The sequence below is a fragment of the Oncorhynchus kisutch genome, linkage group LG30, assembly GCF_002021735.2.
Source record: "Oncorhynchus kisutch isolate 150728-3 linkage group LG30, Okis_V2, whole genome shotgun sequence".
NCBI classification, from domain to species: Eukaryota; Metazoa; Chordata; class Actinopteri; order Salmoniformes; family Salmonidae; genus Oncorhynchus; species Oncorhynchus kisutch.
Genome location: NC_034203.2, coordinates 29,183,223 through 29,255,311, shown reverse-complemented (window position 1 = coordinate 29,255,311; position 72,089 = coordinate 29,183,223). Strand labels below are relative to the sequence as shown.

General features: G+C 41.7%; 4 protein-coding genes across 5 annotated transcripts; 3 read left to right on the top strand and 1 right to left on the bottom strand.

The window, feature by feature from the left end:
• Positions 1–14,288: 14,288 nt before the first annotated feature.
• LOC109874944 (HIG1 domain family member 1A, mitochondrial-like) lies at positions 14,289–18,371 on the bottom strand. The gene is made up of 4 exons (XM_020467017.2): positions 18,193–18,371; positions 17,611–17,685; positions 16,878–17,012; positions 14,289–16,171 (listed from the first exon to the last, which is right to left on the bottom strand). The coding sequence occupies exons 2-4, from the start codon at positions 17,678–17,680 to the stop codon at positions 16,080–16,082; spliced, it is 297 nt and encodes a 98-aa protein (XP_020322606.1). The 5' UTR covers positions 17,681–17,685; positions 18,193–18,371; the 3' UTR covers positions 14,289–16,079.
• Positions 18,372–18,796: 425 nt separating this feature from the next.
• Positions 18,797–20,832, top strand: LOC109875344 (atypical chemokine receptor 2). The gene is made up of 3 exons (XM_020467671.2): positions 18,797–19,119; positions 19,212–19,262; positions 19,371–20,832. Exon 3 carries the CDS (start codon positions 19,386–19,388, stop codon positions 20,499–20,501), a length of 1,116 nt encoding a protein of 371 aa, XP_020323260.1. The 5' UTR covers positions 18,797–19,119; positions 19,212–19,262; positions 19,371–19,385; the 3' UTR covers positions 20,502–20,832.
• Positions 20,833–30,239: 9,407 nt separating this feature from the next.
• LOC109875004 (5-beta-cholestane-3-alpha,7-alpha-diol 12-alpha-hydroxylase-like) lies at positions 30,240–33,300 on the top strand. Its single transcript, XM_020467123.2, has one exon. The coding sequence runs from the start codon at positions 31,015–31,017 to the stop codon at positions 32,551–32,553; it is 1,539 nt and encodes a 512-aa protein (XP_020322712.1). The 5' UTR covers positions 30,240–31,014; the 3' UTR covers positions 32,554–33,300.
• Positions 33,301–35,009: 1,709 nt separating this feature from the next.
• gjc2 (gap junction protein gamma 2) lies at positions 35,010–57,232 on the top strand. Of its 2 annotated transcripts, none has more exons than XM_020467581.2 (2): positions 35,010–35,119; positions 54,408–57,232. In XM_020467581.2, the coding sequence occupies exon 2, from the start codon at positions 54,428–54,430 to the stop codon at positions 55,691–55,693; it is 1,266 nt and encodes a 421-aa protein (XP_020323170.1). In that variant the 5' UTR covers positions 35,010–35,119; positions 54,408–54,427; the 3' UTR covers positions 55,694–57,232. The 2 variants fall into 2 exon arrangements, with proteins under 2 accessions (XP_020323170.1, XP_020323169.1); XM_020467580.2 differs by lacking the exon at positions 35,010–35,119 and adding an exon at positions 50,070–50,385.
• Positions 57,233–72,089: the final 14,857 nt, after the last annotated feature.

Sequence of the window (72,089 nt, the reverse complement as noted above, 5' to 3'; positions counted from 1 at the left end):
GAGCACGGCAAAACCTATTCCCCCTCAGGAGACTGAAAAGATTTAGCATGGGTCCTCAGATCCTCAAAAGGTTCTACAGCTGCATCATCGAGAGCATCTTGACTGGTTGCATCACTGCCTGGTATGGCAACTGCTCTGCCTCCAACCTGCAAGACACTACAGAGGGTAGTGTGTATGGCCCAGTACATCACTGGGGCCAAGCTTCCCGCCATCCAGGACCTCTACACCAAGCGGTGTCAAAGATTCCAGCTACCCTAGTCATGGACTGTTCTCTCTGCTACCGCATGGCAAGCGGTACCAGAGCGTCAAGTCTAGGTCCAAGAGGCTCCTAAAAAGGCTCCTTCTACTCCCAAGCCATAAGACTCCTGAACAGCTAATCAAATGGCTACCTTGACCCCTCTTTTACACTGCTACTACTCTCTGTTTATTATCTATGCAAAGTCCCTTTGACTCTACCTACATGTACATATTACGTCAATTACCTCGACTAACCGGTTTCCCCACACATTGACTCTTTACCTATACCACCTGAATATAGCCTCACTATTGTTATTTTACTGCTGCTGTTAAATTATTTGTCACTTTTATTTTCTGTTTTACTTAACACTTTTTTTAAATTAAAACTTCTTAAAGTATTGTTGGTTAAGGGCTTGTAAGTAAGCATTTCACTGTAAGGTCTAAAACTGTTGTATACAGCGCATGTGACAAATACGTTTGGATTTGATTTGACTCAAGCCTGTAGTCGCTACCATGGGTCCTTCAACAAAGTACTGAGTAAAGGCTCTGAAAACGTATGTAAATGTTATATTTCAGGGTTTTTTGAATGATAAATTAACAAAAATGTATAAAAACTTGTTTTTGCTTCGTCATTATGGGTATTGTGTGTAGAATTATTTACTGTTGTTTTATTTCTTTACTTACCTATTGTTCACCAAATACCTTTTTTGCACTATTGGTTAGAGCCTGTAAGTAAGCATTTCACTGTAAGGCCTACACCAGTTTATTCGGTGCACATGACAAATAAACTTTGATTTGATGAGAACATTTCTTATTAAATTATTTTAGAAGAAGGCTGTAATGCATTTTTTTTTTTAAAAAGTCAAGGGGTCTGAATACTTTCCAAAGGCACTGTATGAGCTGTCAGTCACTAAGTGTAGTAAGTAATTAGTTTAGAGAAAATCCTGGTTTCATTTGTGCAGATTGATGTTGTGAAGGGATCCCAATCATAATCATGAATGTTTGGTATAGCCTAACATTGTCAAATTGGTTATTGAGGAATATTCAGAATGCACACATCATCCATTGAGTAGCCTACACTTAACATATCAGACTTTGTCATACGATCATTTGAGGATGTTTCTATATCGTGATAATGTAGTTATTGCATATGATAACAATTTGCTCCATCAACAAAAGCTCTGAAGAGTCTTTGATACAAAACCTGGCACCGTTGTGGTGAGAGCCTAAAGTAGCAAGACCTTTGCTTTCTTCTCTGTCTTACCAAGTCAAAGTCACAGCTACAGTAAGTAAAACGCTGCTAATAGTTCACTACCTAGAGTGCCTCACCTTCGATCCTAGGAGGTGTGCATTGCAACACAAGCAGTTTTTTGTTTTGTTTCTTGCAGTATGAAGCATTTCTTCATCACCTCCTGAAGTCTGATATTTTTGTCTTGTGGCACTTTTTCTCTCTTTTGCTCGGTCCAGCCGGGACCCGCCAATCTCCCACGGGGTTCTGGGAGAAATAGTGCAGTATTTCAAGCAGCACACTAACTCAGCCATGGGTTTAAATTAAGCGTGATGTGGAGGGACGGGGAGGGAGAGGAGGGGGTTCTGCTGAAATCCTTTTGGCTAACTCCCACAAGGGTACACAGTCCAGTGGACAGATCTTTGGAATCGACTAGTGGAATGAGATGCACAGGTCATATACTGTAGATACAGTATGCATTGAGAACATGCTCTAGGGAACCTAGTTTGTGTAGCTTTAAGTCTGCATTCGTTTTCGACCACTATTCCCCCACATCTGGTTTTAAGTCAGAAGTGATTATCCGCGATAACTCTGAATAAATTGAGAACTATGGAGTGACTTTACTTTATTTACTATTTGGTTTGGGGTTCTCAAATATTTATGTGTGATACTGTAGCCAAGTCTAACTAAACATTACCAAATGTCCTTTCATTGATCAAATTAAAAGAATAATTCTGTTGCTTTGTTGCTATAACATGTTGACGACTCCATTGGTGGAATACAAACACACTGCGGCTCTCTATAATATATCTTACAAACACACTGAGGCTCTATAATATATATTAGAAACACACCGAGAGAGTGCTAGAGGTGCTAAAAGGAGGATACACTATATTAATACGATATGAAAGTGACATTTAGAAAAGAAAAGCACCTATGGACAAGTCTATCCACTACATGGGGGCCATCAAAGTAGATCATTGTCTTTTTGTGGTGAACAGGGTTAGCAGGGAGCAGTCGGGAGACCAGAAACCAGTAATGACATTGTATTGCTGAAACAGACAGGCCTGTTCCATTACTGTTCTTCCTCAGAGCTGATATGACTGGACAAGAGGAACTAAAGGTCTTGTGGGACGATGTTGAAGTCCAGCAGCCAGCCAGGGCCTATTATAACATAGCTAACTAACTCCCCTGGTTTGTGTCCCTGTCCTGCTTGTGTTGTCGCAGCGCCTGCAGGAAGACGTGCTTGACTTGGTTCATCATGTCACTGCAGAGCTGCATGTTCTCAACCTTGGCCTGGAGAGTGCTCCTCAGCTCAGCCCCTCAGAGCTTCATTCTCCCCCTGCAGCACCGCCAGCCTGGGGGACAGAGGGAGGGAAACACACAACAACATGGTGGTGTGCTCCACTCATTTAGGAGTTTGTAATTTATGAATATCCTCTGCATTTTGCCAGCTGTTCTTAGTCTTCATAGAAAGCGAAACTCCAATGTGTACACATGTGATGCATCTATCTTTGTTTCCCTAATTGTGATTATACAGTACATTTACATTTGAGTCATTAGCAGACGCTCTTATCCAGAGACACTTACAGTAATGAGTGCATACATTTTTTATAAATTTTTCATACCCATGTGCCATGCTATACCAACTGAGCTACACAGGAACACAGTACTGTGTACTGTGTAAGTATTTCTAGTATGTTAGTTATATTCTGTAGTCTTGTGTGTGATCTCACTGAAAACTTTCAGTCTTATCAGAATTTAACAGAGGTTGACAGTTTGTTTCTCCAGGCTGTGAGACTGACAGGGTAACCACCCACAACTTCAAGGAGAGATAGAAGACAAAATAACACTAAGTCAGATTCACTAGGTAGTTAGTTCATTGACTTGGGCCTCCCTGGAGAGGTCAGGAGGGCTTCGAGAGGATGATTCCCCCTGTCTCCCGCTGGATGAGGCTCCTGGGAAGCGGAGGAAAAACAATAAATAAGAGAAATAGCAGGAATGGATCAATATATCCCATTTTCAGTCTTCTCACTGTGTTACTGTGTTATAGATCAGTGTGCCTAATCCGAGACTTATCTCCAGTGCCCTTGTTGCTAGTTTTCCTGGGAGTCAATCCTTTGCCCAGATCCAGCTTTGCCTTCTCTAGCTGCTGCTCTAGGGCTACGGCCCTTCTGCGTTCTCCCTGGAATGTTTGCTCTGCCCCTAGGCACCCCTGCTTCACTTCCTCCTCCCTGTCACATCAATCACACCAGCCCAGTCTCTCACTACTACTGTGTGGTCATCATGAAAATCCCCATCAAGTACTGTAAATGTAGTAATTACAAAGTAAGGAGGGTTACATTTCCATGGTGGAGAGAGATGTAAAAAAGCAGTGATAAAACAAGAAAGGGAAAACAAAAAGGCCCACATAAAATATTTGCATTCTAAACACCCACCCGGGAAACTAAACTAACATACTTTACACAATACACCTCAAAAATAAAATGCACTGGGTTGCTGTATGTAATACCCGGGTTGCTGAAGCTTGACTAGCCCTAGGAGCCTATCTCTCTCCACACAGGCAGCCTCACAGAGGGTCTGGGACTCTGTACACTGGGGATTCAGGGACCTCACCTCCTCTGAAGTGTTGACAACCCAAAGGAGCTCCTGCATCTCTGAGATAGTAGTGGTAAGCTGTATCAGTCCACCATAAACAGCTTTTATTGTAGTACTAACTTGTACCACACGCTGCTGAGGCTAAGACTTGCCTGACCTCGAAACTGATCCCAGCTGCTGACAACACTAGTTCATGTCCAAGTTTACATACTGAACTATATGAGAGAAGAAAAAAAACTCAATAGAGAAAATGTATAATGCATCAATATAGTCATTATACAGTCAATGACACTATCAACAGATAATTCAATCATTTGTAGGCAAGTTAGAGGAGTCATATGTACAGGAAATCTACATGGTCATGGATGTACTATAATATTGAGCTTGTAACCTCTTACTGTTGTCTCCCCCTGCTGTCGAAGGCCGGGAACTGTCAGTAGTAGTCTTGAGCCTGACTGACCGTCATCCTCTCTCAGCAACACATTTACAAAGTCCATTGTGTTTCAATTACAGCCCTGAATTCCACAGGGCAATTGAATTTGAATACATGCTCTTCACCATATAGCATCCTTGTTACATTTTTCTATACCGGAAACGACAGGAACAAAATGGAACTGGAACAAAATGCTGGTGCCAAAACTCAGAAATAACTTGAATTGCTGCATCGTGTTGTTGTCCTCCGGTGAAAATGTCCCTTTCCTAAATTATCCATGGATGGAGATAGGGATTTTGACTTGTGGTTTTAATTAATTCTCCGTACTGGCCAGTGAATGTAATAGCGATTCTGATCCAACCATTAATTCATACATTGTTGTGCCCCTGGCCTGAGAGGATGGAAGTCCGATATGTACAGTAGCTAGATGTAGAAGGCTAATGTTATCTAGCTAATGTTGCCCATGAATGGAAATTAGCCTAGGACAACAAAAAATAATAGCAGGTACTGTATGACAGAGTGATAGACCGTTTCGTCAACATGAAAAAGAGGAGGATGGCATTATCATTTCTCCACAAGTAGGATGAGTCAACATGTTTTTCTACTTGCACGAAGAAACGAATGCACGCACGCATGCACACACACACACACACGCCCGCAAACAGAAATCAGATCCATGGACAGCCACTTTATATTTAGCTTATGTTGATTGGACTCAATTGTTAATTTGCTTAACCATGCTGTAGGTTATGTAACTGTCTGTTACATGTGATATGCATCATGGACTTCATCAGATAGAGGCTTCTGTAAGGATCTCTGAGTGAACATTTAATAACCACGGACAGGAACAGAATACGGACAGCGTCTGGACAGGGGAAACCGAAAAGACAATAATGCTGACACGGGGATGAAACAGAGGAAACACACAGATATAGGAAAGGCAATCAAAACGTGAAGTAGTCCAGGTGAGTCCAATGAGCGCTGATGCACATAATTATGGTGACAGGTGTGCTTAATGAAAGACAGCCTGGTGTCCTCGGGTGCCAGAGATGGAGAGCGGGAGGAGGCAAGACAGGTTTCTATCCGGTTTTGTGATTAATAAAAAGGTGTGGTTGTATTTATTCTGAACAAGAAAAAGTTTACAATGACGGCCTACAAAAAGTAGGCCGTCATTGTAAATAAGAATCTGTTCTTAACTGACTTACCTAGTCAAATAAAGTTTTATTAAAAAACGTTTTTTTAAATACTTATTTAAAAACTTTGTATTCTGTTAAACTTTTTTTATAAATGTGCAAACATTCAAAAACATTTTTTTTTGCTTTGTCATTATGTGGTATTGTATGTAGATTGATGAATTTAATCAATTTTAGAATAAGTTAGAATAAATAACAAAATGTGGGGAAAGTACTGTATATATCACGGTTGCAAGCACGGTTGGAGTGCTTGGCTTCCCCAGTGATTTTACCCACACACTGCTACTGGAGATAGGTAAGTATAATTAGTTCACAATACAATACATTCATTGCACTATAATGGTGACAAATGGTGCCCACAAACTGTTAGGGTCTACATAAAGCTGTCCCAACAGCAGTCCCAACATCTTACGACTGCTACACCTGGCTATCAGCAGAGCCTTGTCTGTCAGCAAAACAGTTCATTCAGCCTCATTTACTGCCTTTTAAAAAAACATAGCTGATATGGCTGACTTGCTTAAACAACTGTGGTTTCTAATGACAATTGAGATGTACCAACTATGGCATAAGGGGACAACAAGCGCATAAGACTATCCGTAATTCCGATTAAGACATTAATGAGCGAGCTAGGATGGACGTAGTCAATATAACTATTTGTTTAGCACTTTTGAAGTGTACAGTGACAGAATTCAGAACATGGGCCATTCTTACAGTGTTCTCCTTGTACACCAAGTCAGAAGCGTAGGATAAATAAAGGGGGCATATAAGCAGCCAATGAACGCTCTTACCATATTCAAAGATTACATTTCTCTTAAACAGGTTACAGGCTACATGTGCACCACCAAGTGAGAACCGCATGCAAAATGAATAGAGGTAAGTAGACCAAATTATTAGGGTGAGGCATATGGGCTACTAACATCTTAATACACAACACACACTTAGTATTAATTTATTAGCTACAGTATAGATATCTCCCTGTCATATTACTGCAGCATACAATACATTTTTGGACTCATCTTGTGTTGTGCTCACTTGAACAGGAAGGTGGCGCAGTGGTCCTTCGTGGGCAAATGTTGTGGGTTGCCACTGCTCAGTTGACATGCCTTTAAGCGAAAATGAAAATCCGATCGAGTTGTCATGTGACCGAATGCATTCACGGGTGACTACGGATAAGCGTTGGTTCCTGACTCAAAAGGAATTACCCTGCTGTTCCCTCTGACCATTAACTCCACTTTCAAAACTCAGAAATCTCAAACTTCCGACTTCAGGACGTTCAAGACAACTGGGAATTTGGAAAAAACAGAGCTCTGTCTCGGAAAAATTGTTTTTAACGTTCATCCAACTCGGAATTCCAACTCGGGAACTCTGCCTCTTTCTAGCGCTCCAACATTCCGACCTGAAAATCACTGACATAATGATTTGACCATGTATTTTTCCAACTACCTAGTGTTCTTGAAAGAACCATAAAACTAATTTTACCCTTCGCCAGTTCATATATATGTGAAGCTGGATTCAGTGTTTTCGTCTGCATTAAAAACAAATATCGATCCAGGCTTAATTTGACAGCAAAGAAGAGGTGCGCACTGTCGACCACGCCCCCTGACTTTTAAAATCTCCAATGCGACATGCATCAAGTACACCCATCTCATTAGTGTGGAGAGAACATACATTGTGTCAGACTAATTGGCAATTGAATGTCATAGCCCCACATTAAAGGTATGTGATGGTGAGTTGAGAAGACAATCAATGGCTGCTAATTGCATCATTTTTTTTCAGATGGTTGGGGTCATGAGAATTTACAGATTTCAAAATGGGGTGGTGGCCCTAAAAAGTTTGGGAACCCCAGGCTTACGGTATGCATAATGTTAGGCTGCATTGGGGGATAAAATGTTGTCCAACTTTAATAATATTGACCTAACTTTATAAAAATGCACACCTTTTACTAAGATCATCTGTGTGATCAGTGTCTAGCTGGGAGAGGTTCAAGTCGTCCTGGGTCTCAGTGGCCTTCTGCTCCCCTTCTGTTTGTCTAGTCTTCCCTGGTGATGTTTCTCCTGCTGCTCCCGTGGAGCCTGGAACTGTAGTCGTAGGCTATTGGGGGTCATTGGCGGAGATCTGTATAACTGGATCATGGACTCATATGGGTGAGGGTGGGATCAGATTTGTCAATGGGGTTGAAGTGAAGGATAGTACTCCTCGGGGAACTGTGGTTAGTCCGGTGTTGTTCGCCCTGATGACAGATTACATATTTAAGGAGGTGGGACAGGTAATGGGCGTGGCCTTGTATGCTAATGATGGGGCTGTATGGAAGACTGGTGGAAATGTGAAATATGTGATGAGGAAGATGCAAGAAGTTGTGGAAGATAGGTCTCTAACATGGGGTTTTAGGATGTCTGTGGTGTATTCTAGGGCGGAGGTTAAAGACGTTAGGTTGCAAATATACGGTCAGGATATACAGTCGTGGCCAAAGGTTTTGAGAATGATACACAAATATACATTTTCACAGTCTGCTGCCTCAGTTTGTATGATGGCAATTTGCATATACTCCAGAATGTTATGAAGAGTGATCAGATGAATTGCAATGAATTGCAAAGTCCCTCTTTGCCATGCAAATGAACTGAATCCCCAAAAAACATTTCCACTGCATTTCAGCCTTGCCACAAAAGGACCAGCTGACATCATGTCAGTGATTCTCTCATGCATTGACGAGGACAAGGCTGGAGATCACTCTGTCATGCTGATTGAGTTTGAATAACAGACTGGAAGCCTCAAAAGGAGGGTGGTGCTTGGAATCATTGTTCTTCCGCTGTCAACCATGGTTACCTGCAAGGAAACACGTGCCGTCATCATTGCTTTGCGCAAAAAGGGCTTCACAGACAAGGATATTGCTGCCAGTAAGACTGCACCTAAATCAACCATTTGTCGGATTATCAAGAACTTCAAGGAGAGTGGTTCAATTGTTGTGAAGAAGGCTTCAGGGTGCCCAAGAAAGTGCAGCAAGCGCCAGGACCGTCTCCTAAAGTTGATTCAGCTGCGGGATCGGGGCACCACCAGTCCAGAGCTTGCTCAGGAATGGCAGCAGGCAGGTGTGAGTGCATCTGCACGCACAGTGAGGCGAACACTTTTGGAGGATGGCCTGGTGTCAAGAAGGGCAGCAAAGAAGCCACTTCTCTCCAGAAAAAGCATCAGGGACATACTGATATTCTGCAAAAGGTACAGGGATTGGACTGCTGAGGACAGGGGTAAAGTCCTTTTCTCTGATAAATCCCCTTTACGATTGTTTGGGGCATCCGAAAAAAAGCTTGTCCGGAAAAGACAAGGTGAGCGCTACCATCAGTCCTGTGTCATGCCAACAGTAAAGCATCCTGAGACCATTCATGTGTGGGGTTGCTTCTCAGCCAAGGGAGTGGGCTCACTCACAATTTTGCCTGAGAACACAGCCATGAATAAAGAATGGTACCAACACATCCTCCGAGAGCAACTTCTCCCAACCATCCAGGAACAGTTTGGTGACGAACAATGCCTTTTCCAGCATGATGTAGCACCTTGCCATAAGGCAAAAGTGAGTGGTTCTGGGAACTAAGTGGCTCGGGGAACAAAACATCGATATTTTGGGTCCATGGCCAGGAAACTCTCCAGACCTTAATCCCATTGAGAACTTGTGGTCAATCCTCAAGAGGTGGGTGCACAAACAAAAACCCACAAAACCTGACAAACTCTAAGCATTGATTATGCAAGAATGGGCTGCCATCAGTCAGGATGTGGCCCAGAAGTTAATTGACAGCATGCAACACTGCAAATATTGACTCTGCACCAACTTCATGTAATTGTCAATAAAAGCCTTTGACACTTATGAAATGCTTGTAATTATACTTCAGTATTCCATAGTAACATCTGACAAAAATATCTAAAGACACTGAGGCAGCAAACTTTGTGAAAATTAATATTTGTGTCATTCTTAAAACTTTTGGCCACGACTGTAGGTAGGGTGTCCGAATTTAAATATCTACGCATGTGGTTTGATGAGAGGCTCACGTGGAAGTTGAGTATATTTAATTTTAGTGCAGGAAGGTGCGGAACCTCATGAGGGCAGTGGCAGGATGTGATTGGGGGTCAAATAGACAAACACTGTTGTGTATGTACCAGGCATTGATCAGGTCATTTTTGGATTATGGATGCTTTGTATATGGATCAGCAGCCAAAACGGTACTATAGTACCTGGATAAGATACAGTCAAGGGCATTGAGATTGTGTGTGGGTGCATTCAGAACGACACCCGTTGAGGCATTACAAGTTACAAGGATAGTGAAGAACTGCCACTGAGGATAAGTCGGAACAAACTTGCATTAGCGTACTTGGGCGAGGTTGAAAGGGAGTTCAGAAGGACATCCTGCGGTCACAGTAACTGGGGAATGCTGGGAGCGAGGAATGGGTAAGCAGAGGGAGAACGGGTGGACAATCGGGAAGAAAGTGGTAGAATATGGACTGGGGGAGAGAGAGATAGGGCCAGCAATTGCATTGGGGAACGATCCTCCATGGCTGTTTCCGAAACCATGTGTAGATGTGCACATGATTGAGGGCAGGAGAGAGTAGGGTGAGGACGTGAGACAGCGTATGGAGAGATATATAGATAATCATTTTTATTTGTTTTTTAAGGATATACTGTATAGAGATGGTTCAAAGGATCCAGTCAGTGGTAGGGTGGGGGCAGGGGTGTATATCCCAGAATTCAATGTTAGAGTATGTAAGCATTTAACTGATTTTGTGTCAGTGTATGCGGCTGAGTTGATGGCCATGATTATATATTTGAGATGGGTGGAAGAGGCGAAACCACATACCAGAGTGGTGATCTGTTCTAATTTGGCTGCAGTGTTTAGTAGTGTGAATACAGGCAGGTTGGGTAGAGGAGACATGTTTGTGGAGATGATGGTGTTGTTATTGGGATTGGAGAGAATGGGAGTGGTGGTAAGCTTTTGCTGGGTTCCCTCCCATGTGGGTGTGGATAGTAAGGAGAAGGCCGATGTGGTGGCTAAGAGTGCTGTGACGAGAGAGGGAGTAGATATTCAGGTTCCGCTGGCCCGCAGAAGTAAAGTCCTTGATTGGGGCAAAAGGGCTTGATCTTTGGCAAAGGGAGTGGGATGTTCGTAGTAAGGGGAGGTAATTTTATCACGTTCACCTGTCAGTAAAGGAAGAGGTGGGGAGTATGGGATGTAGGAGAGAGGAAGTTGTGTGGAGTGGACTACGGTTTGGGCACAAGGGTTTGAATGCCACATTGTGGATGATAAGGAAACATGAAACAGGTCTGTGTGTTTAGTGGAGGAAACGGTGGAGCATGTGTTGATATTTTGTGAACTGCATGAAGTAGATAGCGAGAGATTGTGTGAAAGGGTTTGGGTGGTGTAGTGGGGGGAGGGAAGTGATCCCAAACAAGAATAAGAAGAAAGGGAAAGCCCCACCCATAATCCCATTGTCAAGATGGCTGCGACTCAGTCCGTTAGTGTGGAGAAGCTAAAACTATATGGTATATCAGCTGGTAAAATGAAAGATGGACAGTCATGTTACCAATAAAATCAGCTTTACAGTCATATCAGATGATCTGGGTGGGACTGGGTAGGTCTGACTTGCTCTTTTGCGTAATACTAACCATTGCTACCAGCATTGTGAAAGGCCGCACTCAGAACACATTAGGTATTTTGAACAGATGCTTTCGAAGCCTTGGCATGAATATGTTTTGGACTGTATGTATAGCCAACACACAGTGTAGGCCTATCTAATTGTGTCCTGTTTGTACAATATTTTCTAATTAGTTTTCCACTGGGAGGCAGGGGCACAGGCCTACCCACTTGGGAGCCAAGCCCACCCAATCAGATTGAGCAAAAACAAAAAAGAACACATTATTACTACAAAAGGAACCAGTTTATAATTCCCCATGGCCTGCTATGTGCAGTGGGGGAGGGGGACTTACTGAAGTAGTTAGACATTTACAGTGTTGCCTCTGAGAGAGGGCTGTGAGATGATGTGATAAAACTCCCCAGCAGGGAATTTGTAGAAAGTTGAGGCTGGGTGTAAACGTTAAGTGAAATGCTTACTTACGAGCCCCTAACCCACAATGCAGTTTAAAAAAAATATGAGTAAGAATAAGAAATCAAAGTAACAAGTAATTAAAGAGCAGTAGTAAAATAACAATAGCGAGACTATACACAGTGGGGTACCGGTACAGAGTCAGTGTGCGGGGGCACTGGTAAGTTGAGGTAATATGTACATGTAGGTAGAGTTATTAAAGTGACTGGGGGGGGTGGGCAATGCAAATAGTCTGGGTAGCCATTTGATTAGATGTTCAGGAGTCTTGTGACTTGTTGAGAAGCCTCTTGGACCCAAACTTGCCGCTCTGGTACCGCTTGCCGTCCGGTAGCATAGAGAACAGTCTATGACTATTGTGGCTGGAGTCTTTGACAATTTTTAGGGCCTTCCTCTGACACTGCCTGGTGTAGAGGTCTTGGATGTCAGGAAGCTTGGCCCCAGTGATGTACTGGGCCGTACGCACTACCTTCTGTTTTTGCCTTGCGGTCGGAGACTGAGCAGTTGCCATACCAGGCAGTGATGCAACCAGTTCTCACCATGCTCTTGATGGTGCAGCTGTAGAACCTTTTGAGGATCTGAGGACCCATGCCAAATCCTTTCAGTCTACTGAGGGGGAATAGGTTTTGTCATGCCCTCTTCCCGACTGTCTTGGTGTGCTTGGAGCTCACAACCTGCTCCCCCTGCCGGTCAAGGTCTTCACCCTCCTCTGCCAGATCCACAACCCCTACTGCTGTCTCTAATGATGGTTCTAGATCCATCAGTTCACACTCCTCTTCCACTACCTCCACTGCAGGCCCTGGCTCCACTCCTCTCTCAGACAGTTCATCTAGAGGTGGGGGGACAGGGAGGACAACTAGGCCTCAACAGAGAAGATGGAGGAGCAAAGGTAGCGGCACTGGAATCAGCACTGGAACCAGCACAACAGAGGGAGATGAACCTGAGGACAGATGGCACACACTCATTGAAGAATATGTGGAACCAGGTTCACTTGGATGTCCTTTGACACACTACAGTGTTTGAGAGCGGTTGATATTGTAGAAATTGTGTTTTTACAGTGACCAATAGCTTTTAGGCATATTCGATGTGTAATAGCAATGGAATTCCCTAATTTACATACTTAGGACACTTTGGAGAGGTTGAGGGGGCACTTGGATATGTCCCTTGACTGCAACTAATACCCATTACTAAAACATCTGTAAAGTTCAAGCTGTTGTGTCTATCAATCCCATTTTTCCCAGAAGTGTTTAGACTTTTTGTGGAAGTCATCTGATGTGTTTCCAGCTTTATTCATCAACAATTTACTTACAGGTTGTCCACAAAACAGTTAGTTTGTGTGTGCTTGATCTTGTGTGATCTGAACTGTGCCATTCCTATCTATGTTCTGACCATTACCTTATAATCTCCCAGGTGATTTCTTTCTAATGACACCAAGTTTATGCATGTCCTTATGTAACTGCTCATTAAAAACACTTACATTTGGGTATGTCTATTTAGGCAGAAATCTACATTTTTGCCGTTACATTTAAGAGGTTTTAAGCTAGCTGGTTATTGTTATGTTGTAGCTAAACGCGGAACTATTCAACATCTGCTTCCTGTTAACAGCTAACGCTAAGAAGGTTGTTTAAAATGAAGATATCTGTGGTTATAAGCTTGTTTTGGGGTCAGTGCTTCTTGGGATCATTTTCCCAGGACATAGACATGTCCTTACAGTATATGGGCAGAAAGCTTACATTCTTGTTAATCTAACTGCACTGTCCAATTTACAGTAGCTATTACAGTGAGTGAAAAAATACAATGCTATTGTTTGAGGAGAGTGCACAACAACAAAAAACTTTTATCACGGCAACAGGTTTGATATATTCACCTCTGAAGGTAAATAATGTACTTCCATTCAGTAATCTTGCTCTGATTTGTCATCCCGAGGGTCCCAGAGATAAAATATAGCATAATTTTGTTTGATAAAATCCAGTTTTATATTCAAATGTAGGAACTGGGTTCTACAGTTTGGACCCCTGTTGTGTCTGGGTATGTCATTTTAAGCGAAAATTGAAAAAAAATGGTCAGATCCTTAAGTGGTTTTAACCCTTAACCATCTTGAATTTTAACTTCAACGGTAGTGTGGACGTCCCCCACGGATCCCGAATGGCATGGACTGTTGTTTTGGTAGTGGCGATGCACTTCCTAGTCCCATCGAATGCTATCATTTCCATGCTAACGTGCTCTTCCTTGGAGGCACGCACGGCGCAACACGGTCAACAGGCGGGGAGAGGACCAGGCCCCGTGTCCGGTCTGATGTTTTTGCCAGACATATTGGATGATCAAATCATAGACATACAGTAGACCTACGTCATTCAATCAAACACATGACCATTTTGATTTGGCAACCTGTGTGCCTGTGCATTCAGCATTATCAGTCTAGAGTTATTATTGAATCCCATAATAATCCAAGGTACATTAGAATGAGTGTGATGAAATGGGTTAATATTGTTTTCTAAGGTAATATTGTCATACACAACACTTAATAATAATTTGTATTTATTTCACACGCTATTGTTGATGAATATGTTCCAGTGCACTCAACATTGGGAGAGAATGACTTATAACATAGATGGGTAAAATTTCAGCAGTTTGTAGACAATAATGCCTTAAATGCAGTTCCATCAAAGTTATGATTATAGGCCTACTGCCCAATGACTTACTCTGTATAAACAATTCAGCCATTAGCTGTGTGAGACCATTTTCTTACAGAATATCAATTTATTAAGCTTCTATCAGAAAACAAAAATCACATAAGGATCTCTTTTGAGATCCTGATTTAGGTAGTCCGAGCGCCAGACCTAATAGAGTGTGTTAGCCTCTCCTATTTTCAGGTCACAGGTCACTACCACCTATTAGGGGGATGCTTTATTGCACTCATAAGTAAAGGCCATTTGACAATAGTAAGGTGCAACACATTTTTCATTGGTAAAATACATTACATAAAGATTTACTATGCAGAAATCGCTAAAATTCCAATAGTTTGTCCAATTTCAGTTCATGTGACAAAACAAGCAAGTATAGTGTAGAGAATCAGTGTAACGTCTAAACTGCTGTGAAATGTAATTTCACATAGGCAAAAATATTGTATGTTCAGCTGTTTGAAGCTGGTGCACAAAACCGAAAGTAAAAGTCACAAAAATGAAACTTAAAAGTGGAAAGCATCGAAATAGTGCACATAGAACAGATCTACAGCTAGACTTGCTGTCAATGAGTGACATATCGATAACTCACATTTCTATGTGAATTTTGTCAGGTCACCCAAAACGTTACACATTGCAGCTTTAATAATAGAGTGAATCTAAATAATGTAATAATCAACCAATAAAATAAAACAAATACAATAAAATACCCTTCAAAGGAAATCCAGAAAAGCATTCAGAGTGACGATTGGAATAGTGGTGGTTGAGCAAGACCTGTGTCCTAATAACAGCTGGCTGTCTTGTACCAACACAGTCACTTCAACTCAAACTACCCAATAGGTAGTCGCAATTGCAAATGAGAACTTGTTCTCAACTTGCCTACCTGGTTAAATAAAGGTGAAATAAATCAAATAAAAATAGCATTTGCTGATCCAGAGCATGTTATATAGCCCTCAAACTCAAAGCCAGTTTCACTGTATTTTTTAATTGTTCCCCTTTAATCAGAGGCTGGGACAATAGGTGCATGCAATTAATTGTCAGGTAGAATAGAACCAGCAGGCTTCGGGTCTCGTAGGGTAAGAGTACCTGTTTTATAGCATCAAATGGCTGTTTGCTCCTCATTTGATAACCAGATGTAACTAACATCCAATAAATATTTCATACAACATCCTGTGACCTATCCCAAAATATTGTTCTCCTAAAATCTAAAACATTTTTTTTAGAATGTGAGTTTCCATTACCAATTGTCCTCGTCAACCACGTACCTTCAACAGACTTGCATTCACAATAATCTCATACGTCATGTTTTGTGTGTCACTAAGATGCAATACCATCTCAGGTAGTTACAGTTGGCTCATATCTATGTCTCATCAAAGTGATAACCCTCAGGAAACACACACATTTTGAGGATATGGAGACTCAAAACTGAGTTGAGGTAAGGCATGGCATCTTCGTCTAAAAACAGTGCAGTAGACATTCTTGGTGAGTGAGAATTCCTTAAAACTACCTAGTACATTAAGAGGTGTGTTATATGTGGGAAAGGTGTAGATATACAACTTATGGCAAACTGAGGTAATATTAAGGGGACATACAAAATATCAATCCAAAAGAGTCCATATTCATTTATCAGGTTATTTGTGTTGAAATGCAGTCTGCTGTTGCAATGCCTTCAGTTCTTCTCTTGGCTTCACAATGTAGTCTTTGTACATGGAATAAATGACACCTGAAAAACAGAGGGAAGAAAATGTTAAATGAAGATCATTTCCAAAACTGGTACATAAAATATTACACTGTATTGGAGCTGCTGTAACTATTAAATAGGAAAGTGTACATAATTTCATACGGTATACTTTTTCATGTGACATAGCAACATAATGACGACATCTGCATCGTGAGAGGCTTTAAGACTAGTTTACATCTAGAATAAAAATGTATCAAAATAACAGTTTCCACATCCTGTGCGATCTGATCAGTAGCCAAATCTGTTTTGGGACAGATACATTTCACCAGAAACCTTACAACACTGTGCTAAAATATTTCAATTTGGCATGTGCCAGAAAACTGGTGCCTGCAACGTTAAATAACATTACAACCTCATCCAATCACAATGTGGACACATGACACATTTAAAGGTCATGTCATCAAATACAGATTTAAAGTTTAATACCAGTGGGGTGTTCCAGAAAGCAGGACCATTAAGTTACCAAGCGAACTTTGATAAATATAGCTCTTGATTTTCTAAATGATTTAGAATGCTAAACTTGAATATGGGTTGTCGAGTCAATTATTTAAAGTTTATATTTCTCAAAAATATTAAGTTATTTCATTATTTTTGGGACAGTTTGCTACCTGGCTTACTTATTGATCCTGCTTTCTGGAACAGCCCCTAGGTGTCAACAGGGTCCAACAGCCTGTAATACTGTACATACCAATGGTCATAGCTCCCACCACGAATCCTTGGGCCATAACACGCATGTGGATAAGGTGCACTGACATCTTCATGTCTCCACGGCTCTTCAACTTGTAAAGTCTGTAGCCCACAATGGAAAAGAATCCTGCCATTCCTTAAAAAAACAGTTAACTTAGTACACAATATAAAGGATGACTGGACATATAGGACAATGGCAATTGAAGACATACAGTCAATATCTACATCAATAAAAAACAACCTGAAAAAAAAACAAGCATGAAAAAACTATGATGGATATGGGCTACTGGTGTGGTTGTGTGTGCTGTGTATATAAATTATTGGTAGTATACACTAGATGACTGACAAGGGGCACTGTTTTAAAGCCACCATCTTGGCAATCCCCCACCGGCGTAAAAAATATTTTAGTAGCAATGGAAATTAATTTGTCAATGTCTACATTTGTTTTTGCCATGTTCATTCTATTACAGAGACTTTAATGCATACTTTTACATATTATGTGAGCTAAAAATAATTTTTTCAATTTTCCTTAAAGTATCATTTTTATAAAGTTCTAATGTTGCTGTCCGCACTACAACAACAAAATACTTAATACATGTAATTTTGTCCTTGAAACATTTAATTGAAACATTGAAATAATTCCTATGGAGACGGCTTCTTCTGGGGAGTGCCAATATGGCCAATACATTGCATAAGCAATCCAAGGTTTACATACAACATTTTATACTACTCACCTATTGGGACAAAAGGATTCTCCTTCACCTTTCGCATAAACTTAGATTCTTCTTCATCATATGCAGACATCTTGGCTGAAACCAGAAAAGTATAATTACTCAGAGGTACTGTACTTTATAACATAAATCTACCAAAGACGTTATTCACAATGATTGTCTCACTACATCAACGACACAGATAATGACATTAAATAGGCTATTAGCAGTCATACTATTGGAAAATATTGGGACATACTTATAGGTCTCAGTAGGCCTATTTGAGCTTGTAAAACCTACAACACCAAACGTAATCAATAACTTGAAGTAGAAGTTCAGATATCAGTAACATGGTGTTCTCTTGGGAAATACAGTAAAACGTCGACTTATTTCAAGGACTGTCAGGATGTAACCTAATAGTTAATATCAGATATTAAAGCAATGTGATAATTGAATACAGAATAACTTTTGGCCTAGCTATATAAGAGTTCCCACGTCAAAGACACTTTTGAATGAAAGTCAAAGGGAACTGTTTCATAGTAAATATCACTTGTGATACCCTAAATAAAGACAACATCCGACATTAGAATTAACATTTATTCTTACCGTTTTGTCAAACTTCTATTGAATATAATGGATCCGGACTGATTCTGTATGCGCTACACACCAAATAGACACCGCGCTGTCCTTACATCGAGCTACTCAAACAGCAGTCCAAAATTAAGTAACATTTTCACACACGTGACGTTGGCTGTCTTTTTCCATTGAATTATCTCACACGTTTAGCCAATAAAAACCTTTCAACCTTTTAAAATTAATTTGTTCAATCTCTTGATTACTATCCCTTGTTAATGGTACATTTTATTATGGCCTTTCCCTGGAAAATAATAAGCTCGAGTTGCAAATAAACTAAATCGTTCACAGAAGAAAATCTGTATGAATTGTAGTTCGGGGGGAATTACAAAATCGGTTTTGACGGAGCATATACCTCCAAATAAAACGTGTTTAATTCCATGATATACACATGTGTATGTATGTATTTAAGGATCAGAGTATACATTTATTTTTGAGCTACTTACATTTTAAACGTCGTCTTAAAGTTTATTGGAACGCCATTTCCCAGAGTGCAAGGGAGGGTGGGGAGGGGGGGGGCGCGGTGTGTTAAAATAGCTTGTCTCATCCAATGTGCGCATTCCCCACGTGCTAGAACAGAATGTGCGCTAGTTGTTTTGGATCTCGTGCTGTGAATCGATTTGTATGAAATGATTATCTTATTACAACTCAAATATCTATCATAGGTTTATAGACGTTGATAGAATTGACTAAAAACACAGGTGGTTCATGTTTTAAATATTTAAAATAATAAACGTCTATACCCTATCTATACATAAAATAGATTCAAGTTAGGTCTATAGAGGTATAGGTCTAGAGGTAAATCGTTGAGTCGTTGAGTTCATCAGCTGTATTTTGAGTTTCCGTTAAGAGCACAAAAAAAACAGGATTTTACATACCTCTTATACGTAAGAGGAAGAGGTAATGACAAATACCAGGAAACAGAAATGCTGCTTACTTTGTCATACCTATAGTGCTTATTACTTAAATGCTCTTTTGTATTGCTGGAACAGAACTTTAACTACTGGCTTTTAGGATTTCAGAAACACTTTTTTCCCCCAGAGGTAAGCCTACCCTACTGCATGCATAAAACATCATAGAGGAAAGTTGTTTCTTCTTCTTGACAGTATATCATATGTCTGACGTCTGTATTTCACATTTCTCCTCCTTAGATATACAAGAGGATAATGGATTTAAACATCCCCGAACTGAGTGTTGACTATAATTACAGCCATTATTATGACTATGGAGATGAACCATTGGACGGCGTTGGACTTTGTGAAAAGGCACACGTCAAAGTATTTGGAAGAATTTTTCTGCCCGTCTCTTACATTATCATTTGCACCCTCAGCATTATAGTAAATATACTTTTTATTTCAACTTTAATCAAATCCAAACATCATAGAAAAACATTTCCTATGAATATGGCAATTTCTGATATGTTGTTTGCATTAACACTCCCTTTTTGGGCAGTGTATGCCCACAATGAATGGATATTTGGCAATGATTCCTGCAAGACAGTTACTGCGATTTACATCACTACTTTGTACAGCAGTATCCTGTTCATCACTTGTATAAGTGTGGATAGGTATTTAGGTGTAGTATGGACTCTTTCCAGCTGGAACCACTGTACACCTATGGAAAACACCTTAGTGAGCTTTGTGGTGTGGAGCCTCTCCATCTTAGCAGCAGCACCACATTGGACCTTCGTTCAGGAACAAGAGTTTCACGGCCAGAAGATTTGCATGTACCCTTTTGGAGAGGAAAATCACTTGCCTCTGTGGAAGATTCTCATGAAGTTTCAGCTGAACGTCTTTGGGTTTCTCACACCTTTTCTGATCATGCTCTTCTGCTACCTGCGAGTCTGCTGTGCTGTAGCGAAGGTGAAAGTGGGACCGAGAAGAAAGAGTCTGAAATTGGTCATGATAGTTGTTGTGGTATTTTTTGTGTTATGGTTCCCGTACAACACTGTGTCCTTTTTACACTCCTTGCAACACTTGCATGTGATTTCTAATTGTGCCACAAGCCTACATCTGGATTTCGCCATTCAGGTTACAGAGGTCATTGCCTATAGCCATGGTTTTGTAAATCCCATTGTGTATGCCTTTGTCAACAAGAGGGTTTGGAAGGGCTTTGCTACGATGTGTGGGGGGAAATGCAGAAGAAGAACCAGTGATGAGTATGTGCTGGAGTGCTCCGATAGCACAAAGTCCATGTCAGTTCAGAGTGGAGTGATAGAGTTACAAGCAGTTCAGAGCTACCTAGAGAATAATACTCAACCAACAAACACAGAGCAGAGATAATCCTCCATAAGAGTTGAAATGGCTTTGCACAAATAACTGTTTACATTATAACATGTTAACTATACCTGGGAAGTTAAGTGGATTATTTACAATCACTCTCTATTTACAGTGTGTTTGTGTCCTTCTATGCCTTGTATTCAAATGCAGTATATCATTGTACAAATAGGGGGGGGGGGGTATATTGGCAAAATACATGATAATAAAGATGTTTAATAGTTGAGCAGTTTTTTTGCTATCACACAGTGTACTGGATAAAATGAAGAAATAAAATAAAGTCACTCAGCATATGTGTGACACCAGTTAAACCTCTTGGCTATCTTACAAGGATAAAGTGGTGTCCTCCCTTCCTGTAACTCATAATTTCATAATGCCAGTACAGATTTTTTTTTTTAAATCAGGGCTATGTACAGTGCTTCTGAAAAGTGTTCAGACCCTTTGACTTTTTCCACATTTTGTTACATTACAGCCTTATTCTAAAATGTATTAAATATTTTTTTCCTCATAAATCATAAATCTCCATAATGACAAAACAAAAACAGGTTTTTAGAAATGTTTGCAAATGTAAAAAACATAAATATTTTATTTACATAAGTATTCAGATCCTTTGTTATGAGACTCAAAATTGAGCTCAGCTGCATCCTGTTTCTATTGATCATCCTTGAGATGTTTCTACAACTTGATTGGAGTCAACCAAATTCAATTGATTGGACATGATTTGGAAAGGCACACACCTGTCTTTATAAAGGTCCGACAGTTGACAGTGCATGTCAGAGCAAAAACCAAGCCATGAAGTCGAAGGAATTGTCCGTACAGGATTGTGTCGAGGGACAGATCTGGAGAAGGGTACCAAAACATTTCTGCAGCATTGACGGTCCCCAAGAACAAAGGGGCCTCCATCATTCTTAAATGGAAGAAGTTTTGAACCACCAAGACTCTTCCTAGAGCTGTCCGCCCGGATAAACTGCAATCGGGGGAGAAGGGCCTTCGTCAGTTCCTCTGGGAAGATGGGAGAACCTTACAGAAGGACAACCATCTCTGCAGCACTCCACCAATCAGGCCTTTATGGTAGAGTGGCCAGACGGAAGCTACTCCTCAGTAAAAGACACATGACAGCCCGCTTAGAGTTTGCCAAAACGTACCTAAAGGACTCAGACAATGAGAAACAAGATTCTCTGGCCTGATGAAACCAATATTGAACTATTTGGCCTGAATGCCAAGCGTCACATCTGGAGGAAACCTGGCACCATCCCTGCGGTGAAGCATCCTGCTGTGGGGATGTTTTTCAGCAGCAGGAACTGGGAGACTAGTCAGGATCAAGGGAAAGATGAACAGAGAAAAGTACAGAGCAGTCCTTGATGGATACATGCTCTAGAGCACTCAGGACCTCAGAGTGGGATGAAGATTCACCTTCCAACAGGACAATAACCCTAAGACACAGACAAGTCTCTGAATGTCCTTGAGTGGCCCAGCCACAGCCTGGACTTGAACACGATCTAACCATCCTCTGGAAAGACCTGAAATAAGCTTTGCAAGAGGTCTGAATACTTTCCGAATGCACTGTATCTAGGTAGAGGTTATCTACCATATTCAAGGGATATATGTATAAAACTGCTAAAAATCTCAATGTAGTCTACTGCATCAGATTTTTAACATTTTGTTTAAAAGTAATTTGTGACAGACTAATCCCGAGGAGGTACCTCGAAAGGTCATAGTGGTAAGAAAGCAACTTTGACCCATCAGACTTTCCACCCCAATTCCTGCCAGGACAGAACACAATCACTGAAAAGTAGACCCAACTGAATAACTCTAAAATATCTCCTAGAAGACTGTCAATAATATGCAAACAACATGGACCATAGTACCGTGACCCCTAATTCCTGACAGCAGGACAAGACACAATAACTGATAAGTAGACCCAAAGAGATTGAACTATTCTAAAATATCCGCTAGATTAGAAGACAGTCAATAATATTCAAACCACATGGTATTTTTTGGCCATATGACAAAATAGCTCAGTTTTCCTTCAGATCCTTTTCAAAATAATGTGATTTCATATACTACAGGGGTTATATTGTCAAGATACTGACAATAAAGATGTTTATTAGTTGAATTTTCTTTTTTGCTATCACACAGTGTAAGGAATATTTATAAAACTGCTACGAATCTCAATGTAGCCTACAGCATTTAATTTCTTATGTAAGTAATTTGTCACAGAGACATCTCAATTCCTGTTTCCCCAAGAGGTACTTCAATGTTCATCATAGGGGTATGGAACAAAACAGGATGCAACTTTGACCCATCAGACTTTCCACTCCAATTCCTGCCAGGACACAATCACTGACAAGTAGTCTCAAAGAGATTATACTACAACATGGAAACAACATGGACCTTTTTTCTGTGGCCCCTATTTAAAGAAGAATGTATGATCAATGGTGGTATAGATACACATGGCGTGGCTTAACTTAACCACACACCCGAGTAGTGTACAGCAGTAGGGTATTCTCATTACTCCCATGTAATTAGTCAAACTTTGGCGGCATCCTCAGCAAACAACTGAGACTTTTTGTTTGTTTCAATAAACGTTTTCAGCAACCTCACATGTCGTATTTAACATACTTGGCGGTAACAACAACACGTTATTTGAAAGATACTTATTCTGCCACTCTAATCGTCTCTTTGGCTGATAATCGAGACGTACATTCCATGCGACAGTCTATCTGTTCATGCTAATATTTTTACGTTTCGAATGAAAGGGTTTTTAGGAATGATGTAGTTTGTTGATTAAGATGGCATGGACGTATGAAAAATGACCAACCAAGCCTATCCTAAGTGTTCATAGAATTAATAAAAAAATGAATACAGCAGTTGTCGGGTTATGAATAAAGTAAGTCATTTAAGATATATGAGTAACGGGAGTACCCTATGGCTGTATCCTACTCGGGGGCGTGTTCATGTTAAGCCCTGCCTCGCTGTGTGTATCTATAGCAAAATAAATGTACCCTATCATTTTTGGCCAGATGGCATGTCCCATGACAAAATAACTCAAGTTTTCCTTCAGATCCTTTTCAAAATAATTTGATTTCATATACAGGGATTATATTGTCAAGATACTGACAATAAAGATGTTTATTAGTTGAACTTAAATTTTTTGCTATCACACAGTGTAATGAATAATACAACAATTGTCACTCACCATAATAGTTTATAAAACTGGTACACATCTCAATGTAGCCTACAGAATTTCATTTTGTTATGTAAGTAATTTGTCACAGAGACATCTCAATTCCTGTTTCCCCAAGAGGTACTTCAATGTTCATCATAGGGGTATGGAACAAAACAGGATGCAACTTTGACCCATCAGACTTTCCACTCCAATTCCTGCCAGAACACAATCACTGACAAGTAGTCTCAAAGAGATTATACTACAACATGGACCTTTTTTTCTGTGGCCCCTTTGTGAAGAAGAATGTATGGTCAGTGGTGGTGTAGATACACATGGCAAGGCGTGGCTTAACGTAACCACACACCCACCCGAGTAGTGTACAGCAGTAGGGTATTCTCATTACTCCCATGTAATTAGTCAAACTTTGGCGGTATCCTCAGCAAACAACTGGCACTTTTTGTTTGTTTCAATAAACGTTTTCAGCAGCCTCACATTTCGTATTTAACATACTTGGCGGTAACAACAACACGTTATTTGAAAGATACTTATTCTGCCACTCTAATCGTCTCTTTGGCTGATAATCGAGACGTACATTCCATGCGACAGTCTATCTGTTCATGCTAATATTTTTACGTTTCGAATGAAAGGGTTTTTAGGAATGATGTAGTTTGTTGATTAAGACGGCATGGAAGTATGAAAAATGACCAACCAAGCCTATCCTAAGTGTTCATAGAATGAATTAAAAAATGAATACAGCAGTTGTCGGGTTATGAATAAAGTAAGTCATTTAAGATATATGAGTAACGGGAGTACCCTATGGCTGTATCCTACTCGGGGGCGTGTTCATGTTAAGCCCTGCCACGCTGTGTGTATCTATAGCAAAACAAATGTATACTATCATTTTTGGCCAGATGGGGGCGGCATGTCACAAGATAAATGAACGCGGATCCTTTCTAAAATGATGTGTTTCTAGGCTCCTCACTGACAAGATAGTATAGTGTGATGTTTATGGTATTCTCTCTTTTCCTCAATCATCACTCAGGGTTTCAAAGTGTTATCATGGTGAAGGAAGTCCATGCTTAGTACATTGCCACCCCACAGTTAAACTTAAAGTGGCACTCCAGTCACCTCTTCTAGTAATTTAACAGCTGATTTACTGAACAAAAGGCACATCTCAAAAGGTAGTCCAAGTAAGTCATGACATGGTACAAGTTTTAAACATTGTAACATGAGGATGTTAGCATAAGAATGACCAATTCATAACACATTGTTGGATGTTCTGGATATTTGTTAATACTGTCTCTAATACCACAATGTCTTTCTGAACATCACAAATGTAGGGTTGTTCTCTTTTGCTCCTCTAGTGTTCCTCAAGCAAGGTGGGGGGCCAGTGACATCACACAAATCCCATGAGACCAACTCCTGAATGCCTTGAAGTTTGCAGTTGTCTAAAACACACTATTTTGCTCAAAACGTATTTGACCCTTTAATGTGTGTACTTTACTGTATTTATACTTGGGATATTGCTTTTCAACTGTAAAAGTAAAACAATCGTTGGAGGATGTCTTTAAGGTTTGAAGTCCATGGACTTCCACACATCCAAATGAGTCCATACTACGTACACTGTAGCGCAATGTAAACTTGGAGGGTGAGTGTTTCAATGTTTCCCAAATTACTATTTTTATATCCAAAATATTAGACTTTTCCTGTTTTTTACATTTCAGCAGCACATCAATTCCTCTTTATAAATTGTTATGGCACCTACATTTGTGATGTTCAGAAAGACATTGTGGTATTAGAGACAGTATTAACAAATATCCAGAACATCCAACAATGTGTTATGAATTGGTCATTCTTATGCTAACATCCTCATGTTACAATGTTTAAAACATTTTTTTAAATCAGTTACAATGTAAGTAAATATGAAACTCCCTGAAAGTTGATTTCAATGGCCTAGAGTTAGTTTCCCTTTCACGAAGAGAGGAGTTTTTCATAATATACTTATCTTTTAGATAAAGCGTACCGTGATACGTGGTAAAGATGTCATCTGCCTGTAACATCGTTGAGGGAAAAAAGAACACACTGTTTTTATCACACACAAGATAGAGATCTGAATGTATTGTAAAAGTACTTAGGGGAATCTGGGGCTAAAAGTAACACAGGGTCAGTTGTAACAGCTAAATAACTCAAATATGAAACCAGGTAGAACGCTGTCATTCAATGTGCTAGTGGTTGGTTAGTGTCTACATACCTGAGAAGTTTTAGGAGTACTCATAAATATTCTACATATAAATCATATATCATCTTTAGCAATAAGAAGAGGTATTTTTATTGATAGAGTTGATGATAATAATTATTGCTCAGATTACACTCAAATTACACATGTTACAATTTACCCCTTACCTAAAGTGTATGCTATTTTATATAGTATTTAGAAACATTTACATAATTACATAAAATTGTATTTCTTTACATCAAGTTTCCCAGTACAACTAAGACAATACCTTAGAAACATAATAAATCATACGTTTGAATACTAAAAGTATCATACATAAAATATATACATTTTGGCTACTCCGTTTTTGTATTTTCATCCAAATAGCAGTTTCAAATCATACAATTTTTCACCCAGGCAACAGTAAAAACATGTCACACCACACAATCCATGATAAAGCATCCCCCTTTGAACAAATTAGTGACAATTATTCAAATCTACAGTATGTTGCATGGATTAATGAGAAAGAAAAACAAAAGTATTTTTCCCTCACTGTTATTATAGCGCCCCCTTGGGCCAGTCAGTGTAATTTTGTAAATGCCGGATGTCAATGAGAAGACGTACAGTACCAGACAAAAGTTTGAACACACCTACTCATTCAAGGGTTTTTCTTGATATGTACTATTTTCTACATTGTAGAATAATAGTGAAGACAAACATATGAAATAACACATATGGAATCATGTAGTAACCCAAAAAGTGTTAAACAAATCAAAATATCTTTTATATTTGAGATTCTTCAAAGTAGACACTCTTTGCTTTGATGACAGCTTTGCACACGCTTGGCATTCTCTCAACCAGCTTCACCTGGAATGCTTTTCATACAGTCTTGAAGGTGTTCGCACATATGCTGAGCACTTGTTGGCTGCTTTTCCTTCAATCTACGGTCCAAATCATCCCAAACCATTTCAATTGGGTTGAGATCGCGTGATTGTGGAGGCAAGGTCATCTGATGCAGCATTCCATGACTCAACTTCTTGGTCAAATAGCCCTTACAGAGCCTGGAGGTGTTGGGTCATTGTCCTGTTGAAAAACAAATTATAGACCCAATAAGCACAAACCAGATGGTATGGTGTATCGCTGCAGAATGCTGTAGCCATGCTGGTTAAGTGTGCCATGCATTCTAAATAAATCACAGACAGTGTCACCAGCAAAGCACCCCCACGCTATCACACCTCCTCCTCCATGCTTCACAGTTGGAACCAGACATGTGGAGATCATCTGTTCACCTACTCTGCGTCTCACAAAGATATGGCGGTTGGAACCAAAAATCTCAAGAACAGATATACACCGGTCCATTTCATATTGTTTCTTGGACCAAGCCAGTCTCTTCTTCTTATTGGTGTCCTTTAGTAATGGTTTCTTTGCAGCAATTCGACCATGAAGGCCTGATTCATGCGGTCTCCTCTGAACAGTTGATGTTGAGATGTGTCTGTTACTTGAACTCTTTGAAGCATTTATTTGGCCTGCAATTCCTGAGGCTGGTAACTCTAATGAACTTATCCTCTGCAGCAGAGGTAACTCTGGGTCTTCCTTTCCTGTGGCGGTCCTCATGAGAGCCAGTTTCATCATAGCACTTGATGGTTTTTGCAACTGCACTTGAAGAAACCTTCAAAGTTCTTGAAATATTGACTGACCATGTCTTATACTAATGATCTACTGTCATTTCTCTTTGCTTATTTGAGCTGTTCTTACCATAATATGGACTTGGTCTTTTACCAAATAGGGCCATCTTCTGTATACCACCTATACCTTGTCACAACACAACTTATTGGCTCAAACGTATTAAGAAGGAAAGACATTCCACAAATGAACTTTTAACAAGGCACACCGGTTAATTGAAATGCATTCCAGGTGACTACCTCATGAAGCTGGTTGAGAGTGTGCAAAGCTGTCATCAAGCCAAAGGGTGGCTACTTTGAAGAAGTTTAACACTTTTTTGGTTACTACATGATTCCATATGTGCTATTTCATAGTGTTGATGTCTTCACTATTATATTACTATTATTACTATTAATGAAAACGGGTCAGGAGATATACTTGTTCAAAGTTTGGTAGGGGACAACAAGTCTAATTTGCAGAAAGTCTATGTGTGGAGTTTCTAGGTTCTTATGGGAAGTTGTTGCTCATGAAGGGCTGCATATATCTACAACATGTCATGACTGTAGCTCAAACGGGAGAGGAGATATGCTTGTTTAAAGTGTTGAATTTCAGTTTATTACTATAGCACCCCCATTGTCCCAATTTTGACGAACCTTGGGTGAATGATGTGTCTTGTCATCGAGATCCAACATTTGATTTGGCAAATGTTGGCTCTCGATGACAAGAAACATCATTCATCCAAGTTTTGTCAAAATTGGGCCAGTGATGTCTGAGATATGAAGTACGCAGATAGCCTAGGGGTTACGAGCATTAGGTTGGTAACCGAAACGTCACTGGTTTGAATCTCTGAGCTGGCAATGTGGAAAAATCATCTCTTCTGGCCTTGAGTGAGGCAGTTGACCCCCAAAAGCAAATGCTCCCCGGGTGCCGATGACATCGATAAAGGCAGCCCCCCTCTCTGATTCAGGTTAATTGCGGAGACACATTTTGGTTGAATGTATTCAGTTGTTCAACTGACTAGATATCCTTTTACTAATGTACGGACAGAGACAGATCCATAGTCCCCCTCTCAGTTTCATAGTGGGGGACAATTACCCATATTTTTTTTACCATTGAAGACAGTGTTACATTTAATCCTGCAGCCTGTTACATTTAACTCCATCCATAGGGTCAATTGTAACATTTCACCTCCGCCGCTCTTGGTTGAATTGTAAATGACTGTGTAAGGGGTGCATAACCGGTGGCAGGGAAGTCAGACGCAGGAGAGCAGAACTAGGTAATAGCCGGAGCAGTTTAATAGCAAAATTAAAACTAATATAACGGTTTTAACAATTCCTATATGTGTTCATTAACCAATTCAATTAAAATCATTCTGTCTGTTTCTAAGAATTTGTAAGATCCTTATTTGCATGAAATAGACAGAGACCAGTCTATTAAAATTAGCCAATAGTATTTATTCTCGGAGCACGCTGCTCATAGAACCATGTACAACAGCATATATTTCACATATGACGTCATAGGTTATAAAAGGTATCTCCTCCTCTCGACCAGGACAAAGCAGGTTCAAAAGATCATTCCAACTTACTAGTGCACATACATGACACACAATATACCTGGATTATCTCCTGAAGTCTCACCATAGTTTATTACCACTTAGCAGACAGTTCCAGATACGGAAAACCTGGAGGGGCTCTCGCTGTCTTATTTGATCGCCACAGAGTTATAGTTGAGTCGGTTCAAACATAGGTTAATGATTCTCTTTGCTTACTTTAGACCAGTCCTTCTCAAATAGTGGGGCGCACCCCCTGGGGGGGGGCTCGGAGCGATGCCAGGGGGGGCGCGTGTGACCCCGGGGAACATGCTTTTTTTGCTGCAGGGAGTAGTTTTTTGTTGTTGCACCGAACAAGAGCACACAGCACAGAGCAGGAGATATGAAGTGCAGATAACAAACCCTTAAGAGACACCATGGAAAAATATTTAACAGGGATGAAAAGAAAGGCGGAGAGAGACGGAGATATTGAGACAAACGTAAGTCTCCCGAAAGCTAAGACGAGGAAATATGACGAAGCGTATGTAGCGCTTGGCTTCACTGTGACTACGGTGGGAGACGAGTAAAGACCGGTATGTTTACTGTGTCTAAAAATTTTGGCATCGGACAGCATCAAGCCAAATAAATTAAGGCGTCACTTAAAGACATTACACCCCAATCACGCTGATAAGCCGCTTGAGTTTTTTCAGCGAAAACGTGCAGAATATTGCCAACAATCGTCCCGCTTTGTGAATACTACTTCAGTAAATCAGCAAGCACTGTTAGCATCATATAAGGTGGCGTACCAAATTGCTCAGTTGAAAAAAACCACTCCATAGCAGAGGAGCTGATACTGCCTGCAGCATTAGACGTGGTCTCTGTCATGCTGGATGACGCAAGTGCTGCAAAAATAAAAGTACTTTCCTGAAAACAGTTCCCAATATGACTGGGTGAGAGATCCTTTCAATGCACCAACTACAACTAGTTTCAGCTCTGCAGAGGAGGACCAGTTCATTGATATGACGTCTGACTCCACATTGAGACTGAGGTTCACATCACAGACACTGAGTGAATTCTGGCTGAGTGTAGAGAGGCAGTATCCACTCTTAGGATTATTAAACACAATTACAATTATTGTACATTTCTAAATATTTAACACTTAAATCAAATCAAAAATCAAATTTTATTGGTCACATATACATGGATAGCAGATGTTAATGTGAGTGTAGCGAAATGCTTGTGTTTCTAGTTCTGACCGTGCAGTAATATTTAACAAGTAATCTAACAATTTCACGACAAGTGTAAAGGGATGAATAAGAATATGTACATATAAATATATGAATGAGTGATGTCCATATGGCATAGGCAAAATGCAGTAGATGGAATAGAGTACAGTATATACATATGAGATGAGTAATGTAGGGTATGTATACATTATATAAAGTGGAATCGTTTAAAGTGACTAGTGATACATTTATTACATCCAATTTTATATCAAATTATACTTACTGTAATATGCAATTATATCAATGTCTTGACCTTTATACCTAATGATTCAACAAACTTGCAACAGCAAGGACTGTTCTGTACTTTTGGGTAGTGCGCAATCTAGTTACTCATTAACTGCTGACAAGGACATCATAGTTTCATCACTGCATGGTTAGATCTGTCCATGTACGGTACAAAATTTTTACATTATATTCTTTCCAAAAGTTTAGACATTTTTGGCTACGGTACTGAACATAGCCGAGTGTTGTAAAAGAAAGTGACTAAAACAGTCCAAAACACCAAAGTCTATAGTGGTTCCCTGAGTCTGTAAAAGTGATTTAGTAAACTAAGGGGACTCCCACAGTGCTTAGGGAAGGGGAGGAGCATGGCTATCTTCAACACAAAGGAATTGAATCTGTGCCCCAGACTGGCTCAGTGAGAACGAAGAGGAAAGAACATGGGCTTTTTGCTTCCAATCCTTCTGGCTTTGCTAGCCTCTGTCCTGGGAGGCCTCTACTTTCTTGGGGCCTTCAGGCAGCGTCGACCCGGGGAACCCCCACTGGACCGGGGCCCAATCCCCTGGCTGGGCCACGTCCTGGAGTTCCGTAGGGACACTGCAATGTTTCTGGAGAGAATGAAGAGGAAGCATGGGGATATTTTCACGATACAGCTGGGAGGATTATATTTCACATTCCTCATGGACCCTCTGTCCTTCGGCATGGTCGTGAAGGAGGCTCGCGCCAAGCTGGACTTCACCAAATTCGCACAGCAGCTGGTGCAGAAAGTGTTTGGTTACCACTCCATGGAGAATGACCACAAGTTTCTGCAGATGTCCAGCAACAAGCACCTGATGGGGGATGGTTTGGTGGTAATGACACAGGCCATGATGAGCAACCTACAGAATCTAATGCTGCACAGTGTAGGGACAAAGCATGATAGAAATAAGACCTGGAATGAGGATGGCCTGTTCAACTACAGCTACAATATTGTCTTCAGGGCAGGCTACCTGGCTCTGTTTGGTAACGAGACACCCAAATCCCCTGGGAGCTTAGAGAAAGCCAAAGAGGTCGACAGAGAGGAATCCCAAGAGCTCTTCCGTGAGTTTCGTAAGTACGACCAGCTCTTCCCCAATCTGGCCTACGGGGTCCTGCCTCCGGGGGAGAAGAGGGAGGCAGAGAGGCTGAAGAGGTTGTTCTGGAACATGCTGTCAGTGCAGAAGATGAAGACTAAGGATAACATCAGTGGCTGGGTGCGCGAGCAGCAGCAGTTGAGGGAAGAGCATGGCATGGAGGACTTCATGCAGAACAGGTACATGTTCCTCCTCCTCTGGGCTTCCCAGGGGAACACTGGCCCTGCTGCCTTCTGGCTTCTCCTTTACCTCATGAAGCACCCAGAGGCCATGAAGGCTGTGCAGGGGGAGGTGGAGGAGGTGCTGAAGGAGACAGACCAGGAGGTGAAGCACGGTGGACCCCTCATCGACCTGACCCGGGACATGCTGCTGAAGACGCCCATTCTGGACAGCGCTGTGGAAGAGACCCTCCGCCTCATTGCTGCCCCTGTCCTCACCAGGGCCGTGCTCCAGGACATGTCCCTCAGGATGTCTGACGGAAATGAGTACCGCATCAGAGAGGGAGACAGGGTGGCCCTCTTCCCTTACACCGCTGTTCATATTGACCCAGAGGTCCACCCCGACCCACTCACCTTTAAATACGACCGCTTCCTGACCCCAGAGGGGGGTAAAAAAACAGATTTTTACAAAGGTGGGAAGAAGTTGAAGTACTACAACATGCCGTGGGGTGCTGGGATCACCATGTGCCCTGGGCGCTTCTTTGCCACCAACGAGCTGAAGCAGTTTGTCTTCCTCATGCTCACGTACTTTGACTTTGAGCTCAAGAACCCAGAGGAAAAGATACCTGATATTGACATAAAGCGCTGGGGCTTTGGGTCCATGCAGCCAACCAAAGATATCCAGTTTAGATACAGACTCAGGTTTTAAAACTGAGTGACTGACACGAACCAGCCATTAACAACACTTTTAATGTAAATGTCAATTTTCTGAGCTGTTAATTTGATGTTGATTATTATAAACTAGCTTGCGCCTAAACATGACTTTATCTAGAGTATATAGTACAGCAACAAGTGGTACAGTATTACAATACTGGATATAATTGTTGTATTTATTAGAGGAGAAATCATCAACTTTGTCTCTCAAAAAAAACATCTTTAAGGATTTGTTTTGAGTCAGCTGGAAAGCAGACATTGCAAAATGGAAAGCTGACATGAGTAGAAAAAAATAAAGACTGTAAAGCTGGTTTACAGATAGTATTAGAAATGCACAGATGATCAGAACCAACTACATGTAGGAGTTGAGTTGACAATTATTTTAAAATGTGGGAAGAAGTGTACTAGATTGCAGGGGCCTACCCACTGGGGAGCCAGGCCGACACACTGAGGAGCCAGGCCCAGCGAATCAGATTGTACATTAATAGGGTTCATAGCTTTCACCTGGATTCACCTGGTCGGTCAATATTATAGAAAGAGCAGATGTTCCTAATGTTTTGTACACTCAGTGTATGCCACAGTGCTTCTATGGCTATATACACCATGCCACTGCCTATTTAATTTGTTCATTTAGCAAACAAGACAGAACCATTGCTCTTTGAAAAACATTGTAATGTTAAGCATTACATCTTTGTGTTTTTTTCCTCCTGTCAAATGTAATAAAATATGCTTTTAAAGCCTTGATTGTCATACAAGTCTTATTGTGCACATGAAATGTGGCCTTGAATGTATTGGCAGAGGTGAAGCTAAGTGAGCAATGACCTGCGACTCTGGGAAACTGTGTCCATCAATACTATAGCCTAGCTCCCATAGATGTGCCCTGAGAAACGCTCAGGTGTACTGCGAAACCTGCCTCTAATGCATTGGTAGAGACTGTCTGGAGTTATTTGGGGTTGAAGCATCCCACAGATTCAACACATAGCTCCCCAACAGCTAAACTAGTAAGCTAGATATATGGAAGCTTTGTGAAATGCTAAGCTTGCTAAGCTTACTGTGCACATAAAAGGGTGATGCATACTCCTACAAGTGTCCTAGGGCACCCAGTGGACACAAAGGGCAAATGTGGAAATCAGTCTAAGGTTACTAAAGTTGCTCCCATACTCAGGAAAAAAGTATTGGTTAATAAGGTTGTAGAGTATATTCTCACTTTAGTTTAACATTATGGCCTTCAACCATAATAATAAAATAAAAAACATAGAAAACATCAAGCCTAAAATTCAGATCGAATTCATTGTATTTCTGAAAATAGACCAATATTAGCCTGGGATGGCTTCTAACAGACCCCCATAACAGACAAGTAATAGGGTTACTTGAATTAGGCTTCTTATTAATGCTGGGCAGCCCAACATGGTAGGGAAATATACCGAACTTCAGCCTCCATAGTGATGCCTGCCTTGTGTTCAACAATATGGGCCATGATTCCTGAACACTGCATATAGTGTGATTGTACTGTAATGCCTGGGGCAAGATAATCATCAGTTCCAACAGAGAATATTTACTCCTGTTTTTTTGGAAATTGGCAATTTACAACTGAGCTCTGGGAACTAGGCCTGGTACTGAAGACCTGTTTACAACAGTAAACAGCTTGCATTTGTATTGTGCTAGCAATAATAATGCACAATATGATCATCTTTGAAGCTTGTTGTGCCCTTTGAAAGACACTGTCATTTATTCCAGTTTGATTACCTTCATTCTTGATAAATCCACACTATGACATTTTCAATAGTTGAATCTTTCTGGCAGCCCTGTCTAAACCATGAGAGACAAAAAGGTTCCGTTGGTCTGTATTCTACCTTTGATAAGGCGTACATTTGATGTAATATTAACAAATTGTCTTATGGCCAAATTACATGATGTACTCTTATGTTAAGTTTATAATGTACATTGATAATTACAGAAAATGTAGAAACTACATTGGAAAGAAAGAGGAAAAGCTACTGTTCATATAATTGGAATAGGACTTTTTCATTTGTATTTGACAATGGGTGTAAATTCACCTTTTACGTTTGTCCACATTAATACATTATTTTGCTCTACATATTTAGAGAACACTGTAGTGGTTACTCTCTCCATCTGAGTTGCTGCCGTGAAACACACACATACACACACTGTTAGTTAAGTCACAAGGCTCTGTAGCTCTGGAGGTTCATAGCAGCATCAGTGACAACTTTCTGGGTGAATAAACAGCTGTAACAGAACAAGTCATCCTGGATGAAATAAACAAATAGTCGAACTACAGTAGTTGAGCAAGAGCACCACCAGTCATGGAGGCGACCGACTGACCAAGCCAGGGAACAATGGGGCCATTGGCAGGAATCCTGAGTGTCTTGCCTGTACTTGGTGGTGAGGGGTTTGAAGAAAAATGAGCCATTGTCTCTCTCTCTCTCTCTCATCCTGTTTCCGAACCTCAGCAAAGCTGAGCAATGTCTCTGGAAGCCGTCCCAGGATGCTCCACTGTGAAGAATACTAGTCTGGTCAAACCTCGCTGGCCCCATGGAGAGGTAGGTGTGCCTTCTTTATTTGTTATCCATTTGTGATGCTCTTGTTTTACCTCAGGGGTCTTCTGATGTATTTTTATGTAATGCTATGTACGTATTCTACTTATGAGGGCACCAGGCAGATCAGGCAGCTGCCCTCTGGGCAGTGGTCACACCGGTACATTTTTGCATGTTATTTCCAAAGAAGCTTTCTTGGTTTCTTATAGACCATATCATTTACAGTATTTACAATCAAAGGAGAAGTACAGCTGAGTGTTGTTACTGTTTCTGTATGTCAGTTACCTTCGAACTGCAGACTACAATCAATCAATGTTGCCTTGGAGGCTGCTCTGCAGGGTGGTCAAGAGCTGGCACAGCCATAACTTCTGTTTTAAACCTAACCCTAACTTTAATCTTAACCACAATGCTAACTCTAATGCCTAAGACCAAAAAACACATTTTTGTTTTCATGAATTTTTTACATATTGACATTTTTGACGTTGCAGCTGGCCCATCTAGCGTAAACCACTCAAATCAATTGTTATTTGTCACATGCTTTGTAAACAACAGCTGTAGACTATAAGTGAAATGCTTACTTATGGGTCCTTCCCAACTATGCATTAAGGAATATGATTGTTATTTGTATACAGCACAGTGTGTATTCTCTTCCCTTTCTGTGAGTACACTAGAATAAATAGGATTTTTGTACCCTATCAAATTTAATTAACCACCAATTCAATATTAGTAATTGAATGTCAATGAGTTTATATACCACGTATCTTCCTTGAGTTATTGTATTATCATTATTGCATTGTGTTATCATGTCTTTAATGGCCATGATTCCTGAACACTGCATACAGATAACTGGAGGATGACCTGATGTACCCTTTAACGGGCTGACGACACAAGTCACCCTTTAACTCAGGTTGACATTTATTGCCAAGAGTCCTACCCTAGAGACAGAACAAGCTGTAAGAACAAGATCATTTCTAAAAAGATTATGCTGATTTCATTCAAAAAAGTTACTTTGTATCAAAGTGTAATTGTTCGTCGGTTGACGTCACCGGCTTTCTAGTCACTACCGATCCATTTTTCTGTTTCGTTTTGTTTTGTCTGATTACACACACACCTGTTTTACATTCCCTCATTACATTCCCTATTTAACCATCTGACAAACATTTGTGTTCTGTCCGTGATTGTTCATGTCGTTAGTGGTTGTGTTAGAGTTGTGTTGTATGTTCCTATTTGGAATTTTGCGTTATTCTTTGAGTAAACTCAGTTGGAATACTCTATACATGTGTCCTGCGCCTGACTCCGCGTTCACTCTGCACCCAATCGCTGACAGTAATAACAAGATCATTTCTAAAAAGATTATACTGATTTCATTCAAAAAAAGTCACTTTTATCAACATTTAATCAAAGGGACTTTTTAAAAATGAAATCAGCATAATCTTTTTAGAAATGATCTTGTTCTTACAGTTTGTTCTGTCTCTAGGGCAAGACTCTTGGCAATAAATGTCAACCTGAGTTAAAGGGTGACTTGTGTCGTCAGCCCGTTAAAGGGTACATCAGGTCATCCTCCAGTTAACTGTTGGCACACTACAAAAGTGGATTAGCAACAAGGTCATTCACCTTGTCACCCTGAATCACACTTGAACCAGAAAGAAAGTTCAAATAAATGATTTTTCATTGTAATGAGACTACTATCCAAATACTTTTCAGCCAGACATTGCAGCTGTATTGGGGTATTTCAACAATATCATGGTCCTGTTCAATGTCTTCATTGATAGTTGGTATGTAATAAACATTCTCAGTATGGCCAAACCCCTAGACATGTGCTGTGTGTTGACAGAGTAATAGTTACTCAATGGCAACAAAATCTATTGAGATTCATATCTGTTATTCTGCTGGCATTCCTACAGTGACTATTGCATGTTACTAGGCTACCAGCCTTACTCAAAGTTTTACATGCTGTGTCATACTGGGGTGAAGATGATCAGTGTAGGCTCACCTCAAGCCAAACACCTGATGCCTTCTGTAAGTCTGACCAACAGGTCATAAAATACCGATCCCATATTTAAAAAAGGAATGGGCTGCTATACAAAGGGGTCATGCACCTACTTTCTTTTGGGGGGGCACTGATGGCCAAATGTGATATCTTTGAATGAATTATGCATAAAATATACAATACATTTTATATGCTCAGCTTACAAATGGGGAAAAAAGGTGGTTTCTGCTATGTAAGAACAAAGGAGGCTCTGACTGTGTGATAGATGCACCATAGGCTAAGCTATCAGATTCAACACATTATTTAAGTATAGCTAATATGTTACTCTGTCTGTTTGCATCCACTTCTGATGTAAATGTGTAATTAATGAGAGAAAAAAATATTGTGTCCCATGAAACCCTACAGTGTTGCTACGGTCCTAGTAGAACAAAAGCTTGTCAATTCACTTACAAAGTAGGCTAGATCTGATTACCTAATTCTGACCACACTTTTACTGTAGCATTTGTTACTGGCTAGGCTAAGGATTGTGTAGTGATACAATAGAGAGCCTTTTGTCATATTGTTGGAGTGGCCTACTACCCTGAGACAGCGTGTGCACGCACAACCTTTCAAATACATGGATGCCACCTAGTGGTTTAAAACATCTACTGTCAAAACCAGATATGGTGGGGAAATTACATCCTGCTTACACACGTTTGTATAGAAATTACATTCTGTATCAGTAACAATGAATATGACCTCTTGCATTAAGAAATAAGATTGTTCTTTGTATACAGAAAGGGGCATATTCTATCCCTTCCTGTGAATACACCAGGATAAATAGGATTTCAAATCAAATCAAATCAAATGTTATTTGTCACATACACATGGTTAGCAGATGTTAATGCGAGTGTAGCGAAATGCTTGTGCTTCTAGTTCCGACAATGCAGTAATAACGAACAAGTAATCTAACTAACAATTCCAAAAACTACTGTCTTATACACAGTGTAAGGGGATAAAGAATATGTACATAAGGATATATGAATGAGTGATGCACAGAGCAGCATAGGCAAGATACAGTAGATGATATCGAGTACAGTATAACATATGAGATGAGTATGTAAACAAAGTGGCATAGTTAAAGTGGCTAGTGATACATGTATTACATAAGGATGCAGTCGATGATATAGAGTACAGTATATACGTATGCATATGAGATGAATAATGTAGGGTAAGTAACATTATATAAGGTAGCATTGTTTAAAGTGGCTAGTGATATATTTACATCATTTCCCATCAATTCCCATTATTAAAGTGGCTGGAGTTGAGTCAGTGTCATTGACAGTGTGTTGGCAGCAGCCACTCAATGTTAGTGGTGGCTGTTTAACAGTCTGATGGCCTTGAGATAGAAGCTGTTTTTCAGTCTCTCGGTCCCAGCTTTGATGCACCTGTACTGACCTCGCCTTCTGGATGACAGCGGGGTGAACAGGCAGTGGCTCGGGTGGTTGATGTCCTTGATGATCTTTATGGCCTTCCTGTAGCATCGGGTGGTGTAGGTGTCCTGGAGGGCAGGTAGTTTGCCCCCGGTGATGCGTTGTGCAGACCTCACTACCCTCTGGAGAGCCTTACGGTTGAGGGCGGTGCAGTTGCCATACCAGGCGGTGATACAGCCCGCCAGGATGCTCTCGATTGTGCATCTGTAGAAGTTTGTGAGTACTTTTGGTGACAAGCCGAATTTCTTCAGCCTCCTGAGGTTGAAGAGGCGCTGCTGCGCCTTCTTCACGATGCTGTCTGTGTGAGTGGACCAATTCAGTTTGTCTGTGATGTGTATGCCGAGGAACTTAAAACTTGCTACCCTCTCCACTACTGTTCCATCGATGTGGATAGGGGGGTGTTCCCTCTGCTGTTTCCTGAAGTCCACAATCATCTCCTTTGTTTTGTTGACGTTGAGTGTGAGGTTATTTTCCTGACACCACACTCCGAGGGCCCTCACCTCCTCCCTGTAGGCCGTCTCGTCGTTGTTGGTAATCAAGCCTACCACTGTTGTGTCGTCCGCAAACTTGATGATTGAGTTGGAGGCGTGCATGGCCACGCAGTCGTGGGTGAACAGGGAGTACAGGAGAGGGCTCAGAACGCACCCTTGTGGGGCCCCAGTGTTGAGGATCAGCGGGGAGGAGATGTCGTTGCCTACCCTCATTTTTGTACCCTATCAAATTTAATAACAAGCAATTCAATATTTGTAATGGGATGTCAATGAGTCTATACATAGCATATCTTCTTTGAGTTTATTTAGTTTCAGGTAAGACCCAGATGCAGACGACGTCGAAGTAACAGTTTATTAATCAAACAGGCTCAGGGCAGGCAAAGGTCAGTAATCCAGAAAGGTGGGGCAAAGGTACAGGATGGCAGGCAGGCTCAGGGCAGGCAGAGGTCAGTAATCCAGAAAGGTGGGGCAAGGGTGCAGGCCGGCAGGCAAGCTCAGGGTCAGGGCAGGCAGAATGGTCAACACCGGGAAAACTAGGAAACAGGACCAATCGAGAGATAGTACTAGTCAAAACTTAGTATTATCTTATTATCAAACATAGTCTACATAAAAACCATAAATCAGCACCAACGAGCTGACTTCAACACCTTGATGTCGTTATTACAGCGTTAGTCATGAAATATCACTTAGACGGTGGCAGGAGCAAGAGCCATAGATATGCAGTTCTGGTGTCAGCTATTGTTGCATGAGACAACACTGCATGGCAAAGCTACAGCTAGGAAGTATTGGCTGATATGATATTAGGCCTGCAGTAGCATTTCCAGTGGCTGAAGTTCACTGAGTTACTGGTTCTGCCTCTTACACTGCAGGTTGTTAGAGTACTAAGAGTTCTGGGGGTGGTGTTTTACTGAGCATTTCTCTGCTACTGAAATCAAAATGACCCTGAATAGGTCTGCTACTCTTTGGGCCTGGCCTGGGTCTACCCCATGACATGGCAGTTATGACAAGATAATGTCAAAGATTACGGACCTCCAGCAATCCAAAAAAGGTTTGTTATTTGTTGCTTGGTTTGGTTTAAGGGGAAATTGTGTAGAGTGATTCTTCTGGTGACCTGATAATCATGCAGTCTATTTTAGAGCACATCGATGAAATATATCAGGGATTATTGAAAGTCTGGACAATCTACTTCTTTCCCCACAAAATGTTTTCTTTATACTTTTTAAATATGTTTTATATATAGACCAAAGTATCAGCTAACACACCATGTAAAGAAACAACCTCCTAGTTATTTTTTCCCTTCTTCATGAAATATAGAAAATGGATTTGTCAACTCTGTCAGACGCCATAAAAGGCTTTTCATTCTTAAACGTATGGTACAACAAACAAAGTGTTTGAAACCATGATTGTTTAATTCTAACATTAGATTATTCAAATATGAAATACGAATCTCCAAATGTTGTTTTGTTTGATATATAATGTTATATAATGTTCCAGGTCTAATGTTGTTTTGTTTGATATATAATGTTATATAATGTTCCAGGTCTAATGTTGTTTTGTTTGATATATAATGTTATATAATGTTCCAGGTCTAATGTTGTTTTGTTTGATATATAATGTTATATAATGTTCCAGGTCTAATGTTGTTTTGTTTGATATATAATGTTATATAATGTTCCAGGTCTAATGTTGTTTTGTTTGATATATAATGTTATATAATGTTCCAGGTCTAATGTTGTTTTGTTTAATATATAATGTTATATAATGTTCCAGGTCTAATGTTGTTAGCATTTGGCATGTTCTTCTAGATTTAGAACATGTTTTACGGAGTTGACAAAAAGGGCACTTTTCTAGGTAGCAATTTAGTTTTTCCTCAGTTACATTGACTCTAAAAACCGCAAAGGTTGTGATGTGTACCTTATGTCTCACATAAAGATGACTGATGGTCGGCTAGTAATGTTACAAACATCTCTAATCATCTAATCATTTATTCTAGACAGATCACATCTTAATGTTGAGATTAAAAAGGATAACTTTTTTTCAAATGCAAAAATATTGCATGAAAATCTATTTAGACATCAGCAAAGCATTTCTCTTGCTCCCACATTGAAGCTATACTAGAATAAATTGACCGGTGCTTTCACCTCAGAACCTAGGTGAATGGACAATTGGGTGCTTTTCTGGCATTTTTCATGCAGTTTTACATGAAGCGGCTTAGAGTGTGTTTTATACAATCGAGAGACATGGTCCGTACCAAGCAGACAGTACTAAGCACTTGTTAGAACATACAGTCAGGTCCATAAATATTTGGACATTGACCAAGTTATTATTATTGTAGCTGTCTACCACAGCATATTGGAGTTTAAATGAAATAGTGCAGACTTTCAGCTTTAATTTGAGGGTATTTACATCCAAATTGGGTGAACGGTGTAGGAATTACAGCACTTTTTATATGCGGTCTTTTAAGGGACCAAAAGTAATTGGACAATTGGCTGCTCAGCTGTTCCATGGCCAGGTGTGTATTATTCCCTCATTAGTTAATTTTCAATTAAGCAGAAAAAAAGTCTAGAGTTGATTTCAAGGGTGGCAAAGAGCTGTCACTGCCAGTGAAGCAAGAAATTATTAGGTGGAAAAATCTTAACAAACACATCAGAGAGATAGCAAAACATTATGTGTGGCCAAATCAACTATTTGGTACATTCTTAAAAAGAAAGAACGCACTGGTGAGCTCAGGAACACCAAAAGGCCTGGAAGACCACCGAAAACAACTGTGGTGGATGACAGAAGAATTCTTTCCCTGGTGAAGAAAAAACCCTTCACAACAGTTGACCAGATAAAGAACGCCCTCCAGGAGGTAGGCCTATCTGTGTCAAAGTCAACATTCAAGAGAAGACTTCATCAGAGTAAATACAGACGATTTACCACAAGATGTAAACCATTGCTAAGCCTCAAACAGGAAGACCAGATTAGAGTTTGCCAAACAACATCTAAAAAAATCCTGTACAGTCCTGAACAACATCCTATGGACAGATGAGACAAATATCAACTTGTACCAGAATAATGGGAAGAGAATAGTATGGGAAGGGAAGGAACTGCTCGCGATCTGAAGCTTACCACCTCATATGTGAAGCATGGTGGAGGTAGAGTTATGGCGTGGGCATGTGTGGCTGTCAATGGAACTGGTTCTCTTGTATTTGTTGATGATGTGACTGCTAACAAAAGCAGCAGGATGAATTCTGAAGTGTTTAGGGTTATATTCTCTGCTCAGATTCAGCCAAATGCTTCAAAACTCATTGCATGGCACTTCACAGTGCAGATGGAGAACGACCCAAAGCACACTGCGAAAGCAACCCAATACTTTTTTAAGGCAAAGAAGTGGAATGTTCTGCAATGACCAAGTCAATCACCTGACCTGAATCCAATTGAGCATGCATTTCATTTGCTGAAGGTAAAACTGAAAGCAAAACGCCCCAAGAACAAGCAGGACCTGAAGACAGCTGCAGTAAAGGCCTGGCAGAGCATCACCAGGGTTCCAGACTTCAGGCAGTCATTGACTGCAAAGGATTTGCAACCAAGTGTAACAGGGTTATATTGGTGATTCCCCTTGCCACTTTATTGTTAAGCCAATGGGTTTTTGGTTTGAGTTTGTCTTGCCTTCACCTACTCAACATGGCATCTTATTGGCTGGTTTGCGTAGCTTGCTTACGAGGGGGGATGTTCCAGTTAGAATCATCCCAGTGAACAAGCACCAAACCAGCGGTAAGTTGTTGGTTGCCAAGCACTGTACATCAAAAGTGATTTTTATACTCTCAAGTGATGATTTAAATGTACAATTTATATCAAATTGTTTGTAAATGTTATTCAAACATCACACATAAGATGTAGCGGTTTTTGGAGAATATTTGTTGTGCATTTTGTTGTAAAGAATTCCCGCCAGTACTAGCTAGCAACTTACTGTGTCTGGTGGGGGGGGTTCATATATTTTGTACAGTGCGTGAGTGCAGAGTTGGATGGTGAGACGTGCATTGCATGACGTGCAATTTTGTGCCATTCCTAACAGGTACATTGTTAAAGATATTATATTGTATATTGTAATTGTATTATTTTGGTAACTATCTCAGTGAACAAGCACCAAACCAGCGTGCGTGAGTGCAGAGTTGGATGGTGAGATGTGCATTGCATGACGTGCAAGTTCCGTGTCGATGACTGATTGTACACAACGCAAGAAGAGTACTGTTACACAAGTATAAAAACTCACAATTGAATGTATTAATATATAAGTTTGTACAATTACTTTTGAGCTCCTAAAATTGGGGGGACCACATAAAAGTGCTGTAACTATTCACCCAATTTGGATGTAAGTATCCTCAAATTGCTCGTCTTGATTGTTTCCTTTCAAATCCATTGTGGTGGCGTACAGAGATATAATTATAATAACTCCAAATATTTATGGACCTGACTGTATGTGGGTGAGGTAATACATGCTTTCTAGATACTACCTACCAAACGTGCAGAAAATAGGATTGGTGTAGCTCAGGTAATACTAATTACATTTTTGGGATCATCCATTTAAATGAACAAACAAATCACTTTTAATCTGGAGAAACTGAATTTAAGACAGTCCTTAGGCTTACATCTCAACATCTGCCTGAAAGACAGAACACTGATACATCACTTCCTACTGACCTCAGAATAGACACAGCAGCATATGCTTTTCCACTATTTCTCTCAACTTGCATAAACATTAACGGGACATGGATGTCTGCTCATGTCAACCCTACAGGCAATGCCAGTCTTCAGACGAGAGGTTCTGTCTCAATATACATTAGTACAGAATGTCTGCATAGAGAAGACTTAATTCTTGGTGTGTTTATACACAATACAACCAAAACCTCCAGTTAGATATTTAGCAGGCCCAATGTTCTATTGGAACATCCTTTTTGGCTGTAGTTGTAGAAATGTCCTCTTTGTCCGTGTTTGTTCTAAGAAATTGTATGGAGTTACAGCGTATGCATAGTTCTTACGTAATGATAAGCAAGGGTTTCATTGGAGGAAGAGTACTTCAACCATTCCAATTCATTCTCAAGTTGTTTGGGGCAGTCAAAGTTTACAGGCTATTTATGTTCTACATCAGATGTACATTATTCTATTATATAAATGTACAGCAAAATGTCAGGGATCTTGCGCAATATGTTACCACGTCCTACACAACAATATTGCAATGCCTTGTTGACTAAGAGTAGACATCCAAGCTCAGCTGAAGGAAGTTTTTCTGGGATAATGTTGGCATTCACCTCTAGGCTCTTTATCCCCAGTCGCTTCAGTGGACTGGAGCCTCCATCAAACTGGCACGGGACGCACAGAGCCAGGGGGTAGGATAGAATAGGCTTGGATAAAAAACGGAAAGAAAAGTGAACAAATGAGAGAAGACTGCCACCACTCTCAGGAAGCCTATAGGATATACTCCACTCTGCTCTGTGCTGCCTGGGAAGAGCAGTTGGATGGTGTGGGGGAAAGGAGAAGGGGGGGGGCAAGCACCAATAGAGTTGCATGCTTTTCTCTGGTGTCTTGTGTCACTCTTTTCTCTGGGGGGCCCCGTCCAAGTCACATGGCTGTGCTTGATCTGTTACATAAACACAGACCTCTGTGGCCCCCAGTCGGCTCCCATTAACTTAGTTCTGCAGAGAGAAAAAACTCTCTGTGTCTGGGTGACATTGGCAAAGGGCTGAGGAGAGGAAAGCTGTCGAGATGTTCACTTCTTGTTGTCCTTGTTGTTGTATCATTTAAATTCCACTGCAGACAGACGACATAACTCTCAACGACCTCTTGAAGGTGATAACTGATTGACATTGTATATTTGTGCGCTTATCAAATGCTTGTGTAAAGGGTTGTTTGAACAGCATGCACCATTTTGTGCAGCAAAAGATGACACACTAAAATTAATCTGTTTGTCAACTCAACAAATCATTTTATACTTTTATTTTGAGGAGATACAATTCTTGGATGGGATAGCCAACACAAACTTACATTTTATGTCAGTTTACCATCACACCCTTAAAACCTCTTAAAGATCTGACCCTTTTTTTTCACTCAGAACCTGAAGCAAGGATATGCACATTCTTGATACCATTTGAAAGGAAACACTTTGACGTTAGTGGAAATGTGAAAAGAATGTAGGAGAATAACACCTTAGATCTAGTAAGAGATAATACAAACAAAAAAACATGTGTTTTCAAACAAAATTGTTCCATTATCTTTGAAATGCAAGAGAAAGGTCATACATTAAGGTAGGATCCTAGGTGTAATTTAGATTTTGTCCACAAGATGGCAGCAGTGTGTGCAACGTTTCAGACTGATCCAGTGAAGTATTACATCCCTACACAACAAGTCTGCCAGGAGTTTGCGCAAACGTTCCCGAATTGGTCAATTTATACATTTTCAAGTACATAACTATACAGAACATACAAAAATGCTATAATAATACAAAAATTAAGTTTACACACTCCCAGGAATGTCATATATGATGGATCATTAGCTTCCCTACAGAAAATACACTAATTTTCACACATCTAGATGGCCGGGAGGGAGGAGTCAGAGACAGTGGTGGGGTCAAACTGTGGAACCCAGATCCTACATTTAAATATAAATCTATGCTACATTTAATCTATGCTACATTTTATCTCTGGGACCCTCATGATGACAAATCAGAGCAAGATTACTGAACGTAAGTACATTCATTTACCTTCAGAGGTGAATGTATCAAACCAATTGCCGTAATAAAAGTGTTTTGTTGTTGTGCACTATACTCAAACAATAGCATTGTATTTTATAGCTGTAATGGCTACTGTAAATTGGACACTGCAGATAAATTAATAATAATTTAAGCTTTCTGCCCATATAAGACATGTCTCGGAAATTTGGCTGTTGTATTCAACGTTTTCTAGTCACATTATTGCATATTGAGCAACAACCGTCCCGGTTTAGGGACACAGTAGAGGTTAAATTGAGTGGCATTTTTTCAATTGGAGATTACATTAAATGCCGAGCTTGAACAGAAAGTTTCATACACTGTCTTAGTTATTAACTGAGTGAGCACCACTTAATATATAATGACTAACTTATAATAACCAGAACATGTATATAAATAGGCTAGTTACTGGACCATCTGTGTCTTTAGGATGGCAGCAAGATTTTGGAGCTGTGCATGTGATCCGACTTGGAGAAGAAGCCACGTGATGGCCTGACTGTGTTGCTTCCCCCAGGGACAGCACAGCACATGGCTGGCTAGATGAACTCCTAATGCTCCAGTCATTCCAGCAGCATCCCCTTTTCTCCTCTAGATCTCCTCAGTCAGATTGGGGGAGGGAGGGATGTGTGGAGGAGGGGATGTTTTGAAGCAAGGCCTCTGGAGATGGGTCCTTCAGGCCCAGCTGGCTTGGTTTCAGAGCCAGCACCCCACTCTGTCCACTCACTCACATAGCCTCACGTCTCAACCACTAAAATGGCCAAGATTCTCTTCTTGAGCACTCTCACCCAGCTCACCACTCCCTCACCCAGATCTCCACACTCTCACCCAGCTCACCACTCCCTCACCCAGCTCTCCACACTCTCAACCAGATCTCCACACTCTCACCCAGCTCACCACTCTCTCACCCAGCTCTTCACAAGCTCACCCAGCTCTCCACTCTCTCACCCAGCTCACCACTCTCTCACCCAGCTCTCCACTCTCTCACCCAGCTCTCCACTCTCTCACCCAGCTCACCACTCTCTCACCCAGCTCACCACTCCCTCACCCAGCTCTCCACACTCTCAACCAGATCTCCACACTCTCACCCAGCTCACCACTCCTTCAACCAGCTCTCCACACTCTCACCCAGCTTTCCACTCTCTCACCCAGCTCTTCACAAGCTCACCCAGCTCTCCACTCTCTCACCCAGCTCACCACTCTCTCACCCAGCTCACCACTCCCTCACCCAGCTCTCCACACTCTCACCCAGCTCTCCACACTCTCACAAAGCTCTCCACACTCTCACCCAGCTCTCTACTCTCTCACCCAGCTCTCCACTCTCTCACCCAGCTCACCACTCCCTCACCCAGCTCTCCACACTCTCACCCAGCTCTCCACACTTTCACTCAGCTCTCCACACTCTCACAAAGCTCTCCACACTCTCACCCAGCTCACCACTCTCTCACCCAGCTCTTCACAAGCTCACCCAGCTCTCCACTCTCTCACCCAGCTCACCACTCTCTCACCCAGCTCTCCACTCTCTCACCCAGCTCTCCACTCTCTCACCCAGCTCACCACTCTCTCACCCAGCTCACCACTCCCTCACCCAGCTCTCCACACTCTCAACCAGATCTCCACACTCTCACCCAGCTCACCACTCCTTCAACCAGCTCTCCACACTCTCACCCAGCTTTCCACTCTCTCACCCAGCTCTTCACAAGCTCACCCAGCTCTCCACTCTTTCACCCAGCTCACCACTCTCTCACCCAGCTCACCACTCCCTCACCCAGCTCTCCACACTCTCACCCAGCTCTCCACACTCTCACAAAGCTCTCCACACTCTCACCCAGCTCTCTACTCTCTCACCCAGCTCTCCACTCTCTCACCCAGCTCACCACTCCCTCACCCAGCTCTCCACACTCTCACCCAGCTCTCCACACTTTCACTCAGCTCTCCACACTCTCACAAAGCTCTCCACACTCTCACACAGCTCTCCACTCTCTCTTAAGTTGGATCACTTTTCACTGGACTCCCATATCATACTCTCATGCTTGAATTAAAAAAAATGTATATTTCAAGTGGGCCTCTTTTGTCTTCTACTGTTCCTGCAAGCCAGGGGGGAGGCCAATGCCATCACACCAGATCAACTCCTTGAATAGCCTTCTCCTTGAAGTTTGCAGTTGTGTAAACATATGTTGTTCCCCTTAAGTGTGTGTACATTACTGTATTTATACATGGAATATTGCTTTTCAACAGGAAGTTCAAAAATAGCCAACGTTTGTCTTTAAGAACTGTTAAATAATTACTTTTTTTCTGAAATACTTGTCCCCAGATGAAAAATATGACCAGTAACCCTAATCCTGCGTCCGAGGTTTCCAGTGATGTCTGAGCAGAAATAAAACATTGATGTGAAACATCAAATTACAGTTGATACAAATGACAAATCTGTTACCCACACACCCCAGTATACTAACAACATAGATGGATAAGGCTTGCATCTGCTTTGTATCCAGATATACTTAATTTAATTATGATTATTGGCGTCATTGAGGTATCTTTCGGAGGAAGACTGTAAGTCACTACACAACACAGCTATATGTTCATTGTAACACTGGCCAGATACATTTATTTTAACATTAGCCAGATACTGTTTTCTTTATACTGTTGTGCACCAAAGGTATTTGAGTTTAGCTCAAGGTCACTTACAGTATTAAATAGCATACAGTACAATAGCTAGCACATTGGGGAATGATTTTTCCAATTACAACTTATGTATATGAACTATGATTTCTCCTTGGATACAAACATTTCAGCCTGGCCTTAAAGACTGGACGTAACATAGTAAATGTAAATCTGTGACAATCAAATTATTCTCAAAAGTATGATATGTTGCATTTGGTATGGTTACATAAGACAGAAGGTTACTTGAGCCCAAAAATGTATACATACCATACAAAGTGTAACATATCATGATAAATGGAGGGAGACAGATTTAGGTTTACTATATTAGGTCTACCCCAGAGTCCAGGTTGAATAGTTATGAAGTAGGGATATAGAATATGGGCAGAGAACAATACAATATGAATAAGGCATGGTTTGCTTCCACTGTACACATAGATGCTATTTTAGTCATGTGAAAAAAGCTGGCACATGCACTATTTAACATTGTGTGCTATTGCTTTCCAGTTCTACGGCCTGACAAAAAGCCTTGAGCGTAAACACCATGTCGGAAAAGACGCGGAGTGTAGGGCAGAGTGGGACCTGTCCACCAGTCCCATCTTTGGCCATCCGCCTGGATGGAACGTCTAAATATTTGGACATCTGATATGACTGAGCGTACCTGTTGGATACATTCAAACGAATCTGGTGTAAGGCAATGTGGTTTTTATCTCTGGGTGGCACTTTGGAGAGTGGATATCCCAGCAGGCTCTCCCTCTCACTCTCTCTCTTTCTCCATTGTTGATTGTTACAATTGAGGACACCTGTTATAATTATGACATATAAGTAGAAGTACAGTTGTTCCGTGAGTGTGTGTGTGTGTGTGAATGAGAGAGAGAGAGAGTGAGAGCACTCACACGCATGACTAGCCATATGCCAACTACTGTGAAGATGCGGCTACTTTACACATTGTGCATTTTCAAGGCAAGCTATCACATACAGAACTATAGCTGTACAAGTAGCCTAGGTATGGGGAGGTGAGGAGAGGCAGTTGTGTGGAGATAACCATGTGTTGCTGAGATCAGAGAAGTGGCAGAGAGATGGAGAGCTGTCATGTGTGTTACTTACTGAGTGTTGAGGTATAGGGGGTGGGTGTTGAGCAGTGTTGAGCTGTAGGGGGTTGGTGTTGAGCTATAGGGGCTGGGTATTGAGCAATGTTGAGCCTTAGGGGCTGGGTATTGAGCAATGTTGAGCAATAGGGGCTGGGTATTGAGCAGTGTTGAGCTATAGGGTGTGGGTGTTGAGCAGTGTTGAGCTATAGGGGCTAGGTATTGAGCAGTGTTTAGCTATAGTGGGTAGGTGTTGGGCAGTATTGAGCTATAGGGGCTGGGTATTGAGCAGTGTTGAGCTATAGGGGGTGGGTGGGTAAGAAAAGGGTGGGGGTATTGCCACTAACAAGCCTCCCTCAGCTGGGTGGGTGTTCATTTCAAACTGCAGTCAGATGTCCTTAAGTTTGACCCTTCTGATGAGGGTCACTTGCCAGGGGAGGGAGGGAGAGATTTTTTTCTTCTCTTTTTTATACTTCCTTCTTGGGCAGAAGGCTGGCGTAATAGAAACCAGACACGAGTCAGAATGTGAGGCATTCACAGGAGAAAGAGTTCAGTTCCGTCCTCACTCAGTGGATAAACAGAAAAGAGAGAGGATAGACAGAAAATGCTGTAAGTCTTATTATAAGATGTTTGTTGTTTTTACTATGTGGGGAAGCTAATGTTGTTGTTAGCTAGTGGGGGTCACAGCATCAGATCAGGATCAGGATCAGGATGGACCCTCCATGCCATTGCTGTTGTGGAGACTATGCACGGGAGCTCTAGAGATGGCCGTGGAAATGTGGACAAAGTTATGTTTGAACAGAGTGTGCGGTGCAACTTCTTCTCCAGGTGGGTTTTCTCAGTTCTCCGTCAAAATGTTCTCCAAACCCTAGGATGCCTATCTCTGCAGAGTTACCATATTTTCCACTGTCATACTGTAGGTGTTGTATTTGGGAAATAGAAAGCTGACTTCAACCCATAAAGAACTTGTCTCTGATTGTTAATGATTGAATTTGAATGATAGTTATTTTTTATAGACTGAAAATGCAATATGAAATTCCAAGAACTGTGTCTGGGTAAAAATTAAAAAATGCAAAAGTAGAATGTAAAATGAAACTGTTATGCCAGGTGTACCACCGTTTTAAATCCACAGGGTAAAAGTATAGCTTAGAAATAACATTGAGATAAGTGTCTATTAGAAATACTCAAGGGTTTTTGTTCCATATGCTCAACTAGGGCTGGAAATTGCCAGGGACCTCACCATGCAATATTATCACGATACTTAGGTGCCGATACGATGTGTATTGCGATTCTCACGATTCTATATGTATTGCAATTCAATGCTGTGATTTTATTGCGATTCCATGTTTCAAACATATTGCTCACCATGTGTCTTCTGCAGAGGGACAAGAGACAGCCATGAGAACAAGTTTTGATCAGTCAGGGAAATAAAAGTGCTGAAAACAAATTGGCTCCCTGTTTAAAAATAAGATTGAGAACAATCTATAAAGGGCAACAGGTAGCCTAATGATTAATTAAGAGCTTTGGGCCAGTAACTGAAAGGTCACTGGTTCAAATCCTGAGCCAACTCGACGAAAAAGTCTGACGATGTGCCCTTGAGCAAGGCACTTAACCCTAATTGATCCTGTAAGTCGCTCTGGATAAGAGCATCTGCTAAATGACTAAAACGTAAATGAAGGAAAAATACTGGAGTTTTGGTACAGCCAACTAGCACAAAAATGATATTGCGATATTGTCAAAAAAGATACCTATACGTAAATGTATCAATCATTTCCGTCATCACTATGCTCATCACTTTAAAGCCCAATATGCCTCCTCGTTCTGACAACAATTTCATCTCAAACATCTGCATCCTTTAGTCCTGCTGTGTAAAACGTATTTTGCAGCAAAAAAAAAAAGTTGTTCAACTTGACATACACCTCTGACCAGGGGCACAACTTTCAGTGGGGACGGGGTGACACCCGTCCCTCCCAGTTTTATCATTGGAATGTGATACAAAAGTTGTCAACGGTGTGCTTTAGGACCATGCGGATGCCTCCGTGTGGTCGGGTAGGCTGTTGGAGAGTTTATCTGACCGGATATTTTTTTTTTACAAATAATAATTATATGTCTCCCCCCCACTTCTAAAACCAAGGTTGTGCCCCTGCATCTGATACCAAGTTATTTGTAATTCTTTATAATGTATATTCTCTCAGGCAGCTACAACCTCAACATTTGTTCATTTCTAATATTTGTGGTTCTCAGTTGGAGAGACAGATGGTGATGCAACCTGTGCAATAATGGGGATAGAGATTAAATCCAGAGAAGAAATTCCATGCAATTACAGCACCAGACTTGTAAATGCTTGTTCTACAGTTGAAAGATATTGAGGTATAGTTCTTGTTATTGTTTTCACCTTATACAGACTTGTACGATTTGGAATATATTTGACGTGTTCAAAATATTGGTTTAGATCATGTTCAATGATGAATAAAAGTGATAAACTACAACTTTTCATTAGTTATTCATAATAGGACACAGGTCAAAGGTCAAGGTCAAGATCTTGAGGGCAAGTCAAGTTGCACTCCTCAGGTGCGATTGCCTTCAATGGGAGAACAAGGCTGGGGTCAATTCAAATTGAAGGCAGTCAGTTCAGGAAGTAAACTTAACTAAAAATGTATCTATTTTCAATGACTTCTCAATAAACTGAGGAGTAGAAGCTATTTACAGTATTTCAAAGATCCCCCCCCCCAAAAAAAAAAAAATGTATACATGAAAATCACTTTCTGAATTGACTGCCTCCAATTCTTATTGACCTCAGCCCTATGGAAGCCCAAAGCATATGTTGTAATACAGAAATGGAATGATAGCCTACATAATAACAGTGCATCTTTTTGGTCATATCACTCTGTTGTTGTTTTCCTTCAGCTAAATCGAGATACTGAAATCGATATTTACAAGATGAATTTATATTAGGAAAGGGAATGAAATAAGATATGCCTACAATTAAAACTAACACATAAAGATAGTAGATGTGTTCATTAATACAGCATTCTCAAATCATGATTTTTCCAATACTTTGTTAAGACATGTTGTTAACAGAAAGTAAATATTGTTATTCCCCAAAGGCTCTGTTAGCAGACTTGTGAGCATGAAAACATGTGTATTGCTTTCTTGCATGGGTAACTTGCTCTTTCTGACATTAAGCATGGTATATACAGTACGTGTTAGAGACCCCACAATAGAACAGTACAATATCACACAGCGGAAGAGTATTGTTAACAAGCTACAAAAAAACATATTCCCTTTTCAAGTTTAACTGTATGAAATACCAACTGAATAAATAATGTTGCAAACTACCAACAAACCACTGAATTGCTGTATACAGTTCCACCTCTAAAGCAAGCCCTAATTGGGGCACTATTCATAATAAAGCCAAGTCATAATCCTCGATTGGGCTTCAGTTAAACAAACCTGCCTTACCTCAAGATCTAGGCAGTGACGTACTTTAGTGAAGTGTAATTTTACAGATACGGTTTACTAACTTATTACACTAGGTAAGTGTTTCAAATAAGGGTTCACGCACCTATTTTTTACACCCCTGGTCCTGGGGCAGATGAAGAGTTACCCACAGTAGCTGCCATCTGTGGCCTGGCCATGTGGTGCTAGCTGATCCTCCCTCCCTCCTCAGTGTGAGACTGAAGCAGCAGCACTGGGTCTGGAGGGCAGGCCTCGTGGCAGCTAGACAGATGAACAAGTCTCTCCTGTTCACTGTGTTCACTCAAATGGCAGCGAAGGGAGATCAGAGGAGATGGCACGTCCCACGCCAGGGAAAACAGTACTGCTATACAGTCATGATACTATCAACTCACAAAGCGGGCAGTCGGCCTGCTCTGTGTGTGAGGGGAGTAGTAACACTAGTGGGACAACATCCTGGGGTATAGATGGTTTACTTTTGACTTCTAGAATTAGAATTTTTATTAGGATCCTATTAACTAACACCATGGCGTCAGCTAGTCTTCATGGGGTCCATAGAACTTAAAAGAGATTGCAAAAAATTACATTTACATTAAGACATTACAAACATTTAACAGGTAGACAGACGTCTCTAGACTAAGATTCAACAGCTAAGATTCAAGGACATACAAGAAAGCCAAATTAGGACATTGTTTTTTTGCACATGGAAGTGAGTGGGAACAGTCTATTAATCATTTGATTAATTTCAAACGGGGCCCAGGGATTATCTTCATAGTTGTTGCTTTTAATTAACATTAGTCTGTTGTGTTGTGTCCCTCTGAGGTCTTGCATGTCCAACGCCTTGGTTGACACTGTAGTATGAATTTAATTGGATTATCTTGACTGCTGATGGGCTGAGGATCATTAAATGCCTCAGCTTGCCTTACCAAGCAACTTTGGCATCATATACTATTTATTATAGATATAGCAAAAGTTGTGTGAAAATATATAATTTTAATGCATTTATTTTGTCTTCATGTTGGGATTATCTCAATATCAAATAATTTCTGGGTAACCATGAATTACCTAACTATGATTGTTTACAATTGACATGCTTAAAAAGAACCAACAATAGTTTATTTGCAAAGAGCAATTTCTCGAGCAGAATTTTGATAGGACTGTCAGAGTGGAGTGAGTGGGGAGGGGAAAACCAAAAACTAGTTGTTATTGGCAGAGAGCTTTGGAACCCTCTTTCGTATTGGTCTGTTAACTAATTGACCGCCTGTTGACTTAACAGTATTATTCCAACTTCATAGTGTGAAAACATGTATAAAACACAGAAAATCACATTTTTAAAAGAAAAGCAAAAGTTTTAATGAACCAAACCCCTAATTATACTTATTCTGTGTTCCCAGATTCTAGTTGAAAAGCCTCTATGACCACCATGAGCTGGAGCTTTCTAACTCGTCTTCTGGAAGAGATCCACAACCATTCCACCTTTGTGGGGAAAGTGTGGCTCACAGTACTCATCATATTCCGTATCGTGCTGACTGCCGTGGGGGGCGAGTCCATCTACTCGGACGAGCAGACCAAGTTTACCTGCAACACCAAGCAGCCCGGCTGTGACAACGTGTGCTATGATGCCTTCGCTCCGCTTTCACATGTTCGCTTCTGGGTCTTCCAGATCATCATGATCTCCACCCCCTCTGTCATGTACCTGGGCTATGCCATACACAAGATAGCCCGCGCTTCCGAGGTGGAGCGCCGGAAGTTCCACCGCCGGAAGAAGCCCATTCAGGCCCACAGGTGGAGGGAGAGCCACCCGCTTGAGGAGGTGCTGGAGAATGAGGACGATGATGCAGAGCCCATGATCTACCAGGAGGACGTGGTGGAAGTCCAGGAGGTCAAGCTGGAGCCGGCTAAGCCGCAGAAACATGACGGCCGCCGGCGGATCATGCAAGAGGGCCTGATGAGGATCTACGTTCTGCAGCTTCTGTCCCGGGCTGTATTTGAGATTGGCTTCCTGGTGGGCCAGTATCTTCTCTATGGCTTCCATGTTAATCCGTTCTATGTGTGCAATAAGGTGCCCTGTCCCCACAAGGTAGACTGCTTCATCTCTCGGCCCACAGAGAAGACCATATTCTTGCTCATCATGTACGTGGTCAGCTGCCTCTGCCTGCTCCTTAATGTTTGCGAGATGTTCCACTTGGGTATCGGAAAGTTCCGGGACACTCTCCGCAAGAGGAGGAACCAGGGGGGGCGACGGACATCGTACAGCTACCCATACTCCCGTAACATCCCCACCTCTCCCCCCATGTACAACCTGGTCATGAAGTCAGACAAGCCCAACAGGATCATCCCCAACAGTCTTATCACCCACCATGAGAAGAACATGGCCAACAATGCCCTGGAACATCACCAAGAGTGCACCAGTCCAGACGAGAACATCCCCTCAGACCTGGCCAGCCTACACCGCCACCTACGGGTGGCCCAAGAGCAGCTTGACATGGCTTTCCAGACCTACAATACTAACAAGAACCAGCCCACCTCCAGGACAAGTAGTCCAGTGTCTGGGGGCACCATGGCAGAGCAGAACAGGGTCAACACAGCCCAGGAGAACCAAGGAGCCAGGCCGAAATCAGCCACTACAGAGAAAGCTGCAACCATTGTAAAGAACGGAAAGACTTCTGTGTGGATTTAAGAATGATTAACTTCACGTGGTACTGTAATCATACTGAAAAGCCATTTTTCAATTTCCAGGACCATATTCTGTGGATACTGGAAGATGTGTGAGATATTAAAGATATTAAAGGCTTTGGTGCATGAATCGATTGCACTGCCCGAATACACTGTAAAAAGTACAATTTCATTCAACATACAATTGTAAGGCAACCAGCTGCAATAGGATTGTGAGTTTGCTAAACAACATTTTCACACACAACTGTTTTGTTGTGAGTTTGCTCAACAACATGTTTGTTGAGCAAACACACAATCATGCTGTACATCTTTTTACAGTATAGATTTAACTTTTGTCACCAACAGAAACCAGCAGTTTATTTTTTTAAACATTTTTAGGAACAGTGGGTTAACTGCCTGTTCAGGGGCAGAACGACAGATTTGTACCTTGTCAGCTTGGGGATTTGAACTTGCAACATTTTGGTTACTAGTCCAACACTCTAACCACTAGGCTACGCTGCCGGCCCACTGTGACATGTCGGATCAGGAGCACACAAAATAGGCACATTGTGACCAACAATAGTAAACACATTTGTTTTAAACAAACAAACAAATACAGTAGTATGGATCCTATTATTAGTATGTTATTGTGTGCTTTAAATGCCATAGCCTGAACATAATTAATATATGCATATGTTGCTTAGTCAAATTTTTATAATTTTTGCGATTTATAGGGAGATATAAAATAAACCATGCTGGCAATATAATTTTACCCTAGCTATTGAACTGGATCAATTTGAAAAAATATATTTATAAGGGTTTTAACTATAACAATTGTGGCCTCGTTAGCCTAGTTAAAAGCAATGCAGTGGTAAGCACTGTTTAATGGTACTATGCTTGAATCATGATGTTTGAAAAATGGACAGTCAACCAAATGTGAAGATTTTTTTGTTGTTGAGAAATTCAGAACTGTTCAGATTTGCACTTGTAACTTTTTAACTCATTTTGAGTTGTATTATGACATTTAGAGAAATGATGCATGAATAATTGATTTGTTTAATACATTTTGGATGTAGTTAGTATAGGTTTGTTGAAAGAAGAGATGTGACATGTTATGGAACAAATGGTGTTCCATCAGCAGCAAAGATTTGAGCTACACTGTTCTCCATAAAGTCATATTTTAATTCACTCCACTTCTTAAAGCTTTGTCACGTTAGGCATAGTCGGAATAAATTAGTTTAAGAAGAAAAAGATCAGTTGTTGTATTGAAAACTTACCGTAAACCAATTTCTGATCATTTCTGATGTTTTTGTGGGGCATATAATGCATGCTACATTTTTACACATATGACATATACAATACAATGTACATAGGCAAAAATCTATCCTCATAAAGTTGATATTTTCCTATATTTAGGAATCTGTCTTGAATCAAGTAGTTTTCTGCATTGTTTTCATAGTAGATACATAATTCTGCCTTTAGCATTATGATACTCCAGTCCAAAGTGCCTCAAACGGTTAAGATTGTTCCTGTGTTTAATTCAAAAATAAATAAACCTAGATTATGAGTGTCTCTAATTATATGTCATTGTATATTGTATATTGTATGTGAAAGGGGATACCTAGTCAAATAAAATGTTATTTGTCACATGCGCTGAATACAACATTTTACCTTACAGTGAAATGTTTACTTACAAACCCTTAACCAACAATGCTTTAAGAAGTTAAGAAGAAAAACATGTTAAGGAAAAAATTTATAAGGAAAATTTTTTAAATAAAAGTAACAAATAATTAAATAGCAGCAGTAAAATAACAATAGCGAGGTTATATATGGGGGGTACCGGTACAGAGTCAATGTGCAGGGGCACCAGTTAGTCGAGGTAAATGCGGTAATATGTACATGTAGGTAAAGTTAAAGTGACCATGCATAGATAATAAACAGAGAGTAAATAATACATGGAGATGAGTAGCAGCTTAAAAGAGGGGTCATGTTAGCTTTGATTAGCTGTTCAGAGGGAGTCTTATGAGGGAGTCTTATGGCTTGGGGGTAGAAGCTGTTAAGAAGCCTTTTGGACCTAGATTTGGCACTCCGGTACCGCTTGCCGTGCGGTAGCAGAGAGAACAGTCTATGACTAGGGTGACTGGGGTCTTTGACAATTATTAGGGCCTTCCTCTGACACCGCCTGGTGTAGAGGTCCTGGATAGCAGGCAGCTTAGCCCCAGTGATGTACTGGGCTGTGCAAACTACCCTCTGTAGTGCCTTGTGGTCAACGGCCGAGCAGTTACCATACCAGGCAGTGATGCAACCAGTCAGGTTGTATGCTCTCGATGGTGTAGCTGTAGAACCTTTTGAGGATCTGAGGACCCATGCCAAATCTTTTTAGTTTCCTGAGGAGGAATAGGCTTTGTTGTGCCCTCTTCACTACTGTCTTGGTGTATTTGGACCATTCTAATTTGAACTTGAAGCTCTCAACCTGCTCCACTACAGCCCCACCAATGAGAATGGGGGCGTGCTTGGTCCTTCTTTTCCTGTAGTCCACAATCATCTCCTTTGTCTTGATTACGTTGAGGGAGAGGTTGTTATTCTGGCACCATCCGGCCAGGTCTCTGACCACCTCCCTATAGGCTGTCTCGTCGTTGTCGGTAATCAGGACTACCATTGTTGTGTCGTCTGCAAACTTCATGATGGTGTTGGAGTCGTGCCTGACCATGCAGTCGTGGGTGAACAGGGAGTACAGGAGGGGGCTGAGCATGCAGCCCTTGGTACCCCTGTGTTGAGGATCAGCGTGGCGGATGAGTTGTTACCTATCCTTACCACCTGGGGGCAGCCCGTCAGGAAGTCCAGGATCCAGTTGCAGAGGGAGGTGTTTAGTCCCATGGTCCTTTGAGGGCACTATGGTGTTGAACGCTAAGCTGTAGTCAATGAATAGCATTCTCACGTAGGTGTTCCTTTTGTCCAGGTGGGAAAGGGCAGTGTGGAGTGCAATAGAGATGGCATTATCTATGCATTTGTTTTGGCGGTACGCAAATTGGAGATGGTCTAGGGTTTCTGGGATAATGGTGTTAATTACCAGCCTTTCAAAGGACTTCATTGTAATTATTGTGATTATATTAGCAGAATACCTTATTGAACATATCAGTGGCTGATAACATAATGTCACTGTAAAATTGTCTGAACACAGTTCAGCGACAATGGATAAGTCTGCCCTTCTCTTTCTCACCGGTACAGTTAGAAATATTAGTAGTATTATTGGGGACGAAGTGATACTCCTCCTCGACTTCTCTCAGCTATGGAGACAGGTTATCAGTCAGAACTGCCTGTGAAAAAGCACCTAAATTATGCAAAAAGTTTAACATGGGGGGGAAACATAAAACAAATAATCAATAGCTAGGCTTCCATCCAATTTGCAACAGATGTTCATGTGAATATCCTAAAATCTGCATAAAACAATGTGAATTTTCCCACCAGAGATGTGTTTCCATCAAAATTACTATTTGAGGGAAAAAGGTTGCGCGTGATGACGTTGTGCACATAAAAAAAAAGTTAAAGTTAAAGTTAAAAAGTTAAATTCCCATGTACCAAATGAAAAATACAAGTGAAATGGGTTTCCATCACATTTTCAACTCTACTGATGGTGTTGTCCCAAAATATTTTGCATTATATAGCAAATGTGCCCACTCTGATCTTGACACATGAGCTCTAGCCTAGCCAACATCTTGCATATACAGTAAAGATAGGCTACATTATGAAATTATTATGGATAAGAGCGATATTATTTCTATTTGTCAAACAGCAGCCAAGCATCGATCATCATATCACCAGAATAAGATCCTCAATATTTATTGGAAAGAAGCATCAAACTCATCACCACACAACATATCACGTGACTCCAAGTTTATTTCAATATGATGGTTATTATATCAATATTTGCGTTTCCACCGTCATTTCTCAAATAATTAATTTTACCGACACAAAAAGATCCCACCATGTCAAGTGAACAAATTGTCTGTCAGCATTTATAAAATTGTACTGGCATTTGATGTTTCTAACAGCCAGTTGTGACTTTTGTCATGCATCAAGTAATACATTCACATGAAACGGTTTGATGGAAACATTGGTAATGTAAAATGAACTAATAAGTGCACAAGTTACAATTCAATAACTGTTTTTTATTGTTCACGATAACTACAGTGCATTCGGAAAGTATTCAGACCCTTTGACTTTTTACACATTTTGTTACATTACAGCCTTATTCTAAAATTGATTAAATAAATAAACATCCTACACACAATAACAACAATCTAATAACATCAATCTACACACAATAACCCCATAATGGTGAAGCAAAAACAGGTTTTTTGAAACTTCTGTGAATTTATTTAAAAAACAAACAGAAATACCTTATTTACATGAGACCATTTTTTGCTATGAGACTCGAAATTGAGCTCATGTGTATCCTGTCTCCATTGATCATCCTTAAGATGTATCTACAACATGATTGGAGTCCACTTGTGGTAAATTCAATTGATTGAACATGATTTGGAAAGGCACTGTCACGATCGTCGTAAGAACATTCGGACCAAAGTGCAGCGTGATATGGGTTCCACATATTTACTGACGTGAAACGCACAAAACAATAAAAAGAAAACGATACATGACGCTATGGAGTGCTCACAGGCAACTACACATAAACAAGATCCCACAAAAACCCAGTGGGGAAATGTCTGCCTAAATATGATCTCCAATCAGAGACAACGCTAAACAGCTGCCTCTGATTGGGAACCATAACAGGCCAACATAGAAATAAAACAACCTAGATTACCCACCCTAGTCACACCCCGACCTAACCAAAATAGAGAATAAAAAGGCACTCCAATGGTCAGGGCGTGACAGGCACACACCTGTCTATATAAGGTCCCACAGTTGACAGTCCATGTCAGAGGAAAAACCAAGCCATGAGGTTGAAGGGATTGTCCGTGGAGCTCCGAGACAGGATTGTGTCGAGGCACAGATCTGGGGAAAGGTACAAAAACATTTCTGCAGCATTGAAGGTCCACAAGAACACAGTGGCCTCCATCATTCCATAACGGAAGAGGTTTGGAACCACCAAGACTCTTCGTAGAGCTGGCTGCCTGGCCAATCTGAGCAATCGGAGAAGGGCCTTGGTCAGGGAGGTGACCAAGAAGCCAATGGTCACTCTGACAGAGCTCTATAGTTACTCTGTGGAAATTGGGAGAACCTTCCAGAAGGACAACACTATCTGCAGCACTCCACCAATCAGGCCGTTATGGTAGAGTGGCCAGACAGAAGCCAATCCTCAGTAAAAGGCACATGACAGTCCACTTGGAGTTTGCCAAAAAGCACCTAAACACTCAGACCATGAGAAACAAGATTCTCTGGTCTGATGAAACCAAGATTGAACTCTTTGGCCTGAATGCCAAGCGTTACATCTGGAGGAAACCTGGAACCATCCCTACGGTGAAGCATGGTGGTGGAAGCATCATGCTGTTGGGATGTTTTTCAGGGGATTGGGAGACTAGTCAGGTTCGAGGCAAAGATGAAAGGAGCAAAGTACTGTGAGATCATTGATTAAAACCTGCTCCAGAGCACTCAGGACCTCAGCCAGGGGCGAAGGTTCACCTTCCAAGAGGACAATGACCCTAAGCACACAGCCAAGACAACGCAGGATTGGCTTCGGGACAAGTCTCTGAATGTACTTGAGTGGCCCAGCCAGTGCCCGGACTTGAACCCGATCTAAATCTCTGGAGAGACCTGAAAATAGCTGTGCAGCAACGCTCCCCATCCAATCTGACAGAGATTGAGAGGATCTGCAGAGAAGATTGGGAGAAACTCCACAAATACAGGTGTGTCAAGCTTGTAGCGTCACACCCACAAAGACTCAAGCCTGTAATTGCTGCCAAAGGTTATTCAACAAAGTACTGAGTAAAAGGTGTGAATACTTATGTAAATGTGATATTTCAGTTACTTATTTATTTATAAATTTTGCTTTGTCATTATGGGGTATTGTGTGTAGATTGATGAGGGTAAAAAACAATTGAATCAATTTTAGAATAAGGCTGTAACAACTTGGGGGTAGAAGCTGTTCAGGGTCCTGTGGGTTCCAGACTTATTGCATCAGTACTGCTTGCCATGCGGTAGCAGAAAGAACAGTCTATGACTTAGGTGGCTGGAGTCTGACAATTTTTAGGGCCTTCTCCTCTGACACTGCCTGGTATAGAGGTCCTGGATGACAGGGAGCCTGGCCCCAGTGATGTACTGGGCAGTACTCACTATCCCCTGTAGCGCCTTGCCGTCGGATGAAAAACAGTTGCAATACCCAGTGGTGATGCAGCCAGTCCAGACGCTCTCAATGCTGCAGCTGTAGAACTTTGAGGATCTGATGTTCGGTTGCAAATCTTTTCAGCCTCCTGAGGAGGAAGACTCATTGCCGTGCCCTCTTCATGACTGTGTTTCTGTGTCTGGACCATGATAGATCCTTAGTGACGTGGACACCGAGGAACTTGAAGCTCTCGACCCTCTCCACTACAGCCCTGTCGACATGAATGGGTGAGTGCTCAGCCCTCCGTTTCCCATAGTCCAAGATCAGCTCCTTTGTCTTGCTGACGTTGAGGTTGTTGTCCAGGCACCACACTGCCAGGTCTCTGACCTCTTCCCTATAGGCGGTCTCATCATCATCTGTTATAAGTCCAACCCCTATTGTGACGTCAGCAAACTTAATGATGGTGTTCGGTGACGCATTCAAGGTTGAACAGTCCTGAAGGGAACTTAACACGCACTGCTGAGGGGCCCCTGTGTTGAGGGTCAGCGTGGCAGATGTGTTATTGCCTACCCTCATCACCTGGGGACGGCCCGTCAGGAAGTCCAGGACCCAGTTGCAGAGGGAGGCGTTCAGTCCCAGGTTCCCAGGGTCCTTAGCTTAGTAATGAGCTTGGAGGGCACTATGGTGTGCTGTAGTCAATGAACAGCATCCTAACATAGGTGTTTCTCTTGTCTAGGTGGGAATGGGCAGCATGGAGTGCAATAGATATTGAGTCATCTGTGGATCTGTTGGGGCAACATGTGAATTGGAGTTGGTCCAGGTTGTCCGGAGATGATGGTGTTGATGTGAACCATGGTCAGCCTTTCAAAGCATGTCATGGCTACAGATGTGAGTGCTACGGGGCGATAGTCATTTAGACAGGTTACCTTGGCGTTCTTAGACACAGGGACTATGGTGGTCTACTTGAAACATGTAGGCATTACAGAGTGGATCAGGGAGAGGTTAAAAATGTCAGTGAAGACACATGCCAGCTGTTCAGCGCATTCTCTGAGTACAATTCCTGATAATCCTTCTGTCCTTGTAAATGTCAACCTGTTTATAGGTCTTCCTCACATCAGCTATGGCGAGCTTGATCACACAGTCATCTGGAACAGCTAGTGCTCTCATGCATGGTTCAGTGTTGCTTGCCTCGAAACGAGCATATAAGTCATTTAGCTCGTCTGGTAGGCTTGTATCACTGGGCAGCTTGCGGCTGGGTTTCCCTTTGTAATCCGTGATAGTTTGCAAGCCCTGCCACATCTGGCGAGCTTCAGAACTGGTCTAGTAGTATGTGATTTTAGTTCTGTATTGATGTTTTGCTTGTTTGATTGTTCATTAGAGGGCATAGCAGGATTTCTTATTAGCACCCGGATTAGTGTCTTGCTCTTTGAACGCGGCAGCTCTAGCCATTAGTTCAATCCATGGGATATGTATGTACGGTCACTGAGGGGATGATGTCGTTGACACACTTATTAATGAAGCTGGTGACTGACGTGATAAACTCCTCAATGCAATCGGATGAATCCCGGAACAAATTCCAGTCTTTGCTAATGAAACAGTGCTGTAGCTTAGCATGCACTTCATCAAACCAGTTCCTTATTGAGCACATCACTGGTACTTCCTGTTTGAGTTTTTGCTTGTAAGCAGGAATCAGGAGGATAGAGTCATGGGGATATTTGCCAAATTTGTGTGTGTAAAGGTGATCTTGAGTTTTTCCACCTCTAGTTGCACAGATAAAAAGCATAATATGTTTGGCGCTGAGGAGGGTGCGCATCTTTCCAGTTCCTTCTCAACTTTGCTTTTTAATTTTATTTTTGAGTTATTGCTTTGTTAGCTCAGAATGTTTGTGCAATTATTTTCTATGACCGACAAACAGTTCTGGATTTGTTCCCTGCACAGTGGGCTTACCTGTTGCTCTTGGCCAAGATGACCTAAGGCAACAAAGAAGAGGAAGGAAAGGGGGACTCCAAGCTAGGCTACATGGCCTCCTCTTCTTAGTATTCTGATGGCTAATGGCTAACTCAGAGAAAGGCTTCAATTGCAAAGGGACATTATGTCTTTGTTTTTACTGAGACGTGGCTTAGAGACAATATACTCGACTCTGCTATTCAACCAGATGGCTTCTCCATATTCCAAATGGATCGATCGGCGGCTCCTGGTAAGAGTCAGGAGGAGGGGTATGTTTCCTCATAAACAATTCCTGGTGTACTGAAGTTGAAAACATTGCAAGCTCCTGTTCACATGAACTGGAGTTTCTGATTTTAAAATGCCGACCCCACTATATGCCGAGGGAATTCACTTGTGTGACAGCATCTACCGCCACAAGCAAACACCAAGGCGGAACTCAGTGAACTGTACAGGATCATTAGCCAACAAGAATCCTCTCACCCGGAAGCAGTCCTTATTGTCGCGGGTGGATTTAACCAAGCGTGTCTAAAACATTTTCCCAAAATATCACCAACATGTGTCCTTCCCCATAAAATTTGATTTGATTTGATTTGAGAAGAGGATCCGCCGTGCATGAACATGAATACACAAACATCTGTGATGCGTACAAAGCCACCCCCCGCCCCCATTTTGGCCAATCAGATTAAATCTCTCTGTTCCTACTTCCCGCCTACAATCAGCAACTCAGAGGGAGCCACCAACACAGAGAATAGTGAGGTGCTGGACAGAGGCAGAGTCAATGCTGCAGGATTGTTTTGAGAATACTGATTGGAATATGTTCAAAGATTCAACCACCCTGGACTCATCCATTAACATTGAGGAATATACATTGCCTTCAGAAAGTATTTACACCCGTTGACTTATTACCGTGTCTGAATTCTGGCTTAGGAAAGCCACCAAAAATTCAGAAATTTCCATCCCCAACGTCAACATTTCCCACCAAGATAGAACTGACAAAGGGTGTGGAGATGCAATCTACTGCAGAGATAGTCTGCAGAGTTCTGTCATGCTATCCAGGTCTGTGCCCAAACAGTTCGAGCTTCTACTTTTAAAAATCCACCTTTCCAGGAAAAAAAGTCTCTCACTGTTGCTACTTGTTATAGACCCCCCAGCCCCCAGCTGTGCCCTGGACACCATATGTGAATTAATTGCCCCCCCATCTATCTTCAGAGTTCATACTGTTAGGTGATCTAAACTGGGATATGCTTAACACGCCGTCCTACAATCTAAACTAGATGCCCTCAATCTCACACAAATGATCATGAAACCTACCAGGTACAACCCTAAATCCATAAACACGGGCACCCTCATAGATATCATCCTGACCAACCTGCCTTCTAAATACACTTCTGCGGTCTTCAACCAGGATCTCAGCAATCAATGCCTCATTGCCTGCATTCGTAATGGGTCCGTGGTCAAACGACCCCCCCTCACCACTGTCAATTGCTCCGTAAATCACTTCAGCGACCAGGCCTTTCTAATTGACCTGGCCCGGGTATCCTGGAATGATATTGACCTCATTCCGTCAGTAGAGGATGCCTGGTAATTCTTTAAAAGTGCTTTCCTCACCATCTTATATAAGCATGCCCCATTAAAAAATGTAGAACTAAGAACAGATATAGACCTTGGTTCACTTCCGACTTGATTGCCCTTGCCACAAGATGTTTTTGTGTTGGTCATACTGCATTAGCATTGAATAGCCCCCACGATATGCAACTTTTCAGGGAAGTTAGGAACCAATATACACAGGCAGTTAGGAAAGCAGATGCTAGCTTTTTCAAACAGAAATTTGCATCCTGTAGCACAAACTCCAAAATGTTCTGGGACACTGTAAAGTCCATGAAGAATAAGAGCACCTCCTCCCAGGTGACCACTGCACAGAGGCTAGGAAACACTGTCACCACCGATAAATCTACGATAATCGAGAATTTCAATAAGCATTTTGCTACGGCTGGCCATGCTTTCCACCTGGCTACTACTACCCCGGTCAACAGCTCTGCACCACCCCCAGCAACTGGCCTCCCCCACTTTGCCTTCACCCAAATCCAGATAGCTCATGTTCTGAAAGAGCAGCAAAATCTGGACCCCTACAAATCCTCTGGGATAAACAATCTGGACCCTCTCAACCGCAATTGTTGCAACCCCTATCACTAGCCTGTTCAACCTCTCTTTCGTATTGTCTGAGATCGCTAAAGATCGGAAAGCTGCCGCAGTCATCCCCCTCTTCAAAGGGGGAGACACTCTAGACCCAAACTGCTACAGACCTATATCTATCCTACCCTGCCATTCTAAAGTCTTTGAAAGCAAAGTTAACAAACAGATTACCGACCATTTCAAATCCCACCGTACCTCATGGGTGTACCTCAGCTACACTTAAGGTCATAAACAATATCATTACCGCCATCGATAAAAGACAATACTGTGCAGCAGTCTTCATCGACGTGGCCAAGGCTTTCGACTATGGCAATCACAGCATTCTAATCAGTAGACTCAATAGCCTTGGTTTCTCAAATGACTGCCTCACCTGGTTCACCAACTACTTCTCAGATAGAGTTAATTGTGTCAAATCGGAGGGCCTGTTGTCTGGACCTTTGGCAGTCTCTATGGGGGTGCCACAGGGTTCAATTCTCGGGCCGACTCTTTTTTTCTGATTACATCAATGACTTCACTCTTGCTGCTGGTGATTCTCTGATCCACCGCTCCGCAGACGACACCATTCTGTATACTTCTGGCCCTTCTTTGGACAGTGTTAACAAACCTCCAGATGAGCTTCAATGCCATACAACACTCCTTCCGTGGCCTCCAACTGCTCTTAAATGCAAGTAAAACTAAATACATGCTCTTCAACCAATCGCTGCCCGCACCCACCCGCCCGTCTAGCATCACTACTGTGGACGGTTCTGACTTAGAATATGTGGAAAACTACAAATACTTAGGTGTCTGGCTAGACTGTAAAATCTCCTTCCAGACTCACATTAAGCATCTCCAATCCAAAATGTATTCTAGAATCGGCTTCCTATTTCGCATCAAAGCAACCTTCACTCATGCTGCCCTCATAAAACGGACTATCCCAATGATCCTTGACTTTGGCGATGTCATTCACAAAATAGCCTCCAACCCTCTACTCAGCAAATTGGATGTAGTCTATCACAGTGCCATCCCTTTTGTCACCATAAGCCTAATATACTACCCACCATTGCGACCTGTATGCTCTTGTTGGCTGGCCCTCGCTACATATTCGTCGCCAAACCCACTGGCTCCAGGTCATCTATAAGTCTTTGCTAGGTAAAGCCCCGCCTTATCTCAGCTCACTGGTCACCATAGCAGCACCCACCCGTAGCATGCGCTCCAGCAGGTATATTTCACTGGTCATCCCCAAAGCTAACTCCTCCTTTGGCCGTCTTTCCTTTCAGTTCTCTGCTGCCAATGATTGGAACGAATTGCAAAAATCACTGAAGCTGGAGTCTTATATCTCCCTCACTAACTTTAAGCATCAGCTGTCAGGGCAGCTTACTGATCATTGCACCTGTACACAGCCCATCTGTAAATAGCCCACCCAACTACCTCATCCCCATATTGTTATTTATTTTTTGCTCCTTTGAACCCCAGTATCTCTACTTGAACATTCATCTTCTACACATCTATCACTTCAGTGTTTAATTCTTAAATTGTAATTATTTCGCCACTATGGCCTATTTATTACCTTTACCTCCCTAATCTTACTACATTTGCACACACTGTAGATATACTTTTCTATTGTGTTATTAACTGTACGTTTGCTTATTCCATGTGTAACTCTGTGTTGTTGTCTGTGTCGTACTGCTTTGCTTTATCTTGGCCAGGTCGCAGATGTACATGAGAACTTGTTCTCAACTGGCCTACCTGGTTAAATAAAGGTGAAAAATGTATAAAAGGTGAAAAATGAATAAATGAATAAATATGACACATTTTTTGTGTTACAGCCTGCATTTAAAATGGTTTTAATTGTGATTTTCGGCTCTGGCCTACACACAATACCCCATAATGTCAAAGTGGACTTTTGATTTTAGAAATTCTTACAAATGAATGACAAGCTGAAATGTCTTGAGTCAATAACTATTCAACCCCTTTTGTTATGGCAAGCCTAAATAAGTTCAGGAATTCAAATGCACTTAACAAGTCACATAATAAGTTGCATGGACTCACTCTGTGCAACAGTAGTGTTTAACATGATTTTTGAATGACTAATTCACAGAGTTGTGGACTCGGGTCACATGAATGAACCCCAATGACTTGGTGGCGCGTGATGTGTACAAGGAAAGAAGGTACAAGGTCCGCAAATCCATTAGGGACGCAAAAAGACAATACAGACTCAAACTTGAATTGATGTGACAACGTGCATGTGATAAGGACTACAGACTATCACAGACTACAAAGGAAAATCCAGCTGTGCGGTGCCCACTGAAGCATCCCTCCCACACGAGCGTAACACATTCTATGCTTGCGTCAAGGCAGATAATACTGAGCCATCCTGGAACACTGTCGTTGCTCCGGATGACCAGGTGCTTTTGCTCTCTGAGGCCGACATAAGAAATCTCAAGAGTGAATACTCCCAAAGCCTCCGATTATCGTTCTGATTAACGTTGTCTTTACTATGGACAGTCTGGACATTTCCGTGCCTCCTGTCCCGAGCTGATCGGAAACAGGATGACTCGTCAGTAGACGGGAGAATACTGGCGAGTCAGATACAGTCCCCAGCTGCTGACACGGTACGCACCTTGCTTCTGGCCAACCTGCAGTGGGACAATGGGCAGTTAAACATTCCTGCTTCCATAGAATCTGGGGCTACCGGCTGTTTTCTGGATCGTTTTCTGGATACAATAATACAGTCAACAGGGGCTGCCTCTCACTAAGCTGGACATTCCGTTGTCAGCCACTGCGCTGGATGGTCAACCCCTAAGGTCTGGGAAGGTGGAGCAACTCAACATGCCTATTCAGCTACAAGTTCTGGATTATCATGTGGAGTTTATCCAGTTACATTTGGTCTCCTGAGCTTCCCCTGGTTCTTGGACATCCGTGGCTTTCTATCCATAATCCTCAAATTGACTGGCCCTCGGGAAGAGTTCTGGGTGGAAATCCTTTCCAGTCCACCCGCCAGCAACTATCTCCAAACCTTTCCGGGCCCTGCATGTCTGGAGGCTTTCGATTCTCCTGTTCCCCTGGCTGGGGATTACAAGCCTGATCTTTCCCACATACCTTGGGAGTACTGGGATCTGGGTCAGGTCTTTCACAAATGAAGGGCCAGCGAACTGCCTCCTTACAGATCCTACGATTGTTCCATCGACATCCTGCCTGGCACCACCTCTCAGAGAGGAGGGCTGTATTCTCTCTCAGGTCCAGATACTGCAGCCATGAACAGTGACAGTTGAAGTCAGACGTTTACATACACTTAGGTTGGAGTCATTAAAACTTGTTTTCAACCACTCCACAAATTTCTTGTTAACAAACTATAGTTTTGGCAAGTTGGTTAGGACATCTACTTTATGCATGACACAATACATTTTTCCGACAATTGTTTACAGACAGATTATTTCACTTAAAATTCACTGTATCACAATTCCAGTGGGTCAGAAGTTTACATACACTAAGTTGACTGTGCCTTTAAACAGCTTGGAAAATTCAAGAAAATGCATGGGACCATGCAGCCGTCATACTGCCATTTCACATCCGTTACACTCACCCCCCTTTTGACCTCTTCCTTTTCCACAGCAACCAGTGATCTGGGTCAACAGCATCAATGTAACAGTATAACATTAGTCCGTCCCCTCGCCCCTACCCGGGCACGAACCAGGGACCCTCTATACACACAGACAACAGTCACCCATGAAGCATCGTTACCCATCGCTCCACAAAAGCCGCGGCCCTTGCAGAGCAAGGGGAACCACTACTTCAAGGTTTCAAAGCGAGTGTAGTCACCGATTGAAACGCTATTAGTGCGAACCACCGCTAACTAGCTAGCCATTTCACATCGGTTACAGTAGCACATGGGTCTTCCAAATGGACAATGACCCCAAGCATACTTCCAAAGTTGTGGCAAAATGGCTTAAGGACAACAAAGACAAGGTATTGGAGTGGCCATCACAAAGCCCTGACCTCAACCTATAGAACATTTAAGGGCAGAACTGAAAAAGTGTGTGCGAGCAAGGAGGCCTACAAACCTGACTCCGTTACACCAGCTCTGTCAGGATGAATGGGCCAAAATTCACCCAACTTATTGTGGGAAGCTTGTGGAGGGCTACCTGAAACGTTTGACCCAAGTTAAACAATTCAAAGGCAATGCTAACAAATAGTAATTGAGCGTATTTAAACTTCTGACCCACTGGAAATGTGAATATAAGCTGAATAAAAGCTGAAATAAATCATTCTCTCTACTATTATTCTGAAATTTCACATTCTTAAAATAAAGTGGTGATCCAAACTGACCTAAAACAGGGAATTTTTACTAGGATTGAAAACTGAGTTTACATGTATTTGGCTAAACTTACGACTTCAACTGTAAATTAACGAGGCGCTGGTGGCTGGATTTATTCGGTTGTCCACTTAACCCGCAGGAGCGGGTTTTTTCTTTGTTGGAAAGAGGCATGGGGGATACATTACCATCAAGAACCATTATCGTCGTCCTCTTATGTTGTCAGCCTTTGAAAGACTCCAGGGAGCTACGGTTTTCTCAAAATTGGATTTACGGGAACGCATACAATCTGGTGCACATCAGACAGGGATACGAGTGGAAGATAGCGTTCAACACCCCAAATGGACATTATGAGCACCGTGTCATGCCGTTTGGACTTACAAACGCTACATCCGTTTTCCAGGCCCTGGTTAATGAAGTGCTGCGTGACTTCCTTCACCAGTTTGTGTTTGTGTACCTTGATGACATCCTCATCTTCTCCAGGTCCATGGTTGAACACATCCAACATGTTCTCCAAGTTCTTCAAAGACTCCTCTCTCACCAATTGTTTGTGAAGGCCGAAAAGTGTGAGTTTCACGTTCCTCAGATCTCCTTCCTTGGGTACATCGTGTTTCAGGGCTGTGTACGGATGGATTCCCAAAGGTTAGAAGTGGTGGTCAACTGGCTGCAGCCCACCACAATCAAGCAAGTCCAGCGTTTTTTGGGTTTTTCTACCGGAGATTTGTGAGAGACTTTACTTCGGTGGCTGTGTCACTGACAGCGCTCACCAAGGGAAATGCTGGGCATGTAAGCTGGACCCCTGCTGCTGAGAAGGCGTTCCAGAACCTGAAATGTTGGTTTTCTTCTGCACCCATTCTAGTTCATGCGGATCCTTGTCTTCCCTTTGTGGCAGAGGTGGATGCCTCTGTCGTTAGCGTGGTTGTGGTTCTGTCTCAGTGCTCGGCTAAAGACCAAAAGCTTCATTCCCATGCCTTCTTCTCCAGGCGTCTCACTCCAGCAGAGAGGAACTATTATGTCAGCAATCGGGAGCTGTTTGCAGTCAAAATGGCTTTGGAGGAGTGGCGGCACTGGTTGGAGGGTTTGGAACATCCATTTACGGTTGGACTGACCACAAGAACATGGCCTACATCCAGGAGGCTAAATGCCTCAGTCCCCGACAGGCTCGTTGGGCTCTTTTCTTCCCTCGGTTCAGATTCATGTTATCTTAATGTCCGGGGTCTAAGAACGTGAAGCCGGATGCCCTTTCTCGACAGTTCTCCAGCTCCAGTGAGGATTGGCCGCTTGGATCCATCATCCCCAGGTCGCTCATCCTAGCGCCAGTGTCCAGGGGTATAGAGACTGTAGTGAGGGAGGCACAAGGTAGGGAGGCAGTTCCTTACGGCTGTCTATCTAACAAACTTTTTGTTCCTCTTGAGGCACGGTCCAAGGTACTTCAGTGGGTTAACTAATCGAGTCTCACCTCTCATCTGGGAGGGCAGCGGACACTAGAGTTTCTGAGGGGGAGGTTTTGGTAGGCCTCAGAGGAGGTGGAAACTCGGACCTTTGTGGCTGCCTGTCCGACATGCATCCGGAACAAGACTCCTCGTCAGCAGCCTCTGGGGGTTCTTCATCTGCTGACAACACCTCCTCGACCCTTCATCACGGGTTTTCCATCCTCAGAAGGCCACACTGTCATCCTGGTCATTGTGGACAGCTTTTCCAAGGCGG

Bases quoted from the DNA above. Each gene is read 5' to 3' on its own strand.
- LOC109875344 (XM_020467671.2), top strand. From the start codon at position 19,386: ATGGATTTAAACATCCCCGAACTGAGTGTTGACTATAATTACAGCCAT.
- LOC109874944 (XM_020467017.2), bottom strand. From the start codon at position 17,680: ATGTCTGCATATGATGAAGAAGAATCTAAGTTTATGCGAAAGGTGAAG. The intron at 17,013-17,610 runs GTGAGTAGTATA...TGTTTTTTTAAG, and splicing joins GAATCCTTTTGTCCCAATAG to GAATGGCAGGATTCTTTTCC. The intron at 16,172-16,877 runs GTATGTACAGTA...TCTGTTTTTCAG, and splicing joins GGTGGGAGCTATGACCATTG to GTGTCATTTATTCCATGTAC.
- LOC109875004 (XM_020467123.2), top strand. From the start codon at position 31,015: ATGGGCTTTTTGCTTCCAATCCTTCTGGCTTTGCTAGCCTCTGTCCTG.
- gjc2 (XM_020467581.2), top strand. From the start codon at position 54,428: ATGACCACCATGAGCTGGAGCTTTCTAACTCGTCTTCTGGAAGAGATC.